Source organism: Vulpes vulpes, chromosome 5 (assembly GCF_048418805.1).
Source record: "Vulpes vulpes isolate BD-2025 chromosome 5, VulVul3, whole genome shotgun sequence".
In the NCBI taxonomy this organism is placed as follows: domain Eukaryota; kingdom Metazoa; phylum Chordata; class Mammalia; order Carnivora; family Canidae; genus Vulpes; species Vulpes vulpes.
This window is the reverse complement of record NC_132784.1, coordinates 9,900,729-9,972,214: the sequence shown is the minus strand read 5'-3', so window position 1 is coordinate 9,972,214 and position 71,486 is coordinate 9,900,729. Positions and strand designations below refer to the sequence as shown.

General features: G+C 44.1%; 1 protein-coding gene across 2 annotated transcripts; it reads left to right on the top strand.

Moving 5' to 3' along the window:
* Positions 1-12,320: 12,320 nt before the first annotated feature.
* On the top strand, positions 12,321-60,536 carry RALB (RAS like proto-oncogene B). Of its 2 annotated transcripts, XM_072757541.1 has the most exons (6): positions 12,329-12,489; positions 13,241-13,280; positions 39,511-39,676; positions 48,645-48,853; positions 52,796-52,973; positions 58,962-60,536. In XM_072757541.1, the coding sequence occupies exons 3-6, from the start codon at positions 39,563-39,565 to the stop codon at positions 59,079-59,081; spliced, it is 621 nt and encodes a 206-aa protein (XP_072613642.1). In that variant the 5' UTR covers positions 12,329-12,489; positions 13,241-13,280; positions 39,511-39,562; the 3' UTR covers positions 59,082-60,536. The 2 variants fall into 2 exon arrangements, with proteins under 2 accessions (XP_072613641.1, XP_072613642.1); XM_072757540.1 differs by lacking the exon at positions 13,241-13,280 and having other exon boundaries at positions 12,321-12,489.
* Positions 60,537-71,486: the final 10,950 nt, after the last annotated feature.

Here is a 71,486-nt window from a genome sequence, read left to right as displayed (position 1 = left end):
CAATAGGGCATGTGCTCCCCTGTGCTGACCAGTGGAGCTCTGGGTGCTTCTGCTGCAACAAGTCAGGGAGCTGAGGTTATTAGGAATCAGAGCTGTGTGCAGATCTTGGGTGGGGTCTCAGAGAAAGAGGCAGACAGGCTGCACCTTTAGCTTGCCAGGGCATGAGCATGTGTGTACACAAGTGTGTGTGTGTGTGTGTGTGTGTGTGTGTGCACGCTCAGTCACACAGTGACCAGAAAAGGGCCGAGGAAACTTGAGCTAAGGAGTGTCCAGCATGGGAGGGCCCCTGGGAGGAGGAGAGGTGAGTCATGGAAGGTGGGGACTGGGACAGTGGGTTTGCCTCCCAGAGCTGTTTCTGGGAAGGCTTTGGACATGAGGCTGTCAACCAGGGTTCCCCTTCTTGAAAACAGGGCTCACCCTTACCCAGAAGCTCCCCCATTTCCATGGCAGGCGGGTGCTCTTCTTGTCATTCCAGGCTTTCTGCTCCTGATAGAGTTCTCTAGCTACATCCCCGATTCCTCTGTTAAATGGTCCTATGTTGCCTGGCCAGTCGCTTCTTGGGGCTTCCCCACCTCTGGGCCTTTGTTTCTCTCCGTGTCCCCTGCCTTGAATGCTGTCCATCTTTCCTCCCTCCCTCCTTTGGGTGTTGCCAGAATCCTCTTCATTCTGGAAGCCCAATTCAAGCTCCACCTCCCTCTGGACAGCTGGCTGCCTACTTAGCTGTCCCGTGATGACTCTGCTCTGAAGCCCTCTCTTCTGAGGTCATGGATTTGTCGTGAACATTATTTGTGATGGCCTTCGTGGAAGTGGCCAGCCCACTGTAGGTACTCAATAATGCTCGTCTTCTCCTGCTCCGTGCCGGGCCCCAGGATACAGACAGAAGATGAAGCCCTCAGTCCCTGGGTGGGGTGGGGGAATGGAAGGCAGAGGGGGGCCAGCATACTTCTCCAGAGAGGAGTGGGGTGGTAGGGAAGCCCTACTGCTTGGTTGAGTTTGGAGGAGGAGCAGAGAGATGGTGGAGAGCTGCAGGGGAGGAGGAGAAGGGATGTGAATAATTGGGGGGCACTGGAGTGCTCCGTGCTGTCCGGGGAGCAGCAGGGAGGAAGGAGGTGGTGAGGGCCTGGTTTTGTGGCAGAAAACCTGGACTTTCCAGGAGTTAGAGGTGGGGACCGTCACTGAAGGTGTTGAGGGAACACACCCAACATGACTGTGTGTGGATGGGGTTTGGGAGTGGGGAAGTGGCACCCCGGGAGGGCAGGAGGCGGAGGGAGGCTGCTGATCCCACAGAGGGGTGCACACCGGGAGCCTTGACTCAGGCTTAGCCTGAGGCCCTGGTCCTGGCCCTGCAGCCTCACATCGCCCTTCCTGGAACAAAAGGTGGAAAACTGGGATTTGCTCTTCGGAGTTGTCTTAAACTTGAGCTGGGTAAGGAAGCTGGATCCCTCACTTTCATTTCCCTGTGTGTTCCCCACTCCTTTGTGCTCATGGTTGTAATCACATCCTGCACCACGTACCTTGTTTGTCTTTGGCTAGGCGGTTTCTCCTCCATGGACTTTGCTCTTCTGTTGGGATTCCCACTATCTTCCCTGCTCCCTCAGTGGAGGAGGGTTCAAGCGAGCAGAGTGTGCTGGGGGCTTTGAACACCAGCAACATGGGGGCAAGGAGTGGGAAGGAGGGCAGGGTGGGAGAATGGGCAAGGACGGCCCCCGGCCTACTTCAGCCCTGCTTGGGCCTCCCATCCCTGGGCCCTGGAGGGGCTTTCTTGCTCACTCTTGTGCCCTAATACCCAGGACAGAGCCCGGCAGCTGGTTTGTGATCAATAAATAAAGGCTAAATGGATGTGTATTGAATGCCAAATCTGTGTTCCTCTAAGATCCGGGTGTGTAGTGGGGCTGCAATAATCTCCCCCGACCCCTGCATAGTCTTAATGTCCAGGACTTGGGGGCAGGGGCAGGAGCGACAAGCAGTGGAGGAGATGATCATCTGAACCCTCAGCAGGGTTGATCTGTCTATGTGTCCTTGGTGCATTCCACGAGGTCCCGTGCTGTTGGGAGTGGAGCCCAGGTGACCCGTGACTGCGCATGTGGGGAGTGGGGTGGTGTGGAGGTGGGGGGCACTGGGGAGGCCTTGCCTCTGTTCCACATCTCTGAAATGTGCGGGCCTCTTTCTGGAAATGGCTCGCTTTTCTTATCAGTGGACTTGGCAGCCGTCGGGGAAATTTCTGGAGGGGGGCGGGGGACAGGAGGGTCCTGGAAGGAAACCGCCATCGGACTGCTGTTTCCCTAGAAGCCCAAACACAAAGGGTGGTGTGGAGCCCGTGCCACAGAGGGGCTGTTTTTTTCTCTTAAGAACAAGCCAGATCATGTCAGAAAAAGGAAGGATAACAACCTTGAATCTCGTGTGTGGTTCCAACCGATGCTCTAATGTGTGTGGGATTGTAGCGGCGGGGATGGGGATGGACGGGTGTGTGTGTGTGGGGTTTCTGCATTAATTAGTGCCAGTCGGGTGGATGTGATCCCCCCTCTCCATGAGGAGGACCCCAAATGCTCTGAAAAGCCACAGGGGCAGCCCTGTGATTCACGTGTGACGTCCTCATGTGCCTAGAAGTACTCTGAGAGGTTAAGAGCTTGTGTCAGTCACACAGCATGTGTTGATGGAGCTGCAGTTTGAACCCAGCCAGCTCTCTGGCTCCAAAGCCGTGACAAAGCATCCTCCTCGAAGGGAGGAACAGCAGGCTATCCGCAGCCTGCTGCCATTGCCAGTCTTGTTCTAGATCATTCCAGAGATCAGAGCTTACCATTTTCCACTATTTTCTGCCAGCCTCCTTGGGGGTGCCTTCTCCTGTGTGTGCTGTGGAGCCAGTGAGAGGGCGGCTTCCAGGCACCATGTGTGACTGTTGGGGATTTGGAGATGGGGTCCTCCTGGTAGGATCTCAGGCCACCACCCACTCTGCCTTTGGGCAGGGCAGTGAGAGCAGGGCTCCAGGGGAGGAGGGAAGGCCTCTCTCCTGGGAACTGGGAAGTGGAGCAAAGTCAGTACGGGAAGCTGGAAAGGAATTAGCAGCCACAGGATGCAGGATCCATCAGTCACAGGGCTGTGTTTGTCCTTGGCCCCGCCAGAGCTGACAGGGCATGTCTCTGTGCCGCACCAGCAGACAAAGCTGCAGGGGCTGTGGTTACCCGGTGGCCAGGACCCTATGCCATGCCCTCACCCTCTCTCCCCGCTACCCGAGCCTGCCCTAGAAGCAGACTGAGGTGGCTCTAGGGGTATGTGATCCCCCAGAGCCACAGGGCCCGAGGTCCCCCCCCAGGGAGAGAAACAGCCCTGTTTGCATCTCAGGGAGCCAAAGGACCAGCTGAGAGAGCTTGAGACAGAATCCAGTTCACAGGACAAACATCCATTGGGTCCTGCTGAGAGCAGGGTCCCCAAATAGAGGAAATGGCCACTTCACCCCCATTGTGTGTGTGTGGGGGGTGCTGCTGTCAGAGAATGAACAGTGAGCATTGGTGAGGATGGGGAGAGATTGAAACCCTGGAGCACCATTGGTGGGAATGCAAAATGCTATGGCGGTTCCTCAAAAAAATTAAAAAGAGGGCTGCCATATGATCCAGCAATCCTACTTCTGGTATGTATCCAAAAGAACAGGGGCTTGAAAAGAACAGGGAGCAAGGGCTCAAAGAGATATTTGCACCCCCGTGTGCACAGCAGCATTATTCACAGTAGCCAGAAGTTGGAAAAAGTCCAAACGTCCACTGACAGATGAATGGATAAGCAAAATGTGCTGTCTACACACAATGGCATATTATTCAGCCTTAAAAGGAAGGAAATTCTGATCCATGACACAACATGGTTGAACCTTGAGGACATTATGCTACGTGCAATGAGCCAGTTGCAACAACAACCAAATACTGTATAACTGCACCTATGTGAGGTCCTTCGAGTGGTCAAAGTCAGAGAGACAGAAAGGAGAATGGTGGTTGCCAGTGGCTGGGGAGAGGGGAGGAGGGAGTTAGGGTTAATGAAGATGGGTTTCAGTTTTTTTTTTTTTTTTTTAGAGATTTTATTTATTTACTCACGAGAGACACAACACAGAGAGAGAGGCAGAGACACAGGCAGAGGGAGAAGCAGACTCCCTGTGTGGAGCCCAATGTGGGACACGATCCCAGGACCCCGAGGTCATGACATGAGCCAAAGGCAGATGCGTAACCACTGAGCCACCCAGGTGCCCCCAGGTTTCAGTTTTGTAGGATGAAAAGAACTCTGGGGATGGATGGTGGTTGGGTGGTTGTGCAACAACGTGACCCTGCTTAATGCCACTGGACTGTACACTTAAACATGGTCAAGATGGTGAATTTTACATTATGTCTATTTTACCACAATTAAACATGAAAATAAAAATAACAAGTTAACCTAAAGCAAAATGAGATACAGGAAACTAAGGGGCTCCTACAGGCCAGGTTGGCATCAAGCGCTTGCAGCATAGTTTTAAATCCTTCCACCAACCTCCCTGCAACAGCTCTCTCCTTGTAGACAAGTAAACTGAGGCTTAGAGGCATGACAAGTCCTGCTCCAGGCTCCCAGCTGGGAGGTAGCAGGTCAGGGTTTAAATCCTCTTTCTGTTTGAGGCAATAGCTGTGTCATGCTGTAGCACTGGGCGCGATGTGTGCTGGGGTCTTAGGATTTCGGTTGGGGGCCCTCACACGGCCCCCATCAGAGAGCAGAATGGAGGAGCAGTGTGATTGATTGTGAAAATGTATAGACAGATGGGAGAGGCCTGAGCCATTCAGGAGGCTTCGTAGAAGATGAGGTGAGGTTGGCTAAGGCTGGAGGTCGTGGCTGATCTGCCATTGTGACTCTCAGTCATTATATGCTGAGGGAATGAATGGGTGCAGGTTGGTGGGTTGCGGGGGGGGCCAGGGGGGCTTCCTTAGGAGGAAGGCTGCAGAAAATGAGGAGGAAGGAACTGGGCCTGGAGGGATAGCCCCTCACCATATCCTCCTCCCTGAGGCTTAGCTCTGACTCCCCCCCATCCCCCCATCTTCACTGGGGAGATATTATATGCCCTGTGGGAGTGGGGTGGAGGGAGTCCCTCTGTCCAGGAGTCAGTTCCTCCCCTCTTGGCAAGTACTACAGCTGGGGGCTTTGACCATGTCAATGAGTGGGGACCACTGAGATTTGCCTATCCAGAGATACCTGGGCTTGGGTGGGGTTGTCAGATTTTGCAAATAAACATACAGGATGCCCAGATAAATTTGAATTTCCAGTTAACAATGAATACTTTGTAGTGTAAGTATGTCCCCCATGTCAATCCCTAGTCTTGGGGCTTTGTTCACTGAGAAGGGGCCGCTGGATGGACACTCTGGGGCCTCCTGGCCTCAGGCAGAGTCAGGCCTGCCACAGATGTTGGTCACTGACTATCAGACCTAGCCTGTCACTCTCCTGAGATGTAAGAGGCAGCCTCTACTCAGTGTAGCTGACCAGGCAGACAGCAGGGGCCCTAACTGGCAGGTGTGAGTAATACCTGGCTGGCACACAGAGACTAGCACCGTCGACACTTGGGGTCTATGTTCCAGATCTGGCATGCTTTTCTTTGTGTGTGCTTTCTCCATCTCCTGCCTGCATCGCTCAGATCCTCAGACAGCTCTCTAGCTGCCCAGTTCCCTCTTCTATGTCTACCTTCCCATGCCTGCCTTATCAGGGCACCCCAGGGCATGAAAAGCATGCCCTTGTCCTTGAACCTCCTGACCAAACTTTCTCCAGCTGTTCCTTCATCCATCCATCCATCCATCCATCCATCCATCCATCCATCCATCCAATCACTCATCCATCCATGCATTCACCCATCCAATCCATCCATCTATCCCTCCATCCATCCACCCACCCAACCACTCATCCAACCATCCACCAATCTACTTAGCCATCCATCCATCTATCCATAACAGGTATTTGATGAGGCTTACTATGGGTCACTGTAGTAGGCACTTTGATGTATAACACCTCAGCTTCGAGGAAGGATTAAAAGAATTCTAAAATGTGAGTGACTGACAATAGTCATAAGTTATTATTTCTGGTTAACCATAGGTCCTGATCTCCTATGTTTAAGTGTCAGGTAATTTTTAACCTTACCCTTTATATACCAGCTACTCCTCCAGGGAAGTTCCTGGAGATGGCCTCAGGCTGTGAGGAAAAGGGGGTAAGAACACTGAGGGTCAGGAGTCCCATGGGACCCCAACAGTCAGGAGCTAAGCTGGTTCTGCCAAGGTGTGGTCTCTACCTTATCCAGGTACCCACTCAGGAGGTGTTAGAGCACAAACCCTAGAAGTCCCAGACAGCTGCTGCCTGAAACAGCTCCTGCCCATTGCAGGTGCTCAGTGTAGACTCAAGGCTGACTGTTACTGTACCGAGAAAACAGGTCAGAGAGGGGAGGTATCTAGTCCAAGGTCACACAGCTTGCAATTGTCAGTGGGAAGGTGGTAGAGACTGTGTTACAGAGTATGGTTTTGTAGTCAGGCACAGCTGGTTTGAGGCCTCCGCTGCCTATCAAACTCACTGACCCCTCTCTAAATAGGAAATCATAGCTCCCTCTTAGACTATGCGGCCATAAAAGATGACATGATGACGTTATAAAGTGCTAGGCACAGGACCTGGCGTGGTGCCAGCCTGAATTGCTTGGGGGAGGGTGGACCTTGGTCTTGGTTGAGAGGCTCCCCACAGCCTCACCTGCCCCAAACATGTCCCTTCTGAGCTCTGGGCCTCTCCTCTTCCCTGTGGGAGGTGAGAGCAGGCAGGAATGGGACTAGAGGGGCAGAGAGCAGAATTCTGACCTCTGGCCAGCTGGCCCTTCCCATTGAGCTGCTGTGTCTGGATCTGCCCAACTACCTGGAGAGTAAATTGCTTCCTGCAATTTATGGTCCTGAGTACCAAGACTGGGACTGTCACCTGCGCAGATTGTGCAAGGGGGCTTTGTGTGTACCCCTCTCCCTGAAGGGGCTTTTATCTGGTTACTTGGAGGTCAATAGTACCAGATCTGTGGTGGTTGATCACCGTGCAGATTTTCAGAAGCAGGGAGCGTGTGTCTCCACAAAGATGGAAGTGGGGGAGAACATGAGCGGGCATATAGTGGGGATTAGTGATAATGATGAACACTTAGTATTTAATGACAAGACAGATTTGACTTCATTTTGGCAGATTACTTTTTATAAGCTATGATGGCAGAAAGATAAATCTAGCTAATTCAATAATTTAGCATAGAAATGAGCCATTTTTTTTTCTAATATGTTTCCCAAGTAGATGACTTTCTTTTGGAAGATGAAAGCTCATCCTCTAGCTAATTACTTCGGGCTCTGCCTTAGTAGCAGAGCTATTCCCAGGAACATCTGGTTAGCTCCTGCTGGCTGGCTGGGGCTGCAGAGATCACAGAGAAGGATGGTAATGAGGAAAGAGAGGCTCTCAATGAGACACATAGCAAAAAGTGGTTTTTAAACCCCCTAGTAAGTCTTTTATAGTGGCAATACCTAGATTGAGCAACAAAGTCAAGAGTTTGAATATGTATTGGGAAAAAGCAAACGCTAGGGGCTTTTCTTGGTAGCTGTCAGCAAACAACTGCAAGGACAGGAAGGCTTGGGGATGGTACCCAGGCTTTGGAGAGGATTCTAATCATATGTTACCCTTATCTGGTGCCTTGGGTAAGAGGACTCAGGAGTCTGAGCCTTTTCCTGAGGAGGGGGTAAATCATTCCATTCTAGCAGTTGTGAATTAAAGATCTCCAGTCCTCCCCTGATGACTTCCCCTGGCCTGGACTTTAGGCTTTGATCACCTGGATGATCCAAACGTCTAGGAAGGAGTGGGTACCTACTGAGCCGTCATTAGTTATCTAGTCCTGCATGTGAATGAGGCTGTGAGACCTGCTCCTAGGGATAGGGTGAGATGGCAGGAAGTGAGGAGAGAACATGTGGGCATGGAGGGTGGAGAAACAGAATAGAAAGATGACCCAAGTCCTGAAGATGAACTCCTGTTCATCTTTTGCTGTTTTTTTTTTTTTTAAAGATTTATTTATTTAAGAGAGAGAGAGAGAGAAAAGGAGAGAGATGGCAGATGAGTGGGGGGAGGGGCAGAGGGAGAGGGAGAGAATATCTTAAGCAGACTCCCTGCTGAGAGTGCATTCCCAACACAGGGCTCGATGCCACAACCCTGTGATCAAGACCTGAGCTGAGATCAAGAGTTGGACACTTAACCGACTGAGCGAGCCACCCAGGTGCCCCTAGTTTTGCTATTGACAGCAGATTCTTGCCATAACATTCAGTCGGCAAGAATGGTTTCTGTTTTTTCATCTATAGATTGGTGGCACTTGTCCTTTCAAATCCACGTAGACACCAAGCATCAAATGCCCATGGGGGTGTTGGAGCTTGTGAGACTCTGTCTAGTAATACCATCTGTTTAGGTGACACTGTGGGCTCATGGGAACAAGTCTCCGATGCTGCTGATGACCTAGGAAATTGGTCAGCTATCTGCTCCACTCCCTCCCCTGTTCCTGCCTGCCTTTTGGGCACTATCTTCCTGGGGTCAAAGCAGCTCTGGGGGCCCCAACTTCCAGCTTGCCCCTGTTTCCTCTGGGATCTGGCAGGAGAAACCCCTGGTTTAGTCATCAGCTCTCTTGCTCCCCTCCTCCTACAGTCTCTCCACATCTGTTGTCTGAGGGCAGATTACGCTTCTAGCCTCCGCTCCTGGAGCCCCACTTTGTCTGGACTCCTGAAACGGTCTCCTAACCTCCATTCCCACATCCTGCCCCTCACAGCTTATTTTCCACATAACAGCCAGAGTGGTCTTTTTAAAGCCCGAATCAGGGGCACCTGGGTGGTTCAGTGGTTGAGCATCTGCGTTCAGCTTAGGTCATGATCCCGGGGTCCTGGGATCGAGTCCCTGCATTGGGCTTCCTTCAGGGAGCCTGTTTCTCCCTCCGTCTATGTCTCTGCCTCTCTCTCTGTGTCTTTCATGAATAAATAAATAAAGTCTTAAAAAAAAAAAGTCTAAATCAAACATGTCACCTTCCTGGCTTAAACCTCCTCAGTAGGTCTGTATCACACTTGGAGTAAATTCCAATCTACTTATCATTACATAGAAGCCCCCACCTAATCTGGCTCCCACCTCCCTCTCTGTGGCCTCACTGTCCCCTGCTTACAGCCCCCTCCACTTGAATGACCCGTCTTTTCTTAAGAGGGGTCCTCTTCTCCTCTTTCTGCCTTAGAAGTTTGTGCATGCTTGCCCCTCTGCCTGAGATATTCCCCTCTCCGCCAACATTTTCCAGGATTGATTCCTTTTCACCCTTTAGGGCATAAACTTAATGTTACTCCTAAAGAGGCCTTTTTTCTGCTACCCAGCCTCAAGTAATTTGTAATGACACAATTTGTAACTATTGACTTGCTTGTCCACTGGGTTATTACCTCTTCTCTGAGCTGTCCACCACCACTGTGTCCCAGCTTAGCACACCTGAGGGCCTTGTGTCAGTCAGAGCAGGCTAGCAACGAGGCAGTAACAAATGACTTCCAAATCTTAGTGCCCTCAAATCACAAAGGTTTGTTTCTCATTCATGCTAAGTGTCCACCACAGGTTGGCAGGAGGAGTGCTGTGCATGCGCACTGTAGGGGTCCGGCTGATGGGGCAGCCACCACCTAAACATTCCCAGCGGCCATCCCATAGAGACAAGAGCTTCGGAGGGTCTCACATTGGCAAATGAGTTCTCTGGCCCCCAAATGATTTATGTGACCCTTCTGCTCACAGGTCATTAGTTAGAGCCAGTCACGTAGCCCCACCCAACACAGGGAGCTAGAAAGTTCAATCCTACCCAGTGCCCAGAAGTGGAAATACTGTTTAGCAGCACTAAAGATTCACACCATGCTCAGTAAATACTTTTGAAGGAGGGAGTGTCTGGAATGTTCTTTCTGCAGCCATAAAGGGTTAGAGGGACCTTGCAGGACCTTCTGGGGAACTTGTATTCCTGTTTCTCAGGCCCCTGGCTCTGCTGGGAGTCAGAGTTCCCTAGAGCAGCTTAGCAGACAAGAGTATCCTGAAGCCTGACATGAGCAATCCTGGAGGCAGCCACAGCCAAGGTCTGCCAGTGATCTTTCTCTGGTGGGACATGTTCTTGGGCTGGGGTACAGCCTCTCCAAAAGCATCCTGCCATTACCCTCTGAACCTACAACACTCAGCTAGGGCCTGGCATGTCCAGGAACTGGACAGATGATCCTACTGGTAAAGTCCAGCAGATCTGAGTGCTGAAGGCTGAGGTGGGTAGATAGGTGGTTGGGGGTCGAAAGGCAGTGCATCCTTTATCACATCCTGTTACTAACACAAAGGAATGGAACTTACACAACTGAGGAAAGGTGAAAACATCTCCTGTGCCTAGTGTGGGTGTTGGGGGTTTCGGGGTGGGAAAATCCTGGTCTCTCCATGACCCTGATCTCGTTCCCTGAACTACTCATTTCACTTGGGCAGGATGCTGCAGGCAGCTCTCCTGTCTAAACTTCCATTGGATAAAATGGCATCACCACAGCAGCTCTTCTCCACCCGGCTACACACAGTATTGGCTGCACCAGTATTCATGGTGTCACACACTCCCAGATATAATGGGCCTTGGGTCCATCGTGGACTCTGGTGACAATCACCTGGCACTCCCAAGCTCCTAGTGGAAGTACTGCTCCTATTGGGCAGCTGGGGAAACTGAGGCCTACAGAGCTTAAGAGATTTCATAAAGTAATTGCTAGTTATATGGTCAAGTCCTCCTTCGAACCTATGCTTCCTGATTCCAAACCGGTGCACTTAATCATTACTCCGTACGAAGAGGTTTGGGTCTGATTCCCCTTCTAGGCTGTAAACCCTCGAGAACTTTTTTGAGACACCTCTTCCCTTTCTCCTTTATACTGCCAAGCAGCATTTCCGTCATATACTTAGCATGCAAGAAGTCTTTAATGTGAATGAGAAAGATAAAACAGAGAATTGAAGATAGTCTAACAGTAGGATACTCTTCCAGTCACATGGTTTGTGTTTTTTTGTTTGTTTGTTTGTTTGTTTTGATTAAGCCTTCTATTGAAGACTAAGGTATAGCTTTTGTGCTTTTTTTTTTTTTACCTCTTTTAAAAATTTTTAAAATTTATTCATGACAGACACACAGAGAGAGGCAGAGACATAGGCAGAGGGAGAAGCAGGCTCCCCATGAGGGGCCTGATGCGGGACTCCATCCCAGGACTGGGGTGTCAGGACCTGAGCCACCCAGGTGCCCCTCTTCTGTGCCTTTTGATACAGCCCTTGGTGGCCGGCCTGGATCTGTTGGCTGCTTTTACATAACAATCTAATCAAGGCACAAAACCTCTCATGTAATACACATGTATCCTAACGTGTAATTATTAACAAGGAAAGAATTAGCTAGCTGCTGCGGATATCAACTTGAACAAGAGAGTTTCCATCCCCAGAGATTACAGAGGCGGACATTTAAACAAATGAGATACGGTGTGACCTGCCGTGAGTTTTGTGTAAGGGCCAGAGGGACCACAAACCCTGCGGGGGTGAGGGGCTGGGGGTGGAGGGGAGCCGGTGGTGCAGGTGGTGGTGGTAGTGGAGAGGAGTCAGCGCTGGGGAGGGCCGGATGGTTAGGAACGTCAACCCGAGGTGAAGCCCTATTTGGATAGAGAATTACAATGACCTCCCTGGATTTGGAGGTCAATGACCGGGGCAGGCTGTGGGAGACCAACCTGCCCGCGAGCCTGCCTCCTGCACTTCCTGCCTCAAGGAACTGGGGTTAGGGTTCTCCCCCTTGTATGTGATCTGGACCAGGTTACTGCCAGGCACTGGCCGAGTAGCCCCGTGCCAGCTCACGGGATGTCACTGGGCCAGGCGCAGGTCCGCTGCCGCAGGCACCCGCAGGTGCCGGGCCCTGAGACCCTCCCGTGCCGCGTCGTCATTTTGGCTTTTCTCTATCAGCCTGCGGCTCCCTTTTGCATCCCCTGGCTGGGCCTCGCCCTGACCCAAACCCCCGCGGAGCGCCCTCCACCCGCGCACGCCCGAGCCCCCAGGCCCGCGCCCCCCGGCTGCAGCAGCGGTCACGCGCAGCCACCCGGCCGCGGGAGGGAGGGGGAGCGGGGTGGGCGGGGCGGCCTGCCGAGCCCGAGCCCCGCCCCCCGCCCGAGGCGGCTTCTCACTGGCCGAGACTCCGCCCCAGCCTCCCAGCCCCACTTTGGATTGGCTGGTGGGCTCCCGGGGGGCGTGGCCCGAGGGAGGGCGGGAGCGGAAGGGAAGCGCGCGCGCCCGGGAGGCGGGGTTGCCTAGGCGACGGCGGGGGCGCGCTCGGGGGTGGGGCCGCGAGCCGGGGCTGCTCCATGACAAATCGGCGGGGGACTGCTGGGGTCCGGCCCCGCGAGGAGGCGAAGGGGAGGGCGGGGCAGGTTTAAGAGCGGCGGGACCGGTGCGGACGGCCGAGGCGGCGCGGGACGGTCCCAGGTAGGGGTGCCCGCGGCGGGCGGGGTGGGGCGCGGGCCGGGGAAGTGGGGTGGCCGCCCCGCGCTCGGGGGCCTCCTGCACCGCGGTCTGCGCGCGGGCTGCGGGGACGGCGGAGGGCGACGCGGGGCTCTCGGCCCGGTTCTGCCCGGCAGGTCCGATGGAGAAAGCCTCCCTGCCTCCCTGCCTCCCTGCCTCCCGGCCTCCCGGCCTCCCGGCCCGGCCCGGGCTGAGGAAACCCGGGCGGCGCCCCAGCCTCTCCCTTTTCGCCGCTCCTTCCCTTTTCCCACAAATGGCCTCGGCTTCCACTTCCTGCCCTTTCGGGCCTCCGGCCCGAGGATGGTCCACTTCCTTAGTGCTTTCGTTGCTGCTCTGGGCAGGGTAAGAGCTAGAATTGTGTTGCAAAACTTATTAGTGCCTTAAGAACTTGGACTGACCCGGGGCCGTGTTCCAAAAGTTGTTCGGTCTGTTTGTTCTTGGTCCTGCCTTGCAAGTAAGCCTCAAGTTGTTTCCTTGCCCCCCCCCCTTCCGTCCCCCACCCTTCAGCTCCCTTCTGGTAGGGGCTGGCCCTGAGTGTGGCTTCTACTAGGAGGCACCACGGACTCGAGCTGTTCGGCCTGGGCTTCCACTGTTCTTGCCCACTGGTGGGCATGTCAGGTTATGGGGGTCGCGGTTGGTTCAGAACTGCCAGTGGCAGGGATAGCTGTGCCCAGACTGCTTGTTTGAGCAATGTCCTCTCTGTGCTAACTTACAGATGAGTATTGGAAACGTTGGAGCTTTGATATTGTTATCAGGTGAGTCTTGGGGGGGGGGGGGAAGTTCTTGTGGCTGGCAGACTGCTTTCAGTTGCCCCTGGAAGAGACTCAGCTGAGTATCATTCATGAGAGACACAGAGACACAGGCAGAGGGAGAAGCAGGCTCCCTGTAGGGAGCATGATGCGGGGCTCGACCCCAGGACCCCAGGATCACCACCTGAACCAAAGGCAGACGCTCAACCACTGCGCCACCCAGGTGCCATGTTTCTTAAACATGGGGCAATAGAGGTGGAACATGGAAGTTCTCAGAAATGGAGTGACTATGGTGGTGGCATTGAATATTGGGAAGAAAAGGATATCAGAGTGTGAGGCTTAGGTTCGATACTGGTTTTGCAGCACTACTAATGGAGGGGGCTTGAGCATGACTTTTCACCTGGCTGTGCTGGAGAGTCCACAGCAGTAAAAAGGTGGCAAGTTTTCTCTCCCTGTTAGGATTACGTGAAATTCGGAATGTTTGAAGTTTTCTTTGTGGTAGCGAGGGTGGGATGGGGGTGGGGGTAGGAATAAGGCCAGGGATACACATTCTTTGTGTGTGGTTTTAGTCCTGTCCCCTAGTCTGCTTTCTTCTGACCGAATGCAAGTCTTTCCTTCCTTTTCGATTTATGGTATTTCCCACTGGAAACAGTAGGGGAGCTGAGATCTCCACAAGATCTCTCCAGTGCTAGAAACTTTCCCAGGACTTTGTGAATATGGGACCAAGACACGTAGGTGGGAAGACAAGAATTAGAACGTTGAATGGAATCTAGACAGGTGTCGGTGGCAGGTGCAAGTAGAAGAAAATGTCCTGAATTCTTGCCTTAATTCTGGAAGGTTCTTACCTTGGCTGGAGATGGCTCAAGACTCTGGAAATTTGTAAACCAGGGAGTTGAGGTAATGCATTGTGCCACATCGCCCAGTCCCACAATGCCTCTTTGCATTTAGTTACCAAATTCCTCTCCACTCTTGGAATTTATGGAAGGTGGAAACATCGGTGGAGACCTTTTCTGAAAGCTAAATTTAGAGACAGTATAACGACAGTGTTGGGAGAGGTCTTGGTGAACTCTTCTAATGTCCCCAGCATAGTTTGTCTCAAGATGATAGGCAAGAGTCCCACTTTTCCTTGACTCCAGTTACTTCTAAACAAACAACCCCTGCTGTAAGATATATATGCAAGAGTCTTGAGATTATTTTTTTAAATGAACATGTGTTTTTAAGTCTGAATCAGAGAGACCCGAGTCCCAGAGAAAGTGGAGCTCTTTCCTGATCATGGAGGAGGTGGGTAAGGAACAGGAGGGAGATCAACATTTATTGAGCATCAGCTATCCGCTTGCCACAGACCCACTGATCTAAGCAATACCAGATACATATCTGGCCTTGGCGATTTGACCATGAACTGGCTCCTTTAGCTTCTCAGTTTTTTGGTTACTTAGGAATATAAACATGGGCGTATATGTGTACATATCCTTAAAGGTTTCAAAAAGGAGAAGGGCCAGGAGGTGAGAGGGCGTGTAAGCTTTTGGATGGGTGAGAGTGAGAAGAAAGATGAAAAGACTGTGGCCGTGGGAAGTCAAAGGGGGAAGGTATTGCAAGGTTATGTTACTCTAAAAAAAAAAAAAAAAAGGAACTGCTCATAATTTCTGTGAGTGTTCTGTGTGTCATTGTGGGCGTCCATGAATCTTTGGAGAGTTTGTGCTTTCTGAAAAAATTGGAATATAAATGCAGGAAATGGTGCTATTAATTGATAATTGCTAATGTATTGCCATTGTTGCTTTTGCCAGGGTTTTGTGGGCAACTTAGATACAGTATACTCTAAGCTCATGAGATTGGGACTTGACGTAGAAAACTTCAAGTGAGGTCTGATCCAGATGAAACATGTCAAACTACCTACATACATAATTTTAGCATATGGCATGAGTTGAAGGAAGTACAGTATGGTCCTGTGTAGCTGGCTACCTCTATAGTTTGTCCTGAATGAATTTTCTGCCGTATACTATGTTACCCCAAACATTAACAGCTCAAAGGAACAGACACTTATCATCTCCTACAGTTTCTGAAGTTCAGGAATCTGGGAGCTGCTTGGCAGGTGCTTCTGGCTCAGGATCTCTTCTGAGGTTGTTGTCAGCTGAAGGCTTGACTGGGGTTGGAGAATCTGCTTCTGAGATGGTTCACTCACATGGCTGTGGCTGGAAGCTTCAGTGCTCCACTGCTTGGGCCTCTCTCCCTAGGACTCTTCACAACATGGCAACTAAGTTTCTCTCCAGAGCAAGTGATCTGAGAGAGGGAGAGAGAGATGGACAGTGTGCTATCTTTGCATCTAATGTTGGAAAGGACACACCATCCCTTCTATTGGCACATAGACCAAAGGTGGTACAGTGTGGGAGGGGACTGCACAGGGGGAGCTTGAGGACCTTTGATGTTGTCAGAGGCTACTAAATTTGAAGGTTTAGACTGGACATTATTGAGAAAAATCTTTGTTTCCTATGCTTATTAAAGTATGTACTCCAGAAGAATAAAATACAGCTGGAGTTTTACCAATTTAGAAACTTTTAATATTAGACTTTTAACTTTATGTTCCTTCTTCTGGTTCTTCATTGTCAGATGCTAGAAAGAATTAATTAGCCAAATATGCAGTAGCTTTGTAAATTAGAAATTTAAATCTTACTGATCCCTAAACCAAATGGAACAGCTGAGGGTTTTTTTTTAACCCTAAAACAAATTGGTAGAAAAAATTACTGCCAAAATGAACTCCTTGATGAACAGCTTAAAATTAGTCATTAATCATCTGTGTATTTTTTAAAAAGATTTTATTTATTTACTTGGGAGAGAGAGAGAGAGGTCCACAGAGGGAGAGGGAGAAGCAGACTCACCACTGAGCAGAGAGCCAGACACAGGGCTCAATCCAAGGACCTTGGGATCATGACCTGAGCTGAAGGCAGATGCTTAACCCACTGGGCCACCCAAGCACCCCTTTTTGTGTAAAACTCATTGGCAAAGTAGCTTAAAAAAATCTTAGAGAACCTAAACCTTGCCCCTCCACCCCAATTATTTTAGATCTTTGTACAGTATTTATTTGGCCAGCGCTATTGCATTTCTCTTTTGAAAACCTAATACTTTTAATTATCCACCTGGATAGAAGGGCTTTACTCTTTTAGCTTCTAGGTGAAATCTTCCTGAAGCGTCTGCAGCTGGAGAGAAGGGGCGTCCTGAGCCTGCAGCCTGATTAAACGACCTCTATGTTCCCTTCTTATCTCTGAAACATCTGTGATTGTAGTATTTTTGTATAACAGATATCCTTTGAATGAAGCGTATTGATAACGGGAGCGTTCATAAATCATGTTAAATTGTAACTTCAGAAAGTGAAGGCTGGTAAAAATAGCTTTTGTTCATCCCAGCCAAATTGAAGGTTGCTGGAGTCATCACCGGGCGGACTGGACACTCAGCACAGCTCGTGTCTCCTTTCGCCCTGTTTTTGGCTCTTTTCCCAATTGCTGCCCTAATTTATGAGTTAGTATCTTCCTTTTCTTTCATCCCACCTCTCCGATCGCCCCTCTCCTTCCCTTCCCCCCCCACTCTGGCTGTAAAAACAGGAAAGGATTGCTGGACAGTCATAGTGTGGATTAGCTGATCCTATTCTTAGTGGATTTTTTCAGGGGGGTACCTTTACACATACTTGCAAGTTAAGCTTTTTTAAAATCTAAAAATGATAGGTGCTTATCCATTAAGTTCTTCCATTTTTTCATGCCTAAGGGGGTTCTGTACCCCTTTCCAAGGTGGAGGAGCGTGTGTGTGTGGTTTCTCCTGCACCACCATGCAATTCTCTGGCACCAGCTGGGTGTCTACATTTCTTTCTTTCTTTCTTTCTTTTTCTTTAAAGATTTTATTTATTTATTCATGAGAGAGAGACAGAGAGAGGCAGAGATGTAGGCAGAGGGAGAAGCAGGCTGTCTGCGGGAAGCCTGATGTGGAACTTGATCCCAGGACCCTGGGATCACACTCTGAACCCAAGGCAGATGTTCAATCACTGAGCCACCTAGGTGCCCCCCTGGGTGTCTACATCTCAACTTAGTTCTGGCACTATCTACCTGGAGACAGTGTCAGATTCCACACATTATGGTCCCGGTCCCACAAGACCACACCCCACTTCAGATGTCTGTTGCAAGTCCAAATTGTTACCCGAGCTTCTGACTGACTCACTGTAAATCAGAGGTTTTCATTACCCCTTGCTTGGGTTCGGCTAATGTGCTAGAGTGCCTCACAGAACTCAGGAAGCCCATTTCCTCAGTAGGTGACTGCTTTATTACAAGGGATATTAAAGGATTTGAACCAACAGTCACATGAAGAGATACATAGGGTGAGGTCTTGAACAAAGGAGCTTCTGTCCTCATGGAGCTGGGGGCCCACCATTTGGTACATGGAATTATTCTGATTCCCCATCCTGGAATCTCTCCGAACCTCCTTTTGGGTTTTTATGGAGGATTCCTTACATAGACGTGATTGATGAAATCATTGCCATTGGTGATTGAGTCAACCTCTGAGGTCAGGGGGTGGGATCGAAGGTTCTAACCCCCTGTTCCAGCTTGATTCCTCTGGCAACCAGCACCCATTCTCAGGTGGCCTAAAGGTCACCTCATTAGCACAAGCCCACTTGTGGTGGAAAAGCTTTATTATGAATAATAAGACACGCATTTCACCTTTGTGACTCTGAAGCTTTATAGGAACTGAGGACCAGTTCCTATAAAAAGAGTCCATATGTTAGAACAAAAGATGCTCCCATTGGCTTTAGCGGTCAGGAAATTCCAAGGGTCTGGGGATCTGTGAGAGAGACTGGATGCAGACCAAATATATACGAGAACTAGATTTTGGCCATCTGAAGGAGCAAGTATGTACTTCAGTGTCGCATCCCCCTAAATAGTTCCAATATCTAGCCATTTTCTTCAGATCTGCTGTCATCCTCTTAGGCCACCATTGTCTCTGGCATCTCTCTCACATCTGCTCCAGGCCCTTCTATTTTTTCCACAGTCTCACGAGAGTGAGCTTCTCAACTGTGCAGGTCTAATTATGTCACCCATTTGCTCGAAGCACTGCAGTGGATTTCCAGTGCCCTCAATAGAGAGTCTAAAATCCCTAAACTGGTGGGTGTACAGGGTTTTAGATGATCTGGCCCTTTCCTTTCTAACATAATCTCATCAAGCAGACTCTGTGTCTTTCTTTTTGCTCCAGGCAGCCTCAAGGGTCTCCTTCAGTTACTTGACTGTACTTGCTTGCTTTCTCTTGCTTCAGGGCTTCCTAAAGGCAATGCAAGAAGAGAGTAGAGCATGTAGAAGGGAGACCAGGTAGGAAAGCACATGGCATATTCATGGAACTGAAAGAAGGCAAAGCTGGCTGGGGAAGGAAAAGTTTGTGTAGGGTCTTGTAGGCCATGGTGGATAGCGGGTTTGGATTTTATTCATGGTACGCCATTGGAGGGCTTTACACTCACTTTTATTTGTATTTTTGGAAAATTTGCAGTAAAGACTATATGGGAAATAGATTGAAGAAGAGCCATGATGAGTCATTTAGGAAGTCGTGGCTGTTCAGTGGTTGGTGTCCAGGCCTAGGAAGTGGCAGAGATGGAAGAAGCAGTTGGATCTGAAACCAGAATTGGTCACGAACTGAGTTGGGGGAGAGGCAAGGGGAAGCAAAGATAACTCCCAGGTTTTTGGCTTTAGTTAAAACTTGGATACAACTAGATACTTGAGTAACTCCTAGGTGGGGAATAGTGGAGAAGGAGCAGATTTGAAGTGGAGAAGGAAGAATCAAGAATTCTCTTTGGGAATGTTGGGTTTGAGATTCTCACAGGACACCCACACAGGTACAGGAGGGTGGAGGGAATGGGGTCTGGAGGTCAGGAGAACGGTCTGGGCTGCGTTCTAAAGGTTTGGAAGCTGCTTGTAGAGCTCTGGAATGGATGAGGTCACTCATCCAAGCACGCAAAGGATGTAAGACCCAGCTCTGAGGAGGACTGATGACATTTAGAAGCCAGGTAGAGGAGGAAGACCCAGCCAACAATGCTGCCAGAGCACTGCCAGAGAAGCAGCAAGCCCCGTGGGAGAGTGTGGTGCTCTAGAGGCAGGAGGGACGGTATCTGGAGGGACAGTACCTGGAGGGAGATGCCAAGAGGGCTGTTTGAACTGACCTACCATGGGCCTTCCCCTTTCCAGGCAGCGTTCTCTCCCAGGCGTTACATGCTCCACTGTAAAAGGGGAAGGGCACGGGAGAGGATGAAGAGGACAGTTGTTATTGGAGTTTATTGGTAATCCTGACCAGCCCAGTTTCAGGAAGTTGTGCTGCGGGAAGGAGCCACACTAGAAAGGACTTTGTAAATGAAGCAGTAAGGAAAGGGGAGGGGGGCTTGTTATGAAGAATGGGGTCCTTGGGCCAGAATAGTCATCTGGGAGTTGGTTGGCAGTGCTGACTCTTGGGCTCCACCCTAGACCTACTGGATCAGAATACACACTTTAACAAGATTCCCCAGTAATTAAAGTTTGAGAAGCATTGGTATAGATAACCAGGGCTACAGGGAAATCATGTCACTAGCTAGAGGGACATATGGTGATCAAAGGGGTGTGTGTGTTTAGGATGAAGATTAAGTAGAGTGTCTGCTGTTGGGGATGATCCTCAGTGGAGGTAAAGACAGATTAGTGATGCAGGAAAAAGGGGATAATGGCAGAAATGATGTTCCTGGGCATGGGGGTAGGGGCACATGGAGTTCAGAGCCTGTGTGGAGTGCGTGGTCTTTGCTAAGAGCAGGAGGGTGCTGTCCTTGTAGAGAGAGACAGGAAGAGGTGGGCATGGTTGCTGGGAGATTTGTGGATTTGGTGGAGAAGCCCTGAGGGAGTTTGTCCCTGATGGCTTGTGTTTAGGAAAAAAGAGGCAAGATCATCTGCCGAGAGGGAGCATTGGGATGGTGTAGGGGAGATCACAGTAAAATATCTAGGCAGTGTAGAGTGAATGCCCATTCCTGGTTTGGGATCATAAATGCATTTAGTGTGAGGCTTCACAGCTGCAAGATTCTCTTTACCTCTCCAGCAAGTTGGCTTGCCAGATGCTGGGGCTGGAAGGGAATGAAAGGGGTAAGGCGGGGACTGTTGTCAGCCAGAGGGCTTTCATACTGTGAGATCTGAGCTGCAGAAGGAGGGAGTTCATGCAGAGAGAAGGTTCTGGAGGCCAGTGCTTGGAAGTGACCCGCAGGCAGAGAACTGTGGTAGTGATACTGTTGGTGGGAATGAGCAAGCTAGAAGGAAGGAGGAGCTAGAAGGAGGGAGACCGAGGCTGGTGACCTGGAGGAGACAGCTGTTTCTGATGGTGATAAATTGTGGGGCAGCAGCACAACTGTGTTATGTAGAATCGGGGAAATAATTTTCAGAGAAGAGGTCAAGGACTTGGGAGAGGCTGACCTCTGTGACAGGTTGTCCATATGAACGTAGGAGTCCTGAGGAGGATGACAGGAGATGAAGTGGAAAGGAAGCCTATGAACTGGAAGCAAATACCACCAATATGTGAGGGAAGTGGTGAGGTCCAGAGATGACGTGAGGCCAGCAAGGTGCAGGAAAGCAAATTGCTCACACCTTGAAGATCCAGGCTTTTTCTTTTTTTTAAGATTTTATTTATTTTTTCATGATAGAGACAGAGACACAGGCAGAGGGAGAAGCAGGCTCCATGCAGGGAGCCCAACGTGGGACTCGATCCCGGGACTCCAGGATCATGCCCCGGGCTGAAGGCAGGCGCTAAACTGCTGAGCCACCCGGGTTGCCCAAGATCCAGGCTTTTTGTGAGAGAAAGGAAATTATTTTTCTGAAGGAGGTCCTCTACTGGAAGTGATGGTTGGGGGAGAAAGGATACTTCTTTCTTCCTGGCCCTGAGGCACATGGCTAGAGAGGAAGATGGCATCTATTTAAAATATGGTGTCCCCAGGGCATACCCGAGTCTCACAGGAAGCTGAAAGGTAGAGGAACGTTCTTGGAAGAGGTAGAGGGTCTTGAATTGTTGGCAGGTGTTCTCCTGGGCCTGGGTGGGCTCGGGTGGATGGGAATGAATCCTTCCAGAGCATGGCTGCAGTCCTGTTGGGAAGGGAGTCCTAGTAATGAGGGAAGGAGGACACCTGCACTTCTGGTGGGTAGAGGATATTCAGCAGTATGCTGCCCCCTTCGAGAAGGTGGACTCTGTTCTGGCTCTGTAGCTCCCCAGTCATGGGTTCCCTAACCCTTCATACAGCCCAGCAGGGAAGACAGTGAAGGACTATTTCTTTTCCTTTTTTTTTTTTTTTTTTTTAAGATTATTGATTTATTCATGAGAGACACAGAGAGAGGCAGAGACATAGGCAGAGGGAGAAGCAGGCTCCGTGCAGGGAGCCCGATGCAGGACTTGATCCCAGGACTCTGGAATCATGCTCTGAGCCGAAGGCAGACATTCAGCCACTGAGCCTTCCAGGTGCCCTGAAGGACTAGTTCTGTTAGAGAAATTTCCAGAGCTGCTGGGGGAAGATTTAGGGTAGGTCCTGAGATGCCCACTGGCAATGCTTCTGAAGATAAGTGACATTGTCTTTTGGGTGACAGAGAAGAGAGAAGGGTCTGAAGAACCTCTGTTGATAATACTCCTACTCTTGTTTCCACATTGACAATGCTTCTGAGGCCCTCAAGTCTTTTGTATGAATTTTCCCATTTGTTCCTTCCCAGTTACCTTGAAAGATAGGGTGAATATTGAGGCCAAGTGGGGTGGACTGACTTGCCTAGTCATACAGTGAGTGAGTGACTGAATGAGGTCCAGAGGCCAGGCCTCTTCCTTCCTAGTGCAGTGTTCGGGTCTGGTATCACCTCGGCAAAGGACTGAGTCTTGGCAGAAGAATCTCTCTGGCCTATGCTTGTCCTTCTTTAAGGACTGGCAGCTCATCCTGCCTTCAGATCGGTTTGGCTTTCAGGCCATTTTCTTTCTCAGAACTTTCTAGAATATCAGAATGATGTCTAAACACCAGGTCAGTGCTTGAGTACTCAGAGCCAGGTGTTTTTTTTTGTTTTTTAAGATTTTATTTATTCATGAGAGTCACAGAGAGAGAGAGAGAGAGAGAGGGAGAGAGAGAGAGAGGCAGAGACACAGGCAGAGGGGAAGCAGGCTCCATGCAGGGATCCTGACATGGGACTCGATCCCTGGTCTCCAGGATCAGGACCTGGACTGAAGGTGGCGCTAAACCACTGAGCCCCCCCCCCCCCCCCCCCCCGGGCTGCCCCCAGAGCCAGGTGTTATTTTTTTTTAATTTTTTTTAATTATTATTTTTTTAAATTTATTTATGATAGTCACACAGAGAGAGAGAGAGAGGCAGAGACACAGGCGGAGGGAGAAGCAGGCTCCATGCACCGGGAGCCTGATGTGGGATTCGATCCCGAGTCTCCAGGATCGCGCCCTGGGCCAAAGGCAGGCGCCAAACCGCTGCGCCACCCAGGGATCCCCAGAGCCAGGTGTTATGATAGGTGTTTTCTCATTTAGTCTCCATAATTACCCTGAGGATACACATCCTCTGTGCATTTTAATAGAGGAGACTCATGCTGAGAAAAGCAACTTTACTAAAAGAATGAAGGGCATTGGCTGCCCAATGGCAGACTCCAGACTTCAAGCTGTTTTCTCTCCTGTCCCACACTGTAGTTGGTATAGAACTACTTTAAAGATTTTTTAAATGAAGTATTTATTTGAGAGGGAGCAAGAGAGAGAGAGCAGGAGTGGGGGGAGAGGTAAAGGGAGAAGCAGACTCCCTGCTGAGCAGGGAGCCCGATGCAGAACTTGATCCCAGGACCCCGGGATCATGACCTGAGCTGAAGGCAGACGCTCAGTCAACTGAGCCACCCAGGCGTCTGGTATAGAACTACTTAAAAAAGTTGTGGTAAAATAGACATGGTATAAGATTTGTCATTTTAGGAATTTTTAAAAAGTAAGCTCTACACCCAGTGTGGGGCTTAAACTCATGACCCCGAGATCAAGAGTCACCACATGCTCTACTGGCTGAGCCAGCCAGGTGCCCCTCTGTCAGTTTAGTGATTTTTAAGTGTATAGTTCTGTGGCATTAAGTGCATTCACAGTGTAGTGCAATCACACCACCATCCATCTCCAAAACACTTTTCATCATCCCATTGTGGAACTCTGTGCTCGTTAAACACAAACTCCTGTCCTCTCCTCCCCTGGCCCCTGGCAACCACTCTTCTTCAGCTTTCCATCTCTATGAATCCACTCTTTCTGGTGCCTAAGAGAAGTGGAATTATATAGTTTTGTCCCTTTGTGGCTTCTACTGGCTTTCTGCACTTAGCCTCATGTCCTCAAGGTTCATCCATGTTGCAGCTTCTGTCAGAATTTCATTCCCATTTAAGACTGAATAATATCCCCTTATATGGATAGAGACCACATTGGGTTTTCCATTCATTCATCAGTGGACACTGGTTGCTTTCACTTTCAGCTGTTGTGAACAGTACTGTCATGAATGTGGGAGGACAGATCTGTTCAAATCCCTGCTTTCCGTCCTTTGGGGTATATAAGAACTGCTTTTTTGTTATGTAGTTCCTCCTAGAACTTGTCCCATGGTTGCCTGTGCCTTTCTGTCTTTAACGGAATTTTTAAAAAGATTTTATTTATTTATTCGAGAGAGAAAACACAAATAGAAAGGAAGGGCAGAGGGAGTAGCAGACCCCCAGCTGAGCAGGGAGCCTGATGCAGGACTCAATCCCAGGACCCCAGGATCATGACCTGAGCTGAAGACAGACGCTCAACTGACTGAGCGACTCAGGAGCCCCTTCACTAACTTTCTGATTTTTAGTTCTGTGTTGATAAAAATTCCAGTATTTCACATGGTGTTTGAAGGTCTTCCCTACCCTACCTCAGTTCTGTAATGAGCTTTAATTTTTAAAAATTTCCAAATATACATTTTATTAATAAAAGTTAGAAATTTCATATGTGTAATAAAGATGTCATTTTTGTTAACACACATACATGTTTGTGTAAGTAGAGACAAAGTCTGAAAGGATAACATTAAAATGAAAATAGGAGTTGCCCCTGGGACAGTTAATTGTGCGGGAGTGCTGACTGCTTTTCAGTAATGGCTTGAATTTTCTAGAAGCCATTCTATTCCAAATTTGTTTACTAAAAGAAAATGTAAACTGTTCTTACCAGTGAATCACAAATCTTCACTACTGCAGTAGAAATAACATATAAAGATGTTAAAATCTACAGAGCTTTAAAACTAGGGGTGATAATGGCAGAAGTCACATGCTGCAGAAGCCAAATTTTCAAATCCTATATAATCAAATTTTTGCTGATTATCTTTGGGGCTCAGAAGCCAGACTGCTGGGTTCTAGCCCTGCTGTAGACTGGGTAAGTGACCTTGTAATTCTCCAAGCTCTGTTGGAGTGCACGTGATATGCTAGTTGGTGCTGTAGAAGTAGAAATAATAGTAGTACATCCCTGAACTGGATTGCATTTGGGTAAGTCAGAACAGAGGCTAGTTCCAAATTTTGACCTTCAGCTACTGAGAGATGAAGGGGTTCTATTTTTTTTTTAATTTTTTATTTATTTATTTATGATAGTCATACAGAGAGAAAGAGAGAGGCAGAGACACAGGCAGAGGGAGAAGCAGGCTCCATGCACCGGGAGCCTGATGTGGGATTCGATCCCGGGTCTCCAGGATCGCGCCCTGGGACAAAGGCAAGCGCCAAACCGCTGTGCCACCCAGGGATCCCAGATGAAGGGGTTCTGATGTCTCTGAGGCTGCCTTTGCAGCTGAAAGGAACAGAAGTGTGTATAAATTGGTCGACCTCTCTAAGACCAGTGAAAGCTCCTGATAACACTGGGGGTGAGGGTATGGTGGGAGAGGACTTTATTTCATAAATAGGTGTATACTTTAAAAAAAAATCGGAGCTTGCAAATTACCTCCCACTTGTAGTTTAGTTGCTTAAGAAGTCTAGGAAAGTCATCATATAAATGAATTAGCTTTTCAGAGTTTACCAGTTACCAAATATCCTCTTGAGACTGGACCCCTCAACCCAGATGGAGAATTCGATTATTTTATCCAAGTACTGAGCATCTCCTAAGTACCAGGCATGCTGGGCACACAAAGGCGAATGGGCAGCCCTCAGTGTCATGGGACAGATAGACTTCATCTAAGAGGAAATGTCCAGTTTACATCTCAGTGCCACAGTAGGCTTATCGGCAGGCCCTGGGACCCACTTATGGGAGGGTCAGCCTTGCTGGGGGACATCCAGGAAGGAGCAAAGGAAGTATTTAGGCTAAGTGTTAAGTTACAGGTAATCCTCCATCAGGAGGAAGAACAGTCCTCTTAGAAGGAATGACACGTGCATAAGGGTACAAACTAGAAGCAGAGTGCTGATGGTGAGCGACTTCAGAGCTCTCTGGTTTTTGTTTTAGTTAATTTAGGGGTGTGTGTGTGTGTGTGTGTGTGTGTTGGGATGTGTGTTTTGGTGGGAGAACATATAAAGAGATACTCATTAGGGAGCAGGAAGACCTAAAACAAATTGCCCTCAGCACTCTCAGGAGCACTGATTTAAGTTATTTTGCAGATTTGGTTTCAGGAAAAAAAAAAAAAAAAAAGCAAAAGACTGGAAAGGAGCTTAGACCATTTAATTCAACTTCCTTATTTTTATAGACATGGAAACTGAGTCATACATGTATAACAATATAAAAAGATTCTATCCACTGGGGCTAATGACAATAGCAGTTGCACAAGGGGAGGGGAAAATTGAGTTTCCTTCTTTAAGAGAACATGTGTAGGCAAGGCTGAGCACAACAAAAGAGAAGCTCCGAGAACTGTGATGACATATTGTGTCTTTTCTGGGACTGTCACTGCCCGAGTGCCCTAGTCAATGAAAAGCAGTAAGAAAATACAAATTTACCAAATAGAGAAGTCAAGACCGAGTGTCTTCATTTTAATAGAAAGATTTAGTAGAGGTTCAGTCATAGCCCTGGTGAGTTTGTGTCCATGGAGAGATTGTTAGGTAACCCATACACATTCTTCACTAGGTGACCAGCAGTAAGTACCAAGGGCTGAGAGGCTCTGAGCCACGTATTGTGTTATTCTGGTCACTGACCCCATCAAGTTGTGCTCGCTCCTGCAAGGGGCTATGGCCCTTTCTCAGAATGCAAAGTCCTAGGAGAGATGGTCAGTCCAAAAAGTCACTACCAATTGAATAATAATGAGAACCCCATAATAAGTTCAAATAAATACTTAAATAAGAACCTTAAGAGAGTCAAAGTCTTCAGTGATAAATCCACAAAAGCTTAAAAAAATAGAAATTAACATCATCCATTTGCCAAGCTTGGCTTTTGGAACGAGGAAATGATGGCTTAAACTTTTTAGGCTTTTGGCCATCAGTAATGGAAATACGAAATGGATGAATCCAAGTGTTAAGTTTGCACAGTATTCTAGATTTTATGATGACCATAAAATTGAGTAAACTTTATGTTCTTTAGGCTGAAGCATGGTTTATACCGTAACAGGGAAATAGTCCTAAGACTATTGAGTCCACAAGAGTTTAAGAAAGGAAAGGGCAGACCTGGATACAGGCTTCCCTTAATAGTAGTGTAAGAAATAAGCAAAAAGTATGCAGAAAAAGAAGGGAATTGCAAGTTGTGATCGGTTCAGTGAAAGAAGACAAGGGGCCGACATGGAAGATGAGAGAGGGGCTATCTGCGGTGCAGGAGTCCTGGAAGACCTCTCTGAGGAAGTGACATTTAAGTTGAAAGTTGTATAGGAAAAGGAATTGGGTTTGTGAATGATGACTGTGGAAAGGCTCAGGGTTGGGAAGGGTAGCAGGGGAGAGGTGGGAGAGGTGGGAGAGGTGGAGCCTAGGGATGGGGGAGAGAAAGTGGGTTCTGGAGACTTCAGCTGAGCCTCTGCAGCAAGCTTTTACCTGGATATGTGGTTACATGAGCCAATAAATATTTTCCTTAAGCTACTTTCAGTTGGGGTTTCTTTCATTGTGGACCAGACCCCTAATCATATAAGGGGGCAAAATATTTGAATTGCCTGGAAGCATCTTCAGCTGGATCTTGCTCTTTGTAGAGCTCATGCCTTATTCATGCAGAATGAAGTATTTTTGTGTCATGATATTTCCCCTCCGGCCTTTCCTGGGTCCAATTCCCTGGACTTGAATTGTATGTGTGCTTTCAAAGTCATTACGTACAGTCAGTTGGGACTCCCTTGGTTGGAAGTGACAGAAACGTAAGGGATATGAGCTCACACCACAAAGGGGGATTTATTGGGTGGACACCAGTGCATGTCACTGACTCAGCAGGGAAATGAAAAAGCAAGCCAAGGAAGGGGCCCAGGATGAGGCCGGGACTCAGGAGCAGCTGCAACCAGCCCCTGAATGCTGCCAAGACTGTTCCCGTGTTTCCTCCCCCTGTGCTGGCTTTGTCTCTGCTTCTTGCTGTAGGTTGGCTTTCACCACTTGCCAACAAAACATAGCTGCCAGTTTGCAAAAATGAGCGGCCTGCAGACATGCTTTGTTTGCTCACAGTGTTTTTAAAAATTGATTTAGTTATTAACATTTAAAGAGGGAGATTTTACATAAAATTCCAAATTACTCCTATCTCTTAAAGAATCAGAAGTTTGACATTCCTAAATCCCATCAATGAGCAGGTGCTTCTTTTGGGAAGGGCAGTCCATTGTCCAAAGGGCCACAGGAGGGCTGCTGTGCTCTTACTTCGGCCTGGGGCTCCCTGTCCCAGCTGTAGCCATCATGGACCTAGCTGACCCATACCCTACCTTGGGCAAGTGCCCTCTTTGCGATCAATTTGTCCCAGGGACATGGCCACATACTAATCTGGCATGTCTTACCTCCCTCACCCCTCTCCCCTGTCCTGTAATAACCATGTAGTTTCTAGAAAAGAGAAGCTAGGTAGACAGTCCCTTAAGTTGCATATTTGTGTAAAGTGTGTTATTTAGTGAAATCTTTTTTTTTTTTTTTTTTAATTTTTTTTTTAATTTTATTTATTTATGATAGGCACACAGTGAGAGAGAGAGAGAGGCAGAGACACAGGCAGAGGGAGAAGCAGGCTCCATGCACCGGGAGCCCGACGTGGGATTCGATCCCGGGTCTCCAGGATCGCGCCCTGGGCCAAAGGCAGGCGCCAAACCACTGCGCCACCCAGGGATCCCTAGTGAAATCTTTTTTAAACTCATTTTTACTGATGTATGTTTGCCAAAAGGGTCTGTTATTCTCAATATACTTAACATACTTTAAGTAGTCCTCTGCTTTTTGATTTTGGAGGTGAGCTGGAAGGCTTCGTAGAAGTCTTCGTGGTAATTCAGTCCTGTGAGTGTGTCCATTAAAACTAAGCATTTCAGTTGGAACTTATGATGTAACAGGGCTTAGCCATTTATTTTTGCAGATGATCCAAACTAGGATTGCAAAAAGTTGTTGCAGATGTGGTGACAATCTTCCAACCCTGATTTAGTAAAGATTAAGACTTAGATATTGATAGAATTTGGTAAAGTCTTTAAAAAAACTTTTCCTGGTTTTTAGAGTTTCTCTACTGTTCTAACTTGTGAAAATCCAAGAACGCATTTTCAAATCACAATCACTTTTTTTGTTTCTTTAAATGTATTTCCTTTTTTTTTCCTTAAATGTATTTCATTATTTGAGTCTATCATTTTAAGCCTTGATTATTTTGTCTTATCTTTGGTATTATGCTATGCTTTCCCAAGACAATCTTTTAAAAAATTTCTTTCTCATTTCCTCGGCTCCCCTATTTCTGAAGGCTTTAAAACTGTAGAGTGAAATTAGGGAAATTAATGTACTTGAAGTTGAAGAACAGGAGTTCAGTAGAAGACTATATATAGTGTGAAAAAGGCCTATAGTTAGGAGAGAAATATGAAGAGGAAAACATTCACTTGTGGACTGATTGAAAAGTAAATGCCTCTCGGCATGACTTTAGATTATATTTCATCATCACAATCTCAATACTAGAAAACTCATGTGAAAACGTTTTTTTGAAAACTCCCAAAGATTTTTGAATCAGATTATGATAAGTGAATCAGTTTTCTTAAGATGGCAACATACCATGGCCCTTGCCAAAACAAAGGTGGTAGGAGAGTGTTCATTGTGAGACTGTTGACTAATAGAAAATAAGAATTTCATGTGAGGGGCACCTGGGTGGCTCAGCGGTTGAGTGTCTGCCTTTGGCTCAGGTCATGATCTCAGGGTCCTGGGATTGAGTCCTGCATTAGGCTCCCTGCAGAGAGCCTGCTTCTCCCTCTGCCTGTGTCTCTGCCTCTCTCTCTGTGTCTCTCATGAATAAATCAATAAAATTAAAAAAAAAAAAAAGAATTTCTTTTGAAGGTCGGTCCATAGTGCCATATGTTTTCTACTTAGAGAATTAAGGGTGAGAAAATGGCTCCAACCTTAGTTAATGAATTCAACTAACATTTAAGTATGTTTTTTGTAATAGGTCATGTGTAAATCAGTGGTTAAAAGAGATACAGGATCTGTTCTCAAAGAGTATCAAGTCCAACGGATTGGTTTTCAAAGCTGGGCATGAATTGGAATCATCTGGGGAACCTAAGAACATAGGTGTCAGAGCACCATACTCCTGAATTGGAATCTCTACGGGGTTGGGACCCAGGCACCTAAATTTCTGTCATTATTTTTTATGAATTTTTAAGTGTGAAAGTTTTCAAACATGTATGAAAGTACAGAACAGGAGCACCTGAGTGGCTTAGTGGTTGAGCAATCTGCCTTTGGCTCAGGTTGTTGCTCTGGGGTCCTGGGATTGAGTTCCACATCAGGCTCCCTGCAGGGGAGCCTTCTCCCTCTGCCTATGTCTCTGCCTCTCTCTCTGTGTCTCTCATGAATAAATAAATAAAATCTAAAACAAAAAAGTACAGGGAACAGTATAATGAACTACCTTACACCTGTCAGTCAGCTTCAAAAATTATCAATTCATGGCCAGTCTTATTTCATCTGTATCCCAACTCCTTTCCCCCTTGATAACTGAGACAAATCCCATATATCATTTCATTTGTAATGAGATTACGTTAAATTACTTGGAATTTTTAAAAACAAGAATTCCTTAGTATTATCAAATCCAGTCAACTTTAAGATTTTCCCAGTTTTTGTACGTGTTAAGGATCCAAATTGACGTCCATATGTTTCACTTACTTTTATGTCTTAGCTCTCATAACTTATGGCTTCCCTCCCCATCTCTCTTTCATCTTGCAATGTATTTGTTGAAGAAACTGGGTGGCTTATTCCACTCTGTTTTCTTTTTAAAAAGATTTTATTTATTTATTCATGAAAGAAACAGAGAGAGGGGCAGAGACATAGGCAGAGGGAGAAGCAGGCTCCATGCAGGGAGCCTGCTTTAGGACCCAATACCAGGACCCCAGGATCATGACCTGAGCTAAAGGCAGATGCTCAACCACTAAGCCACCCAGGTGCCCCTCCACTCTGGTTTTTATGTTCCTGATGGTGTGTGCCTGTGTGGTGATGTTCACCATATTCCTGTCTCCTCTATTTCCCATACATCAGCAGTCAGATATAGAAGCTTTCTTTGCAAGACTACATCTTGATGGTTATCTTTTTCAAAGTGCTCATAATGTCAAGTTGTCTTTTTTTTTCCTTTAAATAATGTTAGCAGCCTTTGATTTTCAGGGCTAGATTTTCTTAATCTGTGAGGAATTTCAAAATGGTGGTAGCCCAAATTCTGTCATTCTTTGATTTGTTAGAAGATGTTGTGAAGAAAAAAAAAAAAAAAAAAAAAGAAGATGTTGTGAAGGGAAACTTTGTTTCATCCATTAGGGTTGACCCTTGAACAACATGAGTCTGCACTGTGTGGTCCACTATATGTGGATTTTTCTCGGTACATACAGTTCAGTGCTGTAAATGCGTTTTATCTTCCTTAAGATTTTCTTAACATTTTCTCTAGCTTACTTTGTTGTAAGAATACAGTATAGATAACTACATATAACATACAAACTGTGTGTTACTTAACGGTTCATGTAAGGCTTCTAGTCAACAGTAGGCTATTAGTAATTAAATTTTGGGGGAATCAAAAGTTATATGTGGAGTTTCAACTGTAGGGGGAGGGTGGTGCCCTAAGGCCCCCATGTTGTTCAAGGATCAGCTGTATTTAGTCACCTGTTAGTACAGTGTATAGGAAAAACATAGTGCATTTTAAATTCTTTCTCTGTCTTTACCAATTTTCAAAATAATGCGTTGTTTTCCTAGTCCTCCAAAGGTGACCAATAATACTTAAAGTATTATTGTGAACAAATTTGAGGTAATTCAATCCATTTCAGTTGCTATCTTTGACCAGTGTTTTCACCTTGTCTCCTGAGTGTGTGTGTGCATGTGGATTGTTTTTAAATTACTATTACTTTTGTAACTAATGGCATTTATTATTAAGCCATAAAAAGAACCTCTGGGGAGGGCTGCTACTTTAATGATGTACTGTCTAGAATCAGTGTTCACAATAGAACACTCAAGACATTATTTCCTTAATGGAACACTGATGAGAAATGTGGCCTAGTATGCGTCATGGAAAATCGTTTAAAATGTGTCCTTGTTTTCATTTCTTGAAACCCTTTCCTCATGATTCATTCATTCCTTTACTCTCTGGGTGGTTCTAGGTCTCTGATACATTGGAGGTCAGAGTTCTAGGTCCTGGTGACATACAAAGGAATAGGCCACTATCTCTCTCCCCAAGGAGTGCCTTTAAGACTGCTGACCAATAACCAACCACAATTTGTCTTGTTAAAATAACAGTGATATAGGGATTCAGCGCAGGAAGGGAAGTGCTGCCAACACACACTGGCACACTCATGTACAGTCCTTCAGTTTTTTTTTTTTGTTACAACTATTGAATAATTTGGTGTTAGATATAAGAAAAAGATTCCATGTCGATTTTCAATACTAACAGATATGACATCTACTGAGTAGGCAGTGTCATTGCGTTTTACTTTTTTATTACAATCCTTGCAATCCATCTGTTTCCTGTGTTACTTCATATTTGAAAGCACTGCTTTTTTTGGGAGGGTTCTTCATGACCCTAATTTAGATCAGATTGTTCTGAATTTGGATCGTAACAGGAAGTGTTGTGAATAATTGGGATTTGCCTTGACACTTAAGTAGTGCTGCTTGTTAAAATGCAGACTCTGATTCATAACTAATATGTGGAGACCGTGCATATATCCTGTTCCTCATCCAGATCTCCCCTTTAGATTTAGCATCTATTAATGATTCTTGCCCAGACCAGTCTTTACTATAATAATTAGAAAATGTTGATTTTCCAACTCAGATGTACCCCCTGCATTTATCAGTCTGCCTTTGGCGTTCTACTAGAAGCAAGAGCTCTACCTCTTTCCTGTTTATTTAATACCTATTATAGGTATGGATTCATTAATTCCTAATTTTTCAGTGGTCTGTTGTCATTACTGTCCTTAATTGTTTTGGTGCTTTAATTGTCCCAGATTTAGGATTGCTGTCCTTTTGGATTCTTATTTAATTATTAAAAACATGGATGATATTTTGGGAGACTGAAGTATTATGATTATGGCCTATTAGCAATATCTAGGTTACCTTCAAGTTATATTATCTGGAAAAAAATGCTGAGTGCAATTCTTTGCATGTGTACAGTGTCTAAGAATTTCCTCATATGCTTTTGTGGGCCATATTACCTAGGACACTTGAATTTTATGAGAGGGACAGGAGGAGTAAGTTTTCTTCTGCATTTTCAAATTCTCATTTGATTTTTTTAAATTTTTAAAAAAATTTTATTTATTTATGATAGTCACACACACACACACACACACACACACAGAGAGAGAGAGAGAGAGAGAGAGAGAGAGAGAGAGAGAGGCAGAGGCAGAGACATAGGCAGAGGGAGAAGCAGGCTCCATGCACCAGGAGCCCGACATGGGATTTGATCCTGGGTCTCGAGGATCGTGCCCTGGGCCAAAGGCAGGCGCTAAACCGCTGCGCCACCTAGGGATCCCCCTCATTTGATTTTCTTGATAACTCTGTTACAGACAGGGTGGCTTTTTGACTCTACCTACTAACTCATTTTCTCCTAGTCTCAGCTTAACCAAAGACTGATGATTATATTAGCCTATGGGACTAAGGGCCACTAGAAAACACTCCTTCCTTCTAACATGCATTTGTGTGGTTTATATATTGTGATTTGGTTTAATAACTTTTCTTCTCAAGTGAATGTGTTCTAGTCTTTGAATTAATGCTGAATGGTAGAGAGCCCTGTCTCATATTAATGTATCACAGAACATGACGTAGGAAAAGCATTTCCCAACACTTGCCTCCCTGATGAACCATCTGAATGAAGTTTTTTTAGTTTGAGGTGTCTCATTTTTCTGTATGGGAGTATGTGTGTTTATTCTTTTTCTTTTTTTAAAAAAGATTTTATTTTTTCATTCACGAGAGACACACACAGAGAGAGAGAGAGAGAGAGAGAGAGGCAGAGACACAGGCAGAGGGAGAAGCAGGCTCCATGCAGGGAGCCTGACATGGGACTCGATCCCTGGTCCCCAGGATCACACCCTGGGCTGCAGGCGGCGCCAAACCGCTGCGCCACCAGGGGCTGCCCTGTTTATTCTTATTGATCCAATGCTTTACATGGTCACTTCGGCAGGAGTACACACCTCGCAGTGGCCTCCTATTTCCTCCCAGGTAGGTTTCTCAAGATGGCATGTCACGCTCGTTTATAGATGAAACTGTCTTCTCAGTATCATGTGATACCTGGTACCTGCTATTATGTTTCATGCTTTTTTCCTTAGCATGTGCTCTCAGTTATGCGTGGAAAGCTCCCCTCTCTCACTCTTTGTCTGCTGAGTGAACTCTTCTTCAATTCTGAAGCCTTTCCTGATTCTCTCTTCCCAGAGTTCATTATGCTTTCCATTATGTCTTGTACTGTGTTCATCACTGAATGTGAGAAAGTCTATTAAAATGCTTTAGTTGTATGTCTTTCCTTAGGGGATTAAGTTCTCTAAGGCAGAGACCCACGGCTTGGCACAAGGTAGCACTTAAATGTTTTTTGAACAAAAAGGAATCTAACTGCTGAGCTTTCCTGTTAGTAGGTGGAGACATAGTAAAGGGTGTTCACTGGTGTGTTTCTCAAGTTCCTTGTAAAAGACTTCTGACCCAGTGAGAGCCATGCCAGGATTTGGTGTTATGGGCCTTCATTCCCCTTATGGAAAGTCTGTGTTGTGGCTTCATGTATTGGCCAGGAACCCACATAGTTTGTTGAAGTGATTTAGGAGGATTGCTAACCTTTTAGAGAGAGTTCTGAAATTGTTAATGAAGGCAGTGTGTTTGTGTGTGTGTGTGGGGGGGGGAGTATGATTGCTGTGTAAAAAATGATGTCTCTGCCAAAGTCAGGGACAAAGTGTACTGATGTCTACAGCTTACATGGAAATGCATCAGAAGAGTAAGATGGATTGATGGATAGGAAGAGGGATGCCAAATAATGGGGATTGTGGTAAAGCAAATGGAGCAAAACGCTAACTGGAGAGTCCAGGTGGTGGGTATATGGACTTGCTGTGTAGTTTGCTCAACTTTGCTAAAAGTTTGAAACTTCATAAAATGTTGGGGTGAAAAGGATACTTGTATTATTTTTTAAGAACACATTTTTTTTTGTTTTTTGTTTTTTTTTTAAGAACACATTTGTTGAGTAGGCATATCAATTATAAGCATTAAATCATCAGCATGCACTTCCTCAACTGCGCTGCTTTGTTTTCTTCCTGTTATTTCTCTTCCTCTCTTTATCAAATCCACTCTTTCAAATCCCAGTTCCTAAGTTGCTCCCTTTGGGAGAATTTGCCTGACTTTCTAGTCTGATTTAGACATCCCTCCTTTGTGTTCTCAGAGCAAACCTTGACTTGCATCGTTCTGCCACAGGATTTATTAAATTGCTAGACTTAGAGTTTCTTGAGTCAAAGACCATGTTTCTGGAACACTCTCAGTACAAGTAAGAACAAAAACAACAGGTAGACTGACAATGGCCAATGTCAGGAGCCTGGAGGTGGGCATTTCCAGTTTCCAGGATTGATTTGGTCATGGGCACTTGGCTAGCCCTTCTGCTTTTATCCTGTCTTTCCCTTCATCAGGTCAAGTTGATCAAAGCAGTTTTATGTAGGTTGGAAATATCCACTGTGGTTATTCAGTTTTTGAGCACAGATACTTTGGCAGACGTCTTTAGATTTGCTGAATAGTCTTCAGTTCATTTATTGTGATTTCCTCTAGAAAAGTTGACTTTGTTTTTGGAAAATAACAGCTCAGAATTAGATATATGTCTACATGGGTTTGAAAACCTTCCCCACCCCAACCTGGAAGATTATTTCTCCATTTTTATACAACTATAATAATTCACAGGAGCAAGGTTGCTTTAAAGAAATTATGTGATGGATAGTCTGGAGGTTCCAACCTCATGCACCAACCTTAGCTCTCTGGAAAACACTTGTGGACCAGAAATTAGGTCAAAAGTTGTTTCACTTTCCTAAAGTAAAGCCTTTTGGGGAGGCCCACGCCTTATCCCATTTATTCTATTTTAGTCACAATTCAAATGTGCTTAATTATCTAGTTAATTGCTTAGAACACTTATTAAAAAGCACATAATTAGAAAAGGAGCAGTGGAAAGAAGACTGGCATAGGCAAGTAAACTGAGGTCCTGTGAAGGCACAGAAGAAGCGGACATCTGATCCTTCTCACCACAGCCCAAGGCTGCTCACATAACTGATTTCATGCTGACGATGGTCCTTAAATCAAGGAAAGGTTTAATTCTGTTCAGTCTGCTCTGAGGAGACAGATGGATATAATACGTGAGAGAGAACATGAGAACTACACAAATATGATCTCAAATAGGTCTTATAGGAATATATAGATTAGAATACTGGCAGGATGTCTACTGTTAATAGTGAATATCTCTGCCTGGCAGACTCATGAATGATATTTTTCTCTTTCAGAGACAGTTTAGATATTTCTTAAATTTTAAGTCATCTCTGTACCTAACACAGGGCTTGAACTCATAGCCCTGAGATCAAGAGTTGAGTTCTCCACCACCTGAGCCAACCAGAACCTCCTATTTCCTAAATTTTTTATTAAGAATTGAAAGGGTTCAGAGGATGCCATCCCAAAATATGCTGGAGGCATATTGAGCTGAAGGCAGTTGAAAAGTAACAGACCAAAATAAGATTCTGTGCCTTCCCTTTCTACCAGGAGGGCAGAACTATCCTTGAGAGCTGAAGATTCTTAGCAGCCCAGAGAAGGCACTGGAGGAGCCTGCATAACACACCCTACTCACCAGTTCTTATCATCCATCAATTTCCTTTATATAGTATTTGCCTTTCCATAGTTTGTTACCCTTAGAAGTGCAGAGTCTTTTGTTTTTTGGTCTTGTCACTTCTCTATAAAATTTATTATTATTTTGTTAAGATGCTATGTAATCCGAAGTTCTAACCACCCCATTTGAGTTACTCATCACTGAATTTGTGTGTGTATGTGAGATGCTCACAGTAATAAGCTCCTGTTTGTTTTTCTTTTGTTAATCTGTTTTTTGTCAGTTAAATCTTCAGGCCCCAGCTAATGAGCCAAAGATAGGTAGAGAAAAAAAATTGATAGGTTTTTTTTTTTCTCCCCTATGGTTTTATAACTTTTTGTTTTAAGTACTTAAAAAATATTTTAGACATTCAGAGGGGTTCTTGTTCAACTCCTGGTCTTTTGATAATGCCATTTTTCTAATATTTTGATTTTGGCTTTATTAAAAATGCTCAAATTATGGGGCACCTGGATAGCTCAGTTGGTTAAGCATCTGACTTTGGCTTAGGTCATAACCCCAGGGTCCTGGGATTGAGCTCCACATTGGGCTCCCTGCTCAGCAGGGAGCCTGCTTCTCCCTCTTCTGCTTCCCCTACATATGCTCTCTTCTTTCTTTGTCAAGTAAATAAGTAAAATCTTTTAAAAATGCTCAAATTATACTTTTTATAATTGTCCAAAAAGTCCTGCTTGTTATGGATGTGGACTCCCATGTATGGTGATTTTCTTAGGTGTGTTGTAGGTTGGAATTGTGGACCTCCTACCTGTGAGTTTTAGCTATGAGTGTCCTGACCTCTCAGTGTATGTTGTCGCCCCATAGAGGTTTTGTTAATCATTCTGCCTTGTGTTCTGGCACCATGACCAGCCTGGGACTGCTTTTTATGTTAATTTCTTGGCTTTGGAGAAGTGTTGTGGTCACATATTTTCTAGGTACACTTCCATGCAGCTGGGGCTCAGTCAGACAGACTTCCTTGTCATTGTCTCCTGTTGGTCAACAAATGTTTTTCTAGTTTATTCTTTACCTTAAGTGTGTTCCTCCAAGGGCCTTCGTGTCTCAGTTCTAACTCCCACCTGGCCTGAGCATCTGGTCTCCTAGCCCTGTGTGTTTGTGAAATCTGAAGTTACCAAGAACAGCAGCTATTCAGGACTGCAGGAATAGCAGCTCTTATTGCCCTGAGTTTTTGCACTACCGTAGGGATTTTCTTTCTTTTGAACTGAGCTGTGTATGTAAGAGAACTTTTCAATCTTGAGCATCCACTATAATCACCTGGGAAGCTTTTAGAAGTCCCATGCCCAGGATGCATGCCAGGCCAATTCCATCAGAATCTCTGGGGTGGGACCCACACATCAGGATGTTTTTAAAGCTACCCAGGTGATTTCCATTGTGCAGCCAAGGATGGAAATCATTGATGTAAAACAATGTTGCTTTATTTTGCCTGGATGATTTATGTGTGTGCTATGTGTATTAATTTATTGTTCTAGTGGTGATGTTTTCAAGTTACTTTGTCAGTAATGGAAATAGGAGCCTATCATACTGTAATTAGAAAAAAGTTTTAAATCTTAAAAAGTTAGAATTGCTAGGAAGTTAGGTTTGCTAGGAAGGAAATCAGCCTTTGTTAAGTTCCTACTGGGTGCTAGGCACTGTGCTTATTAGGTCATTCACATGTGTTGTCTTATTTAATCCTCAGGAGAATCAAACAAGGTAAATGATGGTTGGTTTTTGCAGGTAAAAAACTGGCTTGGGGAAATCAGGTAGTTCTAAGTCTCCCAGCTCACAAATAGCAGACCTGGGCTCAGGCCCATGAGATGCCCAGCCCCACGTCCTTTTCTTTACCCTGTGGTCTATGTAAAATAGGCTTTTCCATACAAATTGATTAAAATAAAATTTGGAAAAAAAAAATAAAATTTGGCACTGGAGTTAAAATAAGTTCCAGGTATCTACTTGGAAAATTTTATCTTCCCATTAATTCCAGGGACCCTCATCTCTTTTTAAAAAATATTTATTTATTTACTTATGATAGACATAGAGAGAGAGAGAGAGGCAGAGACACAGGAGGAGGAAGAAGCAGGCTCCATGCCAGGAGCCCGACGTGGGACTCGATCCTGAGACTCCAGGATCGCGCCCTGGGCCAAAGGCAGGCGCCAAACTGCTGAGCCACCCAGGGATCCGCGCCCCCCCCCCCCCCCAATCTCTTTTTATCTCATGTCTGATTGTAAACTGATTTTGACTAATCAACTGTTAATTATAGGAGAGTTTAGCTCATTTTAGTTCATCACTTTAAATGCACTTGGGGAAAATAATTTCGTTCTCCTTCTTTTAACTCTGTCATGTGCCGCATAGGGGTACTTATTATAAAAGCTGCACTTAGCCCTCCTCTTCTTGAGCACTTCCATGGCCTGTGTGGGGGGCTGTGTGGGTGTGTGTGTCAGGAGGTAGAGGGACAAGGGGAGGTGAGGAGTAGAATAAAGGGGTGGAGATTGAGGTCCCTGAGTGCTGGTGTTCTCTGGGGCTCCAAATGACTTGGGGTAGGGGTGAAAGGTGGGACTGGGAGCTCTTTGGTCACTCTGCCCTGGGTGAAGCACTTTGAGGACCTAATAGATTTTTAGTGGCAGGTTGTCCTTCCCCACCTGCCCCAGTGATACACACATTGGATGTGCATACCTATTTTTTTCTCTCTCCATTCTGCTCTCTCTCTGGCTCTGCTGTGGTAAATGACTTGTGGGGTTGTTGGAGGGATTGTTTTATCTCTGTGGAACCTAGAAGATTTATTTCTCTATTGAAATGTCTGGGTTGGCTTTTCTGGTGCATATGGATTTCATTTAATTTTAATTGGGTAGAAATCAAACTGCTTCTAAGTCTTTGTCTTGTTCATTGGCAGCTCTTCAACTAGGTCTTTTGTTCGTGTGTTGCAACCTTAGAAAATCAGCAAGATGGCTGCGAACAAGAGTAAGAGCCAGAGCTCCTTGGCCCTTCACAAGGTGATCATGGTCGGCAGTGGAGGGGTTGGCAAGTCGGCCCTGACTCTTCAGTTCATGTATGATGAGGTAAGACATTGCCAGGCACAGGCGGCTTTTGTCATGGAGTCCGCTGTAACAATGTCCCTTTTCCAGCTGTGTCCATGTGCTCATTGCCTCACACGCATGGATGATCATGGGGCAAATTTGTGTTAACATGGTTTCTGAATAGCTTTTTAGGGGGTCTAACCAGCATAAAACTTTGCTGATTTTTGGTAAGGAATTTCAACTGTGGCAGGAATGTGAGGGGGTCCTTGCTCGCACGATTCCCATCATCCTTTGAGCTTTCTTTCTGACACAAACAGGAGAAGAGGCTGTTTCTAAAGAACAGGTCAGATAATTAGCTTTGTAAAGTCCATTTGGAGAGATACTGAAAGGGAGAGCTAAGTTGTCATAAGAGTCTTTCCTCAAGTGATAGACATCTGGTTCTCTCTAGTTCTCTCCCATGCAGCAAAGGAAAGCTCTCACTGTCCTTGCCTCAAATTTGTATCACTTAATGTAGATAATGGAACTGGTGCCGAGTCCAATGTGACAACACAGTTTTGATTTCCATGGCAACAAATGTCCCTGCCTGATGGCCCTTGGCTGATACTATAGGTAAGAGTGTTCTGACTAGAGCTTGCATAAGCTCACACAGGTGTGTGCTTTACAAAATTTGTGAAAGGGAGATACCTTTAACCACGCTCGGTTCTGATCATTATCTTTCTGTTTAGATAGATCTATTTTCACTAGACTTGCCCTCTGTCCAACTTCCTCTAATGTTGGATGGTATTGGAGTGGTGATGGCCATTTTTGGGATCTAGCTGAGTGAAGCTGAATTAGGATATGTTTAGCTGAGAATTAGTGGAATATATTTATGTGGTTTGGAGTCATGTTGGTATGTGGTTATTACCAGCGTTCCCACTAGAGGAATGGCTTCCAGGAATATACCCACCACCCACTCTGCTGACTCATCTGGCACTGTGACATGAGGTGCAGGGCCAGGAGTATATCGTGGTGTGAATGTTGTCTTGAAAATGGCACCTGGCTCTGAAAAGGTGTGTGCCGTGGAGGAGAAACAAGGGTTGAGACCTACGGAGCAAGAGACTGGTCTGGAAGTTTCTTCTAGATCTTAGACCTTCTTACAAGGAAGTTCAATAAAGATTTCCTAAATTTGACAATAGTCCTAAAACTTTTGTTACTAATAATGTCACGTCATTATGAAGCGGAAAAAACCCTTCTAAACTTTCAATAAAAGAGAAATTTGGACCGATTATGCTAGAGGACAAGACTAAATTGTTTTTTATTCACTATAGGAAGTATTAGAGAATCATTGGCAGGTGTTATGAGATAATCAAAGAGTACATGGCAAACAAATCAGCAGCAAGGTATACTAGAGGTATACCAGGCAGCTAATTAATAAAAATGTGTTATTTTGTGAAATAAGTGGTATTCATATTGGTTTTCTATAGCCATGTGACATACTATAAATTTAGCAGTCTGAAACAACACACATTTGTTATCTGCAGTTTCCAGGGGTTGGAAGTCTGGCACAGCTTAGCTGAGTGCTCTGCTTGGGGTCCCAGAAGGCTGTAGCAGTGTTGGCTGTGGCTGTGAGCTCAGCTGAGGTTTGGATTCTCCTCCAAGCTCTGGGTGCTGGCAGAGATCAGTTTCTTGCAGATGTGGGATGGAGGCCCGCAGGTCCTTGCTACCAGGCCCTTTCCATAGGTAGTTCACACTTCAGCTTGCTTCTTCACAGCCAGTAGGAGAGTCTCTCTGGTTAGCTAAGACAGATTCTTACGTAAGGAAATGTAATCATGGGGTGATCTCGTGACCGTTGCCTATTCTGGTAAGAAGCCAGTCACAGATTCCTCTGCATTTAAGGGCAGAGCATCATACAAGGCATGACTCACTGAGGGTCTCCTGAAGGTATATTTGCCACAGTATTTGTCCACTTAAAAAAACTTTTAATGGATTATGATTTTTTCTCACTTTAGATATTCACTTTTGTATCTAATATTATATGTATATTTTTATATTCTTTCCTTAAAAGGGGGCCCCAAAATGAATAAGCTTTGGACCAAAACCTTGATTTCCTCCTGGGTCATTGTATATTTTACAACGAGAAACTCTTGTCTTTGATGTTTCCTTCTCTTTTTCTTTTTTTAAGATTTTATTTATTTATTCATGAGAGACACAGAGAGAGAGAGAGAGAGAGAGAGAGGCAGAGACACGGCAGAGGGAGAAGCAGGCTCCATGCAGGGAGCCTGATGTGGGACTCGACCCTGGGACTCCAGGATCACTCCCTGGGCTGAAGACAGGCGCTAAACGGCTGAGCCACCCAGGGATCCCCTTCCTTCTCTTTATCTTATACTAGAGACCAAAGTAGGGGAAATCTAGCAGAATCCACTTGATTTACCCAGAACATTTTTGCGCAAAGAGGAGAGGCAGTTTTTGATAATGGCTTTGAAAGTCTTTGTTTTTGCTTAGTAAGATGATTTGCTTACTGAAAATTTCTTATTGTTCTTCTATGAAGTCTAGGAAGAAGAGATGGTGAGGAGCAGAGTTAAGATGGAGACAGGACTAGAGTAGCTTGTTAATCAAGATGAGGAAGAGGATTTTGTCCCCACTCCCAGGAAACCGTTGGTGATGTCTGAAGATATTTTTGGGTGTCCCAACTAGGGGACAGATACTACTAGCCCTTGTGGGTAGAGGCCAGGGATGGTGCTAGGCATCCTACAGTACCCAGGAGAGATCCCACAACAAAGAATTATACAGTCCAGGTAGTCTTATCAATAGCATGGCTGCTCATGCAGTTGAGACTAAGTAGTGCAGTCACATCTGGGTTTTCCTTTTTATTATGTATGTTTGTGTGCATATGGTAAGAGGGAGGGGAAAAGATGCATGCAGAAGTGCTTTGTCCTTTCTTCCCAGTATCTTCAGAGAAACAAGGGGATGTGAGGCTTGATTATAGTCTATTTTTTTGTGTGCTAACATTTGAGGACTGGAGAGCAGCATTTATTTATTTTTTAAATTTTAAAATTTTAAAATTTTAAAATTTTTATTTTTTAAAGATTTTTATTTTATTTATTCACGAGAGACACAGGGAGAGAGAGAGAGATTGAGGGTTAGAGACATAGGCAGAGGGAGAAGCAGGCTCCATGCAGGGAGCCCGACTCCATCCCCGGATTCCAGGATCACGCCCTGGGTCAAAGGCAGGCGCTAAACCGCTGAGCCACCCAGGGATCCCCAAGAGCAGCATTTATTGAAGAAATGGCAAAATAAAATCAGAACAAGGAAAGAATGGAGATGAAACGATGTATGTTTTAAGAAGTCTTTAATTGATTTTCTTTCTTTCCTTTCTTTTCTTTTTTCTTTTCTTTTCTTTTCTTTTCTTTTCTTTTCTTTTCTTTTCTTTTCTTTTCTTTTCTTTTCTTTTCTTTTCTTTTCTTTCTTTTCTTTTTCTTTTTCTTTTTCTTTCTTGATTTTATGTCTTTATTTGAGAGACAGAGAGAGAGAGCGCGCACAAGGGCCGGGTGGGGAGAAGGAGAAGCAGACTTGCCACTGAGCAAGGAGCCGGATGCAGGGCTCCATCCCAGGACCCTGGGATCATGACATGAGCTGAGGGCAGATGCTCAGGAGGCTGAGCCACCCAGGTGCCCCAGTTTTCTAAAATAGTGCCTTGGTGAAAATGTTCTGTATCTATACTTGTTCATACATGTGGCTGCTGAGCTCTGTGACACGTGACTAGTAGCTACTATATTGGACAGTATAGTTTCAGAATCATAATTGTGGAGCTTGAAGAAATGTTAGTAGTGATTGCAGAATCTCCTGGGGCACCTTCTTAAAAAACACCTTCTGACATAGACATGGCCAACATGCACGTGAGAAAATGCTCTGCATCACTTGCCATCAGGGAAATACAAATCAAAACCACAATGAGATCCCACCTCACACCAGTGAGAATGGGGAAAATTAACAAGGCAGGAAACCACAAATGTTGGAGAGGATGTGGAGAAAAGGGAACCCTCTTACACTGTTGGTGGGAATGTGAACTGGTGCAGCCACTCTGGAAAACTGTGTGGAGGTTCCTCAAAGAGTTAAAAATAGACCTGCCCTACGACCCAGCAATTGCACTGTTGGGGATTTACCCCAAAGATACAGATGCAATGAAACGCCGGGACACCTGCACCCCGATGTTTCTAGCAGCAATGTCCACAATAGCCAAACTGTGGAAGGAGCCTCAGTGTCCATCGAAAGATGAATGGATAAAGAAGATGTGGTTTATGTATACAATGAAATATTCCTCAGCCATTAGAAATGACACCCACCATTTGCTTCAACGTGGATGGAACTGGAGGGTATTATGCTGAGTGAAGTAAGTCAATCGGAGAAGGACAAACATTATATGTTCTCATTCATTTGGGGAATATAAATAATAGTGAAAGGGAGTATAAGGGAAGGGAGAAGAAGTGTGCGGGAAATATCAGAAAGGGAGACAGAACATAAAGACTCCTGACTCTGGGAAACGAACTAGGAGTGGTGGAAGGGGAGGAGGGCGGAGGGTGGGGGTGAATGGGTGATGGGTACTGAGGGGGGCACTTGACGGGATGACCACTGGGTGTTATTCTGTATGTTGGCAAATTGAACACCAATAAAAAATAAATTTATTATAAAAAAAACAACACCTTCTGGATAACATTTCTAGAGTGTTCTAGAAATGGGAAATGGGAAGCTCTCCTGGCGATTCTGATATATGGTCAAGTGTGGTGACTCCTGCCTGAGATGTCAGCTAGTAAGGCCCGATTTCACAGAGAAGGAAACTGAGTCTTGTGCTTGGGGATGCCAGTTATCTAAAGTCTCATGGGCTACCCACATTCTTTGTTCTTGGTCAGTGCTTTACCCCAAGTTAAAAAAATTAGCTTATATGGTGAAATTGCTATGAAAATTGGATTATGTGAGGAGCAGTGGTCTCAGAAGTTTTTCTTTTTGGCTAAGTTCTGACTTTGAGATAAATTGGAGGGAGATCTTAACCTTTTTATTTTTGACTTTTTATACTCCTTTGTGGCTAGCTCAGTGGCTAGCTAAGGCATCTTAGACATGCTCAGTAAGAAGGAGTCTCTATGAAGTTTGTTTCAGTTTTGTGTCTTGGGCATCTGAAACTGAATCACACACAGCCTTGCAAGACCAGGAGCATGGAGCATCTTAACAGATACCAAGACATCAGGGATTTCCTGTTTCTAGTGGAAAAAAGGAAACATCAAGATTGTAATCTATGTCCTAATAATCTGTACACTTTTCAGTGGCACAGAGGTATGCAGTCATATCAGGACACTGTGACTTCCTATGTCCCGGGAGTCCATGGAACTCTTGCTGGTTTTAAACTTGAAAGCTCAGAAATATACAATTGAGGTGCTTTATGGTGGTATTCAGAGATTTGCACTGGGTGGTGGGGTTTTTTGGGGTCATGGATTTGTCTCTTTGGAAAGGAGTTAAAAGGACACTGTGTGAAGCATAGGTCAATTTTCACATATTGTGTATTTTAATACAACTATTAATACAAATGTAAGAACCTAATATAAAATTCTTTTCATTTTTTTATTTGAAATTTAAAATAATCTGAACCATTAGCTCTCAATTGGCAGCATGAGGCTCTTTTTAAAAAAAATTATTTTAGAGAGAAGGTGTGCATGAGTGGTGAGAGGGGCTGAGGGAGAGGGGAGAAAGAGGTAGTAGACGGAGAGAAGCAGACTCCCTGCTGACTGCAGAGGCCCATGTGGGGCTGGATCTCACAACCTTGAGATCATGACCTGAGCCTAAATCAGTAGTTGAATGCTTAACCCACTGAGCCACCCAGGTGCCCTAGCATGAGGCTTTTTTTAAGGGTATTCTTCAGAGGGGCCATAAGTTCAAACTGATAATCTCAGTTCAATTTTTAAATTTTTAAAAATTTAGACTACAATATATTAAGATATAATTCATATACCATGATATTCACCCTTTTCAAATGTACAATTCAATGACTTTTTAGTGTATTCACACAGATATGCAATCATCACCATTATATAATTTTAGAAGAATTTTCTCAAAAGGGAAAACTCCCTACATATAAGCAATTTTTCCTCATTATTGCCTCCCCTGCTTCTACTTCTGGTTCCTGACAACCACTTTCTGTTTTTATGGATTTGCCTATCTAGACATTTCATATAATTGGAATCATATCATATGTGGTCTTTATATCTGGTTTCTTTGACTTAGCAAAATGTTTTGAAAGCTCACCGTGTTGTAACTTGTATTAGTACTTTGTTCTTTTTTTTAAAAAAAAAAAGATCCTTATTTATTTATTTATTTTAGAGAGAGAGAGCGCATGCACTCAAGTGGAGGGAGAGAGAGAGAGAGAGAGAATCCTAAGCAGGTTATACACCCAGCACAGAGCCCAGTGTGGGGCTCGATCTCATGATGCTAGGATCATGACCTGAGCTGAAATCAAGCGTTGCATGCTTAACCTACTGAACCACCCAGGCACCGCAATACTTCATTTCTTTTTATCACGGAGTAATATTCCATTGTCTGGGTATGCTATATTTTGTTTATCCATTCATACATTGATGAACATTTGGATTATTTCTTCTTTTTGGCTATTTTGAATAATGTCACCATGAACATTTGTGTATAAATTTTTATAGACCTATGTCTTAAATTCTCTTGCCTGAATATATTGAGGCGTGAAACTTGCTAGGTCTTATGGTAACTGTACGTATAACTTCTTGGGAACTGCAAAACTGTTTTCCATAGCAGCTGCACCATTTTGTAATCCTGCAAGCAATGTATGAGGGTTCTAGTTTCTCCATACCCTTGCCAACACTTGTCATTGTTTCTTTTTGATTATAATCCTAGGTATGTATGAAGTAGTACTTCATTGGGGTTCTGATTTGCATTTCTCTGATGACTGATGATATTGGGCTTATTGGCCATTTGTGTGTTTTCTTCAGAGAAATGTTTATTCCAGTCCTTAGTCTATTTTTAAATTGAGCTATTTTATTGTTCAATTTTAAGTGTCTTATGTATTTGTAATACAAGTTCCTTCTTAGATGATACACAAATATTTTCTCTCATTTTATGGGTTATCTTTTCACTTTCTTGATGGTGTCCTTTGAAGCATGACAGTTTTACATTTTGATGAAGTCCAGTTTATTTCTTGTTGTTGCTTGTGCTTTTGAGGTCCTAAGGATGTATTGCCAAGTCTCAGGTCATAAAGACTTACACCTGTGTTTTCTTCTTAGAGTTTGTGGTTTTAGCTCTTACATTTTGGTCTTAATCCATTTTGAGTTAATTTTTGTATGTGATGTGAAGTACGGGTCTAACTTCATTCTTCTGCATGTGGATATCTGCCTAAACCAGCACTGATTTAATTTTAAAGTGTTCTTTTTTAAAGATTATTTATTTATTTATTCATGAAAGACACAGGCAAAGACATAGGCAGAAGGAGAAGCAGGCTCCCTGTGTGGAGCCCTATGTGGGACTTGATACCAGAACCCTGGGATCATGACCTGAGCCAAAGGCAGTCACTCAACCACTGAGCCACCCAGGCATCCCATGTTTCATAACTTTTAAGTTTGTTTGTTTTATTTCTTTTCAGAGTATCTTTTTGGCAAACATATACATACATATATACATAGGTACGTAGGCATATACATATATGTTAAGATATATATATATATAATATATAATATATATAATATATATACAAACAACTATACACACACACATTTTTTCCTTATTCTCCCTACTTGTGCAAAAGGTAGACTTATAATCTGGAGACCTTTATTATGTATCTGTACGTAGTTCTCTTTGTCATTTTTTATAACTGCATAGTATTCCATTGGTGGGTGCCTGCTGCTGGATGTTTGGGTGGTTATTAATTGTTTGCTGTCACAGTGCCACAGGGATCACCTTGTATGTTGCTGTAGATTAGATCCCTAGAAGCAGAGTGGCTGGGACTGAGGATGAGTGCTTCTCCAGTGCTCTTAGGTCTTGCTCTGTTCATCTCCATAAAGACTGCACTGTTCTCCACTCCCACCAGCCATGTACAAGAGGGCCTATTTCCCCAGAGTGTGTTGTCCAACATTGGGGTTTTTGCGAGTCTGGTAGGTGAAAAATGCTATTTCCATGTAGTTAACAATTTCCATTCTCTATATTCAGTGAGGATGAACATCTTTTCGTATGTTTAACATCATATGTATTTATTTTTCTGTGAATTGTTTATGTCTGTTGCCACTTTTTCCCCATTGGATTGTTGATCTTTTTTTCTCCCTGTTTCTAGGAACTGTTTAAATATAGCTCTTTGTGATGTGGGTTCAAATACTTTTTCCCTGTTTGTCATTTGTCTTTCTTTATAGTGTGTTGTGCCATATGGAAGTTTTAAAAGTTTTTTATGTAGTCTAATTTATCAATTTTTTCTTACATGGCTTCTGGAGTTTGAGTCATAGTTAAAAAGGCCTTCCCTACTTCAAGGTAATAAAAGGATTTCACCCATGTTTTCTTCTGGTGCTTGATGGGTTTATTTTTATATTTCATTATGTGTATATTTAATCTTCCTAGTTTCTTTTGCCAAATTACTTTTCAGATGAGTTTTATACTTCTGTTGATTATATGTAAGAGCTTCTGCTTCTCACTCTTGCCAGTGTTTGTTATTGTAATTTTATCCTGAGAATAATAATGCCAAGTGTTCCTTCTGCCCTGTGCTTGGTCTCCTCATCTACAAAATGGGAATATCTGCTCTTGTTTAAAAGCAAAATAAATAAAAAGTGGTAGAGCTGAGAGCAATAAAGAACAGAAGTGTTATATAGGAGTTATTTTTATTTCATAGTGCTTTGTACATAGTGTGATAATGATAGGCACCCAATAAATACTCAGTTGATTGTAGGCCAAGTGCCCATGTATTGAAATGTATTTTTTGGCAGATTTTTTTTTCCCTTAAAACTTTGTTAATTACTGATCATGTTGTTTACTTCCTCAGTTTGTAGAAGACTATGAACCTACCAAAGCTGACAGTTACAGGAAGAAAGTGGTTCTTGATGGAGAAGAAGTCCAGATAGATATTCTGGACACGGCTGGACAAGAGGACTATGCAGCCATTCGAGACAACTACTTCCGCAGTGGGGAAGGCTTCCTCCTCGTGTTCTCAATCACAGAACATGAATCGTTTACAGCAACTGCTGAATTCAGGTATGTTTGAAGTGAAATAGCCTCCAGACTCTGGGAGGCTTTTTGCCTCTCTTTTTTGGCTTGGCAGGACTTTAGGGGTGAGTACAGTAGTAGAGGGTTGAGCTTGCTGTTAAGAAGAATTTTCTGCGGCTTTTTGAATCTTGGCACATGATAGTCCACCATTTGTTATAATCTCTTTGGGTTTCCCTGTTTCTATAATTTCTGAATATAAATTATCTTAAGAATCTGTTGTCCCTAGAGAGGATGAAGCCATTCCATATTCTCAGGAATCTATAATTTTGTTTTCATATAAATCCTAAGGGACAGTGATTGAGGAGTTCACTAATAAAAATATATCTTTTTTTCCCCAAAGATTTTATTTATTTATTTGAGAGAGAGAGAGAGAGAGAGAGAGAGAGAGAGAGAGAAACAGAAAGAGAGCAACAAGCAGGGGTAGGGGCAGAGGGAGAAGGAGAGAGAGAATCTCAAGCAGACTCCCCACTGAGCTCGGAGCCCGATGTGGAGCTTGATTCCAGGGCCCTGAGATCATGACCTGAGCTGAAATCAAGAGTCAGACACTTAACCAACTGAGCCACCCAGGCACCTCAACCATTTTTATCTTTTTTATACTTTTGCAGAAAAGTAATACTTTTGATCTATTTTGAGGTTGATGAAACATTGTCAGGAGAGTGAAGGATGTGTGTCCGAGTGACCGTTTGCTGCTACCGTAAGGACTGTTAGCAGAGGTGAATGGAAAGGGCCCAGCCTTAGAATCAGACAGATCTGGCTTTGAATCCATCCCCTGCCCCTTAGCAGTTTTGTGACCCTGGGCAACTTTACTTAACATTGGAGATTCTCTCTGTCTGAAACTGCATTTGTTAGTTGATGAGATGAAGTGAGGCTCTAAGCTGTAAACTCTTCGGGGCAGGCTGCATGGCCACTGCATTGTATGGTGGCCCCGTGCCTTCTCACACTGTGAGCACCTGGTGCTTGTGTGGTGGAATATTAACTGCTGCAATTCATTTTAAATGCAGTAGCTTTTTTTTTTTTTTTTTAGATTTTATTTATTTATTCATGAGAGACCCAGAGAGAGAGGCAGAGACACAGGCAGAGGGAGAAGCAAGAAGCAGGCTCCATGCAGGGAGCCTGATATGGGACTCTATCCTAGGTCCCCAGGATCACGCCCTGAGCCTAAGGCAGAGGCTCCCCGCTGAGCCAGCAGGCGGCCCTAAATGCAGTAGTTAAAGTTACTGGAAGTTCATTTTGTCATAAAGAAATGTGAGCTGTTAGGCATAATCCTTAGGAATTCTAACAAGAAGAGCGTCTTTCTCCTTGCCTCATATGCTTTGTGTTTCTCTTATACAACTGTATATTTTCATCTACTCTCCTTATATCCAGAGGACTTTTGATTTTAAGAACCAGATCTAGAGTCTAATAGGGAACTAAGAAGGGGAGAAAAGAACCCCCCCCCCCCCCCATTTTTTAGCAAGTTTTGGTCAGAAATTAAAGGATTAGCCAAAGATCAAAATAGGGAAACTAAATATTGGGAAAGAAGCATCAGTGAGCCCGGGAGGCCTCAAGGGGTGAACCCAGCTAAACCAGCAGAGTGAATGGGAGGTAAACAAAGTAGCGCTCTGTTGCTTTGCTGCATAGTGTCAAGTCTTCAGAGGTGGAACACCTAAATTCTCTGGTACTAAAGTGTGTGTGTTGTGGTGATCAGTTATATGATCACGACTCTTATGAGCAGTCCTATTAATTTTTCAGACTTTCCCAATACACCTAGATTTTTCTCTCTGTGGGAATAGCCCCTATATTCATAATTGTGTTTGCAGCTACATAATCCTATTTTCTCTGTCCTTCAGGATAAACAAGACAGATGCACACACTTCCTTATTTTCTTGCATATCCTGTACCTTTTGACTTCCTATTACCCCATGACTTGCCAAGAAGGGAAATGATGGGCAGTGGAAGAGTCCAGACAAGAGAATAGACAATACAGCCCTCGTCCTGTCCCCCCACACTATCGTACACACACAGACAACATTCATGCATTCTCAGAGATTCCAAGCAGAGTCTCATCTCATCTTGAGAGATGGGTGTCAGTCATTATGTGAGAACAGGGATCCTTAGAAGCAAAAGGACAGATGACTACCAAAAAAAAAAAAAAAAAAAAAAAAAAAAAGGTTGGGCAAGTTACTTCTGACTTGAACTCTGGAGATTCAGATAAAAGTCACAGGTCTGTCCAGGTTTCTCAAGGCATCGGAAACAAAGAGTGGAGGCACAGTATCTGAGTCTTTGCAGTTAAACTCACCATATGCCTGTTTGCAGTTTTCAAACGTAGCATTTCTAATCTATGGGAAGGTCCCAACTTAAAACGTTAATATGCTCTATCTTCCTTGAAAATTTCCCTGGATGATATTCAATAAGCTAGAAAAATAGGTTTGTAAGAAGAGACCAGACTCGATACTCCCATTTTTGATTGAATATGTTTATTAATGAGGTAATGTTACAAACGTCTGCATGACTAATAAACCAGAGAGCTATTAGTTTTTCTCGTTCATAGTTGTGTTGATCATATAACTTCTAAGTTTAGTATGTTCTTTGACCTCTGTTGAAATGTAACCTATAGCAAAGCTGCTAAAAGGCAATTTTCAAGTATCTACTTTTCTTTTTTTTCATTTTTCTTAGAACATTTGATATCGGATACTTAAATTGACTCTAATGGAAAACTTGTAATTATATAATATATTTTTATTATGAAATATTACCCTATGTCATATAAAAATCAATGCAGAGCTCCATAAAATATGCTTTTGAAGGAGTCTCTTCTTGGAGTATTTTAGAAAGTAGAAGTGTTTTTACTGGACCAAAAGAATGACAATGGAATGTTTAATTTTTTTAATGCTGGATTTTGATTAATAATTTTATTTATTTATTGAAAAGGTTTTATTTATTTATTCATGAGGCACACAGATAGGGGCAGAGACAGAGGTAGAGGGAGAAGCAGGCTCCCTGCGGGGTTCCTGATATGGGACTCTATCCCAGGACCCCCAGGATTACAACCCGAGCTGAAGGTATATGCTCAACCACTGAGCCACCCAGGTGCCCCTAGATTAATCATTTTAGATAGCTGATAGTTTTAGTAGAGGTAGAATTTAATGTGCATTATTTTCTTTCTTTTTTTTTTTCACTTTGTAGTAGAAATATAATATGCATTAAAATACACACCCTAACATAACTGACTCCATTCTGTTGGCTGTAACATTTACTGTATCCAAATGGAACCTGTCTTTGGGGGAACAGCTGCATACACACATACAGTTAGAATCGAAACAGAAGTCTCACAAAACCATACTTGATCTAATACTCAAGATTCCCTCTGAGTTTCTGTTCTATAATATTGTTTCATTGAGGAAAAAAATTACTGGTTGTGACTCATTAAACTCATTTCATGATCTAATAGACCACTGCCTTCATTATGAAAAACATTGACTTCATAGCTGTTACTCTCACAAAGAAATCATAGCATTTTTTTACAGGGAATTAATAAGCATTTTATATGTATGAAGATACTTCTCTTAGCTTGTTTTTATCTCAGCGGTTCCCAAGTTCTTTTTGTTAAAAATTTTTCAATGCCTAAACATAAATTTGGGACCCTGTTGAAATGCAGAATCCTGGGCCCCTATTCAGACATTACTTCTGCAGGACTCCTGTTGGACCCAGAAATCTGTATCTGTGATGAGCACCCCCCCATCCCTCTGGTATAGGCAGACTGAGAACCAGGCTTTGAAAACACTTGTCTAGTTTATGGCAGGATCTACAGAGTGCGTCCTTGGAACATGTCCTAAGTGTAACAAGTTTTTCTGCTTCCTAGGAAAGGCATCAGTGAAATTGAGTTCTTATTTAAGCTTTTTCAGCCGTATTGTATTGTTTTGTTTTGGTTATTTTGATGCTATGCCTTAGGGAACAGATCCTCCGTGTTAAGGCTGAAGAAGATAAAATTCCATTGCTTGTCGTGGGAAACAAGTCTGACCTAGAGGAGCGGAGGCAGGTGCCCATCGAAGAGGCGAGGACTAAAGCAGAGGAGTGGGGTGTGCAGTACGTGGAGACATCGGCTAAAACGCGAGCTAATGTGGACAAGGTAGGTGTGTGCTCTGTGTGTGTTTCCTAGAAACAGCAGAATGTAGATGCCTCATCTGTTTGGCTTTGAGGGAACTGTTTATGGAATGTAGAGGAGGACTGATTTTTCCAGATGTCTCAACCAGTATAGTGAGAAGCCCTGGAAGGATTTGGCCCTGGAGTTAAAACAACTCAGAGTCATGCACCTTTGTGGGTATGCTTAGTGTTGGCATGGCCCTTGGAAGTGTGGTAAGATGAGGCCCTGGCTTTGTGCAGACCGGGTAGGACGGACATAAGTAGCTTCCCTCTGCTCTCATCTTCTGTGGCCTGTTCTTCAGGATCACATTCTTCAGCAGGTTCTTAGGAGATTCCCCAAAGACACGTGGTGTATCTTGGTTTTGCTGTCATTGAGATATTAGTTAGACTTCTTCTTTTCACCTAACTGGCCACTGGCAGAGCCAAGGTGCTCTGTCTTTATAACTTAGCTTCTAATTAGTTTTTGCTCTTAGGATCAACTCTCTAGGGATCTCTCCTCTCTTCTCTCTCTTACTCATCCCCAGCGTACTTTCTCATTCAGATCTCTGAAGCCAATGAAAGGGTGACCTTGAAAATGATGGACATTGACAATTTGAAAATCCACCTACCAGTGATTGCCATTGTTAGTATTTTTTTTTTTAAAGAATTAAGGTTCAAAGTGGTTGCCACACACTTAAAGTAGACAGCCTTAGAGATGAGGCTTTGCCTTCTGCCTTCACCTTGTTCATTGGCTCTTACTTCATGATCCATGCTCTTGTAACATCTAAACCTATTTCATTTTGGCAGCCCGGCAGTGGCTGTTATCTGCTTTGTATTCAGCAGCAGCAGCATCTGAATCCCTCAAAGCGCTTCTTACATTGCTCTTTCTTAGGGGGAAATGATTCTCCTTTACTCATTACCTGAAGAGGGACAGATTTGTAATCAAGCTTTAGCCTGAAGTGATGCTAGAAGAACATTGGTATTTAGAATATTGGTGTTAGAGAGGACTCACTTTATTTTTAAAAAAAATACTTATTCAAGTATAATTGGCATGCAATGTTATATTCATTTCAGGTGTACAACAAGTTGATTTAACAATTCTGTATATTACTTAGTGCTCATTACGATAAATGTACTCATCATCTGTCACCACACCGTGTTATTACAGTATTATTGACTCTGTTCCCTGTGCTCTACTTTTCATCACTATGACTTATTTCATAACTGACAGTTTGTACCTCTTAATCTCCATCACCTAATTCACCCATCCTCCTGCCCTCCTCCCCTTTGGCAAATAACAGTTTGTTCTCTGTATTTAAGAGTCTGTTTTTGTTTGTTTCTTTTGCTTTTTAAATTCCACATATAAGTGAAATCATATGGCATTTGTCTTTCTCTGCTTGTCTTATTTCACTTAGTATAGTACCCTCTAAGCCCATCCATGCCATTACAAATGTCAAGATCACATTCTTTTTTTCATGGCTGAGTAATATTCCATTGTATTTATACCTCTTCTTCCTTATCCATTCATCTATCAGTGGTCACCTGTGTTGCTTCCGTAATTTGGCTCTTGTAAATCATGCTTCTGTAAACATCAGGGTGCGTATATATTTTTGAATTAGTGTTTTCATTTTCTTTGGATAGATACCCAGTAGTGCAATTACTGGATCATATGGTAGTTCTGTTTTTAAGTTTTTGAGGGACCTCCATACTGTTTTCCATAGTGGCTGTACCATTTTACATTTCTATCCGTAGTGCACAAGTGTTTCCTTTTCTCCATATCCTTGCTAACACTTATTTTCTTGTCTTGTTATTGGCCTGACAGGTGTGAGAGGTGATCCCTCATCGTGGTTTTGATCTACATTTCCCTGAGGATGAGTGATGTGTCTTTTCATGTGCCTGTGGCCTTCTGTAGGTCTTCTTTGGAAAAATGTTTATTCAGGTCCTCTGTGCATTTTTAATGAGATTATTTGGTTTTTAGGTGTTGAGTTTTGTATATTCTTTATATATTTTGGACATTAACCCCTTATCAAATTTATGATTTACAAGTATCTTCTCCCATTTATTAGTTGTTTTTTTCTTTTGTTGATGGTTTCCTTACCTATTCAAAAGCTTTTTCTTTTGGTGTACTACCAATAGTTTATTTTTGCTTTTGTTTCCCTTGCCTGAGGAGATAGATCCACAAATATGTTGCTAAGGCTGATGTCCAAGAAATTACTGCCTATATTTTCTTTTTTTCTCAAGCTTTGATTTAAATTCCAGTATAGTTAACATACAGTGCAATATTAGCTTCAGGTGTGCATGTACAATATAGTTATTCACGACTTCCATACAAAACTTGGTGCTTGTGCCTATGTTTTTTCTTTTATGAGTTTTATAGTTTCAGGTCTCACATTTAGATCTTTAGTCTATTTCGAGTTTATTTTTGTATGTGGTCTAAGAAAATAGTCCAGTTTCATTCTTTTGCACGTGGCTGTCTACTTTTCCCAACACCATTTATTAAAAAGACTGTTTTTTCTCCATTATATATTATTGTCTTCTTTGTCTTAGATTAATTGACCATATAATCATGGGTTTATTTCTGTGCCTTCTGTCCTGTTCCATTGATCTATATGTCTGCTTTTGAGCCAAGACCACACTGTTTGGATTACTAAAGTTTTGGAAGTATATCTTGATATCTGGGATTATGATACTTCCAGCTTTATTATTCTTTCTGAGGATTGATTTGGCTATTCAGAGTCTTTTGTGGTTCTATACAAATTTGAGGATTATTTGTTCTAGTTCTGTGAAAAATACTATTGGTATTTTGATAGGGATTGTACTGAATATGTAGATGGCTTTGGGAAGTATGGACATTTTAATAATATTTGTCCAGTCTATGAGCATGCAATATCTATATTTGTTTATGTCATCTTCAATTTCTTTTATCAATGTATTATAGTTCTCAGAGTGTAGGTCTTTTATCTCCTGGTAAAACTTATTTCCAGGTATTTTATTCTTTTTGGTGTAATTGTAAATGGGATTATTTTCTTAATTCTTCTTTCTTCTACTTCAATTTTGGTGTATAGAAGCAGAACAAATTTGAGTATTAATTTTGTATCCTATAACTTTACTGAATTTATCCATTTTAATAGGTTTTTTTGTGGTATCTTTAGGGTTTTCTGTATATTGTATCCTGTCACCTGCAAATAGTGACAGTTTTACTTCTTCTTTTTAAATTTGTATGCCTTTTATTTCATTTTCTTATCTGATTGCTGTGGCTAGGATTTCCATACTATTTTGAATAGAAGTGGTAAGAGTGGACATTCTTGTTTCTGATCATAAAGGAAAAGCTCTCATTTTTACACCATTGAGTATGATGTTAGCTGTGAGTTTTTCAGATATGACCTTTATTATGTTGAGGTATGTTGTCTCTGAATCTACTCTGTTGGGAATTTTTATCATGAACAGATGTTGTGTTTTGTCACATGCTTTTTCTGCATCTATTGAAATGATCATGTGGGTTTTATCCTTTTATTATTATTTTTTAAAGATTTTATTTATTTATTCATGAGAAACAGAGGGAGAGAGAGAGAGAGAGAGAGAGAGAGAGAGAGAGAGAGAGAGAGAGAGAGAGAGGCAGAGACACAGGCAGATGGAGAAGCAGGCTCCATGCAGGGAGCCCGATATGGGACTTGATCCCGGGTCTCCAGGATCCCACCCTGGGCTGAAGGTGGCGCTAAACCGCTCAGCCACCGGGGCTGCCCTTCTTTCTCTTTTTAAGGTGATGATTGATTTGCAAATATTGAACCACTTTTGCATCTCTAGAATAAGTCCCACTTGACTGTGGTGAATGATCCTTGGAATGTGTTGTCGAATTCAGTTTGCTGATATTTTGTTGAGGATTTTTGCACCTGTGTTTATCAGAGATATTGGCCTATACTTTTCTTTTTAAGATTTATTTATCATTTATCTGAGAGATAGAGGGTATGGGGGGTGAAGGGCAGAGAGAGAACCTCAAGCAGACTCCCCACTGAGCATGGAGTCTAATGCAGGGCTCAGTCTCATGACCCTGAGATCATGACCTGGGCTGAAATCAGGAGTCGGATGCTTAACTGACTGAGCCACCCAGGGTCCCCTGTAGTTTCCCTTTTTTTGTGGTTTCTTTGTCTAGTTTTGTATCAGGGAAACATTGACCTCACAGAATGGATTTGGAAGTGTTCCTTCCTTTTTTTCTTTTCTTTTTTTGGACTAGTTAGAGAAGAATAGGTATTAACTCTTCTTTAATGTTAGGTGCAATTCACCTGTGAAGCCATCTGGTCCCTGACTTTCATTTATTGGGAGTTTTTTTTTTTTTTTTTTTTAAATATTGGGAGTTTTTTGATTACGAATTCAATTTTATTACTAGTAATCAATTTTATTACTAGTAATCAGTCTGTTCAAATTTTGTTTTTCTTTTTCCTGATTCTATTTTGGGATATTTTATGTTTTTAGGAATTTATTCATTTCTTCCAGGTTGTCCAATTTGTTGGTATATCGTTTTTAAATATTTTCTTATAATTCATTGTATTTCTGTGGTGTCCGTCATTATTTCTCCTCAGAACTCGTTCACTTTAGAAGCACTTTGGCAGCATCTACAATATAAATCTGTCTGAGAGGTGAAACATGTTCACTTGTTAAGTATTTTTTCTTCATATTATTTCTCACCTCTTATATTTATTCCTATGCTATTCCAAATCTCTTTCTTTCTATCAAATTGTTTCCTACATGTAGGAACATGCAGGAAATCCAGACATGTATTTTATTAAAAAAAAAAATCAGGAAGGCTTTCTCAGCATGGAACCATGGATGTGTATTTTTTTTTTTTTTGACAGGGTGGTGGTGGTTGGGGCTATTGCAGGGCACCTTGCATCTCCCCTTCCTCTACTGGACCAGCTTGACCTGCCAAACAGGACCCAGCAGAAACTTATGACTGGCAGCATTGTATTCACTTGTAAACAATTTACACGAAAGGACGGGAGGTTGTTGATAAGATCAGCTATGAACAACTTCGTCATCATTTTCAATTGGACACATTCCATTCCCTTCTTGCCTTTGCTGTTAGAACAAAAAGAAAAAGCTGTAACATCTGAAGCTGTTCACTGCTGCTCTTGTGGGTGGAGTGCTTAGGTCACTTTGGGGGAAGGGGGTCCTTTTCTGGGCTCAGAGCTGGTAGTAAATGCATGTGGAGTCTCCCACTTGGAAAGCTTGATCTTACTTTTCACCAAGAAGAAGGTATGTCTATGAAAATAAAAGGAGTGTGTAGTTTTGTACGAACATCCAAAGATTAAAGGCTACACTCAGTCTCATGCTGTCATTCCCTCTGAGAAATCTGAAATGTTTCTTTGTAGGAGGCATATTTTGTCTGCTTGGTTATCATCAGCACTTTGGCATGATTGCTGGTAGCAGAGGGCAAAACCCAAACTATCGTGACAAATGATAATTTGTATCTGAGTAACACACTGGCATTCAAAGGACAAGTCTTCTATCAGTTCTTGATAAAGTTCCTTTCAGCGAACATCACAAGGAATGGAACAGTGGCTGTTCCTGAGAATAAGGGCAGGGGCATGGGCGTGGGAGGGTGTGGGACAGCATATCTCTCCTCCCCGTTTCCCGATTTCCTGGTGCAGGAGCCTTAGTTTGTTTATGCTTTTCTCCCCACCCCACCATGTTCCAAGTCTGCTAGTTTTGCTGGGGAAGCTGTCAGGCATAATGATATTCTGACCTTAGTAAGGTCATGATAAAGATTTCATGGTAGTATCTAAGAAAGCACCCGGTAGCAGGCACTCCTATTCTTAACCTTGACTCCTGGTTGGAAATGCTAGAAAGTCTGATGCAAATTTTGGTACAGGGTTGCTAAAAATAAGTTTGCTTTATGCTTTAAAATGTAACTACATATCCTGCTTAGTGGAATTGTTTCATGAAATCATTAAATGGCTTTTTCTTCCCTATTCTTTTCATGCCTTCCTCCCCACCCCAGGTGTTCTTTGACCTAATGAGAGAAATCAGAGCCAAAAAAATGTCCGAGAACAAAGACAAGAACGGCAAGAAAAGCAGCAAGAACAAGAAAAGTTTTAAAGAAAGATGTTGCTTACTGTGAAAGCCAAGATGGTGAATGAAGTCAGTCGCCACTAAGGACATAGGGCGGGCTCATTAAGAGAAGAGTATAGTTGACTCCTTGATGTGTTCTTGCTCTCCCCAACCTCATTCACACATACTTCTTTAAATGGGGAAAATATTTGTGAATCAGTGGCTGGCAGAAGAAATAAGCCCTTGTCCATGCATTGGAATGGCTACTTTGTTGGGAGGTTTTGGAATTTCCTTCTTCCCTTCTCCTTCCCAAAAGTTTTATCACATTCGTAGTGCTATAGGTAAGAAAAAAGTGTTAACTAAAAAGAAGTGTACTGTCATAGCATCTTATTTCCCTCCCTAGTTTTATAATATCACCATCTTTTGTTTTGAAATAAAAATGTCTAATTAGGTTTGGGGGAAGGGAGTAGGATAAGACTCTCCCTAACTCTTATCAGCTTAACAGAAGTATTCAAATAAATCCATTAAGCTCTAATAAAAATTCAGAGATTTTTGGGGATAAGTATTTTGGCAATACCCCATGGATCTGAAGCACAGTGAAAAAATAAAAATAAATATGAATTGGGCCAAATAGGTCAGTAACAAGCTCACAAACCCTTCACACATATGCAAAATGAAAGTTGAATTCTTTGTATTTAAATATTAGCCGACTATAGCCTGTGTTAGCTATTTCTCTCCTGTAGCATACTGATTTTTTGTGTAGAAGCTTCTTTTTAGCAGAGTAAGTGAAGACTCAAGAGTAATATACTTTACAAATGACACAGTTTTCTAACCAGATCAAGACTATATCTTTGGATACACCATCTCCTAATTGCCAGATGGTTAGGCCCATCCTTCTCTGCTGGTAACCAATGTATGTTCTTCTGGTCAACCTCTGCATGCAGAGGTTAAGAGAGCCTCTTTGCGTGTTTCTTTTAAATATAATGAGTTCTTCTGAAGAATGTGATGAGTTGAAATTGTATTTTCAAATCGTGAAGCCAGAGCCTGTGCCAGACCTTCTGCTACCTCTCATAGATTTGCTCTAATTCTAAATGTAAAATTAGGAGAAGTGGAAAAGGATAAGAGAAGCCATTGCCTTTTTACCTCTGAGAATTGGCTGCTATTTCTATGTAATTTTCTTCTGAGACAGCCATAGAGTTGGTTAGAAAAAGGCTTTTACTGATGAGATATTGTTAAGCATTCTTGTATCAATATTCTCAATTTAGCAACCAGAAAATTTTTCCTCAGGAAAGGAGTACTGTGTGATGAAAACCCAGTATTCAGCATATTTTCTCCCATTTTTTGGAAGTGACATTTCACACACAGGTGCCAAAAGTGAATTGGGGTGGGGAGAGTGGGAACCTTTCAAATTTATAGTTATTACAGAAATTGTGGAAATTATGATCTGACTGGAAAGCAATCTTGTATCACCTCCCAAAGAATCATGGTCTTTTTTTAAATAAAAAAAAAAAAGCAGACAAAAACACTTTTTCAAGGGTTTCAGCCTTTTTCTTTTCCCCTCTTGTCATATATGTAAAATGCAAGTATTAGAGAAACTGACAGTAACTTACTCATTATTGATCTTGTTAGATGTTCTGCGATATCAGACAAACTTTATTTCAGTTAATCCTTTGAACTGGTCTGTGGGAAGTAAATTTAAGTATAAACATTAATTTTAACTTCATCTTTCCTTTGGGAGAGAGGACTACCCTTTCTTTGTAAAGTTTAAAAACTCGAAGGTAGTCACACTCTTGAAGTTTTTGAAACAACCTTTGTGATATCAGTTGTAGTCAATAGGTAGATTTGGAAGATGTACAAGTATATTAAAGATGGTATGAATTATCTCGCGCTATGGAAATTATTCTTGGTTTGTGCTATTAGTATATTTCTAAAATTATATTAAACTGGATAGTAGTCAGAAATGCATCTTCCTAACAAAAGAATTTATATATATGAGATTCATTTACATAGAAAACTAGGGATGCAATGTTATTTATAAAATTGAAGCACGGTTACTTGCTAAATGTTGATCTATTGTGTCCAAGAGCCTACCATTATTTTCCTAAAGTATACCTTCTAGAAATATTTGAGCACCTACTTGGTGTCAGACTCAGTTCTAGGTGCTAGGATGGTATTGAACGAGGTAGGCAAGAGCTCTGTTCTCCCAGAGCTTATGCTCCGGTGATGTAGGAGACAAATAAATGAAAATATCAGAGTAAGTGTTTTGATGAAAATAAAACTGGGTAATATGATAAGTGTTTCTGGGCAGTAGAGCTGGTTTCAATTGCGTGGTCAACAAGCACGCTCATCTCTGCACAGTGACACTTAAGCTGGGACTGCATGCCCTGAAGGAGAAACCATGTGCCTACAGCTTGGGTGGGTGCAGGGAGTTTCCCAGGCTAGGGAACAGCTGGTCCAAAGGCCCTAGGTGTTCTGGAAAAGACCCCAAGACCATATGGATGCAGTATAATGAGGGAGGGGCCAAGTAGTAGAAAAAAGGTGCAGCAGTTTATGGTTTCATAAAATAACATGGAGGAAAATACCTAAACATTATAATTTGCTATAAGTATCCTGTTTCATCAAATCCAAGACACCATTATTTTTAAGATGTCACCATAATTTATAGACCACCGAGAAAAAACCTGCCAATTAAGTGAACCCATCCTGATTCTAGTGACATAAAAGTGTGAGGAAAACTGTGCATGTTTTAGATGAGGTAAATTAAAATATATAAACCTAAATGGCAATAGAAATACAGAATTCACCTCTGTTGGTCTAGAAGCTACATTAAAAATACAATAGAAGCTTAACAGTGGGTGAATAGTAACAGTGGGGAAATACACAGGCATACAGTTCATGTAGTAAATTTGACTTGGATATTTTTATTTAAAAAATTCATCAAAATTATTTAATCAAAATTGCAACTGCATGTGCTTTAAAATTCCAGTGGTCTAGAAGTGTTTGTAATGGATGCTCTTTGGTCTGGCTTTTCTATTCCAGTCCTGTTCCCCGACAGTCATATTCAGCTGTTTCTATTCTCAAGTCCTCCTGAGTTTCTCAATACTCCTCTTATGCCATGATTTCTTGATCTTAGACCTCAGACGTTCCCAGTGATGACTTGCTGTGGGAGATGAGGGTGTAGCTCTCTCATGTCCCTTACCCCTACCCCATTTTTGACAGTAATAGGACTGTTTTAATTCCTGTCTTGGTGACAGTTACATCTTTTAAAACTATATTTAAGCATCTTGTTTCTTATTCATGTAACTCTTGACAGCATCTCTTGGCTCCCCGCTCTGAAGGATGAAAATATTAACACTCCTGCCCTTTATCTCTTGGCCCCCTCCTACCTCTTTCTTTCCTTCCTGTGACAGCTTTCACTTTTATATTGTCAAGGTCGATGACATGAATGTTCTCTTCTGTGACCATAACTCAGGAAAGGAGTATCGCTTTCCTGCTTTATCAGTAGATTAATTTTAAAAGTTGAATACCAGTCAACAACAATTGGATGATGGTGACTTACGTAAATATGACTCATTGCTGAGCCAAGCACCATGTGGTAACTGAGTCTTCTTCAGGCTACACAGTTCTGTTGACACCATATAGAAGAGAGTGGCCCTAGTATCCGGTCACATGGTCTCTTCCATCAATTGCCCCATTTTAGTTCGCTTCATTTTTGGATGGTTTCTTATGCAGTGGCCCCCCTGCCCCACCATACTCCTTCCTCCCATTTTTCCTGAAGTTTGCATTTTTTCTTGTAGAGAGGATAATGATACATCCTATTTCCCCAATGCCACGTTCTTTCTGTTGCTTGGGATCTGCTTCCATTCTTCTTCAGAAGACCTTCCTCATAGAGCTCTCTGATGGCCTGATCTCATTTGGACTCATGACTTTCTAGATCTTCTACACGACTGCTGTACTGAGGGTGGTTTTCATAGATTCTTGGGTCAATTCCAGTTTCCTGAGTGTCCCATAGCTTCCTTTGTTGGTTTTTTTTTTCCTTTGTTGGTTTTTAACCATATTTTGTGGGAGTACATCTTCAGAAAGGGTGCCTTAGTGGTAAGCTTTCAGAGTCTCTCACTGTGTATGGAAGTCTTGGTACCTTTGCCCTTTATTTAATCACTGGTTTGGCTTGGCATGGAATCCTAAGTTCAAAATAATTTTCCCTTGGAACTTGGCAGCTCTGCTTCATTGTCTCTGAGCACATATTATTACTGCCATCCTTTTGTAATGGGTGCTCTGCTTCCCCCTCCTCCTCTGGAATTGTAGAGGATCCTCTCTATCTGTAGTGTCCAAATGGCACAGCGACAGATCTGAACGTGGGTCTTTCCTGTTCATCCTGCCTGGCACTCAGTAGCATCTTTCACTTGCATCTCTTCAGCTCTAGAAATGCATTTCTGAAATTTCTTTGAATAATCCTCCTCTTCTGTTTTCTGTGCTTGCTTTCCAGAACTCCCAATCTCTGCTTTTGGACCAACTTGATGCATTATCTGCACCATCTCTTCCTGTATGTTCCAGATTTATCTTCTCCCAGAGCTGCCCGCCCTCCCTTCCTCCCTGTCTTCCTCCCTCCCTCTCTCTCTCTCTCTCTCTCTCTCTGTCTCTCCCCTTCTCTCCCGCTCCTCTCATCACCTGTGATTTGCCAAACACTGTTGGAGGTCCTCAAGATTCAGCAGTGACCAAACACGAAATCCTTTGCCCTCCTGAAGCTTAAAGTAGTGCAATCAGCTTTTTTTTTTCCCCAACTCATTATTCATGTATTTGTTTGTGCAAACAAGAGCTTTCTTTGCCTGTAATTGTTCCTTTTTCATAGCACCTGTTCTTGGCCTCATGGATGCAATAGCATGACTTTTTAAAAAAGGTTGTGTTTGTTTGTTTATTTTAGAGAGTGAGAGAGAGAGAGAGCGCTAGCGAGAGAGTCTTATGCAGGCTCCATGCTCAGCGGGGCCTGATCTCACCACTCTGAGATCATGACCTGAGCTGAAACCTGAGAGTCAGATGCTCAACCAACTAAGGCTCCCCAGGCAACCCCCATGGCATGGCTCTGAGGATATTAATCTTTGGAAAGTTCTATTCCCAGAGTTACCTTTAATTTTTATCCGATTTTTCTCTTTGTTCTTTATTTTCTTTAAGCTGCAGTTTTCCTCAAGCATCCAGTGACCTGGCTGTCCAGCCCCCTTCTGAGGGACTATAGAGATGGGCCAGGAGCTCCAGGTACAGGAGTAGGGAGTTGTGAAGCAGCAGGCTTGACTTTGGGGTGAATGTGGGAAACCAGTCACAATACTGCAGACCCCTAATGTCTAAACCAGGGAAGCATACTTGTATGCTCAAATGCATACATTTGAGCTGGGGATGCCAGCTGCCAAGCTGGCCTCCTTGGTTCTCCCCAGATACTCTTTTTCTTCAAAGAGCAGAGCCCTGGTGACAGATGCAGTGTTGTCTGCGGGAGCGAGGTGGACTGTTTGCCAGCACACCCCTGACCAACCTCACTATTTTCAGCCATTCTCCATACACCTGCTGCTCGAAGTTCACAAGTCTATAGATTCGGGGCCCCCACTGGGCAGTCAACCCATCCTCTCCACAGCCTTCTTCCCTTCTTTTCCTTCCATCACTGCCCTTCCAGAGTGTGGCTTTCATAAATTTGTCAAACTTCCACCTGGACTAGCAGCCCTCTCTTGTTCTCTTGGCTGTTGGAGTTTTTCTGGACTAGGACTCGAACGCAGGGGTCAGGAAACAGGAGGACCTAACATTTGAGCTCATGCTTCCATTTTGACCTGTTGTCATTTTCACAAGTACTTACTATTTCCTTTTTTTTTTTTTTAGATCAGTGTTGAATAAAGCATAGAGTGAAACAATTGATCTGAGCTCCTGCATGGGTCATCTTAAATGAGGAGGTGCCTGTGCCAATCCCTGTTCTACAGGGATGTGGACTTCATTATTTGGGGTCAGGTCCGGGTCTGGATGGTTGTTTTCTTCTTTTTTTTTTTTTTTAGTTTTTATTTATTTATTCATGAGAGACACGGGGAGAGAGAGGCAGAGACACAGGCAGAGGGAGGAGCAGGCTCCCTGCAGGATCCCAATGTGGGACTCGATCCCAGGACCGTGGGATCATGACCTGAGCCAAAGGCAGTCACTTGACCGCTGAGTCACCTAGGCATCCCTGGACGGTTGCCTTCTGCCATCAACTTTATTTTGTTTTATTTTTACTTTATATTTATTTACCGTCAATTTTAAGGTGAGGGAATTGTGGATTCTCCCTAAGCCTGTCTTGATTCCATTCATATTTTTTGGTCTTTTATCTCTTGAGTGTAAACAGATAAAACTGTTATATGAAGTAGTGATTTCTCATTTGTCCTATCTTTTTAAAAATGGGGTTGACTTTAGATGTTCTTTTATGTTAATCTGGTCAAGAAATCTGAATGGACTTACCCACGGGACTGGTGATCATGGAGATCTGTTTTGTTATCAGGCTTAGGTCTGTCCTGTCTGCCAATTTGTAGTCAGTCTGCTGTCTGGCTTCCTGGCAATGATGCTTTTAAAAATACATATGCTGGGACGCCTGAGTGGCTCAATGGTTGAATGTCTGCCTTTGGCTCAGGGTGTGATCCCAGGGTCCTGGGATCGAGTCCTGCATCAGGCTCCTGCAGGGAGCCTGCTTCTCCCTCTGCCTATGTCTCTGCCTCTCTCTCTCTCTCTCTCTCTTTCTCTCTCTCCTCTCATGAATAAATAAAATCTTTTTAAAAATGCATATTGCTGATACCAATTCCCCGACCTCTTTTTAATGAGTGACTACAGAAGTTTTACTTTTTGAGGATTGTGGAAAGAATGTAAAAATTGTAGAGCTAATTTGGGCTCTTGGGTTTATAGCTAATCTTCTCTATGAAAAGATACTTCCCCTGATACTACTCACCCTCCTCCTATCTTTGTCTAATTTAAATGCTAGAGTGTGTTCTGACATAGGGTAGCTAAGTGTTCATTTTTGCTCATTCACATGTGTGCCACCAAGCTAGACATTCTGTTGTAGTACTGTCCGAAGTAGCACTAGGAGGACTGACACGTATGTGCATTGCAGAAGAACGCAGCCTTAGGTTGTGTCAGGACCCCGGTAGCACGGCTGAGCTGAGAAGTGTCCCCCACCTAGGCTGTGAACTGTGCAGCACGGTCAGGCCCGAGCTGCCGCGAGGGCAGAGCTGCTTCGGTATAGCATCCCGCCTCCCACTCTCCCACTGGAGCATCTCCTGGGCGTTGGAGAAGTCCGGACATCTGAACGATTTCGGAGTCCCAGAATCCTTAGGAGAGAGGGCTTTTGTCAACTTCCTATTTTAAAACAAGCTTAATTATTTCGAGTGGTGAAACCGAATGCATCTCAAGGTGAGTGTGCCACAGCAATCATAAAGGTAAGTTGATGAACTTCTTAAGGGCTAAGTCATCAAATAATCCCTGTGTGTTTTCAGTAGCTACGACCGGAAAAGCTTTCCTAAAATCTGTTTCACCCAGTGCAAACAAATAAATGGTATCTTTATTTTATTTTTGTAAAGATTTTATTTATTTATTCATGAGACACACAGAGGGAGAGGCAGAGACACAGGCAGAGGGAGAAGCAGGGTGCCTGTGGGGAGCCCGATGCGGGGCTCGATCCCAGGACCCCGGGATCACGGCCGGAGCCGCTGAACCACCCAGGGGCCCCTGGTGTCATTTTAAGCCCGTGGCAAAATATGTAAATGGCCACTGGGACTTACTTTCGTGAGTCACATGCTGACCTCAGTGAGCAGGTGAAGGCGAGTTGCTGCCTCGGCCCGAAGCCTCCTCACCTGGGCGCAGCACCAACCCAGCTGGGGCCTGGTTCTCAGCTTGTGGAGACGGGTGATAGGTGGCCCTTGGGGATGGGTGGCCAGCTGGGCCTATGAGGTGCTGGGGGGTGTCCAGCCGGGGGGCTCTGCAGTGCGGTGTCCCAAAGGGCTCTGATAACCGGGAGCACCCCCAGATGCCACTGGCCATCTCCCAACTCCTGCTGTGTGGATTGGGCTCTTTATTTGGGATAAATGGCGTTTGGCGTGTGAACAGGTTTGGTTTTGTTTTTCTGCGGAGGTGCTTGAATTGTGTAGGTGTCGGAAAATATTATCGATATTTTGCCTTTTCGTCTTTAACAGTAAAAGCTATGATTATTTACCTCATGCCCAGGGGAGGGAGCCTCATCTTCCAGGAATGTGAACCAGAGAGAGCCTATTGTCCTCTCCATTTCTGCCGGGCTCTTTGGGGGCAAAGTCACAGGTGACTTCCTATCAAAAAAAGGAAATTCCGATTTCTTGAAAAATTGGAAGCCTTTTTCAATCTTTGCTCATGCTTTCCTATCTCGGCTTTGTCCTGCTTCTCCCTGCGCCTCTGACTCTCCTGAGGTCTCATTCCTTTACTGCCTTCACTTTTGCCCACTTTTTTTTTTTTTTAAATTCAGGTTTATTGTAGAACAATATACAAACAATAAATTCTCTTTCTACAGCCCAGATCTGATCATCTCTTCCCTCCAAATGTCCCGCAGCTGCAGGATACGGCCCAGACCCAGCAGGCTGGCTGCTTTCAGTCTCCCCGTGTGGTCCCTCATCCTTCCCTGCCTGCAGGCCTTTCCTGGAGGTTCCTGAACGTTCCTTATCAGCCCCTCCCACGGTACCCACTGCTCCTCTGCATGCCCATTGTCCCCGTCATGATGGAAGGCACAGACTGCCTGCTTTTTTACTCAGTTTTTGGGCGTCATACTTTTTTTTGGCCTGTTGTAGGTTTTTTTTGTTTTTGTTTTTGTTTTAGGATTTTATTTATATATTTGACAGAGGGAGAGAGAGAGAGCTCAAGCAGGAGGAGAGGCAGAGGGGGAGGGAGGAGCAGACTCCTCACTGAGCAAGGAGCCTGATGCGGAATTTGATCCCAGGACCTGGGATCATGACCTGAGCCAATGACAGATGCTCAACCCCTGAAGCTGCCCAGGCACCTCCTGTTGTAGGATCTCCAGTATTGGCTAAGCTGAGTTAAACAGCTCAATTATCAAGTTGCATCTCCTTGAGGAAGCATTGAATGAAAGTTTCTCCATAAAGCGGTGGCTCTCTTCATGACTACGAAGGGGCAAGAGTAAGAGCTGGAGCCATTGCCCTGGGAGGTCTGGTGAGGATATATTTCTCCATCCCCAGGGCTGAGGGCTGCGGGTCCCGCACCGTTGTGAGCCTCCGGCCGTGGTGGAAGTGCCCCTTGCCGTCTGCCCCACTGCCCCCCACTGCAGCTCCCATGTTGAGCTCAGCTTCCTGTCCTTTCTGCCCCCTTCTTAAGAATGTTTGCTGGCCCTTCCACTTAAATCCCCAGTGGCCCCCAAAGAGCAGAAGTTTCTAGTGTTTAACTCTCCCTTCTTCCCTCTCATTTCTTTCCCCTGATTGCATGCCCTTGGGGGCTAACCAGTCATCAGTGGGGTGGTCCATTGGGCACCGTGGTCATTCCACTCCGCTTTCTCCCCACGTCCGCCCTCTGTGGGTGCCTTGCCTTAGCAGGTAGCCTAAAGCACCTTGACTCTGCCCCTGCCCCACCGTCAAAAGAAGTATGAGTGACTTGGCAACGTTCAAGGCCATCAATGGGACTGCTCCAGAGAAACGTGCCACCCAAGTTGCAATCGTGGTCACCAGTGCTCTATGATAGGCCCGCCCACAGCACCCCCACTGTGCATCCAAACCTCTTTGCGGGGTGCTTTCCCCCCCCATAGAAGACTATGCCTTCTGTCATGCAACCCAACCTGCCTCGAATCTTCTCTCTCCTCACTGTTCATCAAGTTTTACGCATCCATGAGGGGCTGTCACCCCAGAAAGGTTCTCCTTCTTCCCTCCAAGCAGCTGCTACCCCACACGGAGCCCTGCAAACCTGACCCCTTCACGGCCTCCCGTGTTCACCTCATATGCCTTCTCGTGTCCCTCTGCTCTGGATATCGCCTCTTTCCTTAGTGTCCTGTTGGATCCTTCTTGCCACCTGTCTTCACTGTCTGAGCTCCTCTTTCCCATCGACACCTTCTCGGGCTGGGCGAGGGTCATCCCTTGCTTCCTTGTGGCACCTATCTCAGCGCCTTCCATTGAGAAGCCCCTCTGGGCCTTTGTCTTTGGGAGGGGACCCCGACGCTATGGGTACCTTCAGAGGAAATTGACTAAAATCATGACAGAGAGCCATGGCTTCCATCACCTGGCTGCTTCTTATCAAAATTTTCTAGAAATCTTCGATTTTACAGGATGAAGAACTTAAATTTATCAAAGAGGTAAGAGACTGAGAAGCAGTTTTTAAACATTGAAGTTCCCTTCACGTTCTTTTCTGAATTGCGTATGTATGTGCCTAAGTGTAAGAGTAACCAGCGGAGGACCTGCACGAAAAGGTGTGCAGGTGTGCGGGGAAGGCGTGCTGAGTACGTGAAACTCACATGTCGTGGGAGTCTGACACTTAGAAAGAATTATTCCCGGAACATGGCATGCTTGCTTTTCACACTGATGGTGTAGACATTATAGGTATTTTTAAAAAAGATTTTATTTATTTATTCGTGAGAGACACAGAGAGAGAGGCAGAGACATAGGCAGAGGGAGAAGCAGGCTCCCTGTAGGGAACCTGATGTGGGACTCGATCCCAGGACCCCTAAGGCAGATGCTCAACCACGGAGCCACCCAGGTTGCCCTGACATGGTAGGTGTCTAATCTAGAGGGAGGGAGGTTTTGCTCTGCTGTTCCTTGATTGCTGAAGGCTCAGAGCACCTGCCCTAAGGTCTTCACATTTGGCAGGTCCAGGGTATAATCGCAGGCTGAGGGTGCAGTGGAGCAGCTAGGTCAGGGTGGCATCAGCATGTTAGTAGCTAAAAGTGAACATCTAGGTCTTGGGGAAGATGATATTTCAGCATATTTCAGAGGCTCTGGGTTTATAAACACACAGTTCAGCAAATATGGGAAGAAGACTGACTTACGTGTTACTATTACCACTCAAGATTGCTATGAACTTTGTTTCTCAGCTAAATCAGGGAGAAAATTCTGGTGAAATTTCTGTATAAGCAAAGGAACTAAGGTGGATTTTTTTCTACTCTGTCCATCAAGAAGAAGAAGAAGGGATCCCTGGGTGGCGCAGCGGATTGGCGCCTGCCTTTGGCCCAGGGCGCGATCCTGGAGACCCGGGATCGAATCCCACATCGGGCTCCCGGTGCATGGAGCCTGCTTCTCCCTCCGCCTGTGTCTCTGCCTTTCTCTCTCTCTCTGTGACTACCATAAATAAAAAAAAAAAAAAGAAGAAGAAGAAGAAGAACAACAACAACAACAACAACAACAACAACCACCCTCCTTCCACCAAAGCAAACAAAGACCATCAAATCAGAAAATGAGCATAATAAGACCTGGCCAATCAGTTCTGAACTTCCACAGTAACAAATTGCCATGGGGAAAGTGGTACGATGGAGTATGTTAAAACTGTATATTTAGAGAGGGCATACGCTGGTATAAACAGACCTGCTGGATAGTTTTGGTAGACCTGGAGCCCTACTTTGAATAGAGAGTTCTTTCAAATTCTCTTATTGCAAAATAATAGTGATTCTTGGGGAAGACTTTTTTAAATGATGAGTCATTTAAAAACATGCCTTCTGGGATCCCTGGGTGGCGCAGCGGTTTGGCGCCTTCCTTTGGCCCAGGGCGCGATCCTGGAGACCCGGGATCGAATCCCACGTCGGGCTCCCAGTGCATGGAGCCTGCTTCTCCCTCTGCCTGTGTCCCTGCCTCTCTCTTTTTCTCTCTCTGTGACTATCATAAATAAATAAAAATTTAAAAAAATAAAAAATAAAAACATGCCTTCTAAGAAATATACATTGTGATGTACCTGCTGTATGTATACATTATTTGGAATGTTCATCAGAGCTGCTTCTTTTCTTTTAAGATTTTATTTATTTATTTGACAGAGAGAGGGAGAGCACAGACAGGGAGAGGTGCAGGCAGAGAGGGAGATGCAGGCTCCCTGCCGAGCAAGGAGCCTGATGTGGGGCTAGATCCCAGGACCCTGGGATCCTGACCCGAGCCAAAGGCAGATGCTTAACCGACTGAGCCACCCAGGAGTCCCTATTAGAACTTTTTTTAAAAAAGATTTTAAAAAAATTTATGATAGACATAGAGAGAGAGAGAGAGAGAGAGAGAGAGGCAGAGACACAGGCAGAGGGATAAGCAGGCTCCATGCCAGGAGCCTGACACGGAACTCGATCTCGGGACTCGATCCCGGGACTCCAGGACTGTGCCCTGGGCCAAAGGCAGGCACCAAACTGCCAAGCCACCCAGGGATCCTCCTATTAGAACTTCTTAAGGCATTTTTTAAATTGAAAATTTAAAACATACGCTTTAAAACATTGATGGAATGTGTTTTAGCCACTGCTACATTAGATGTGTATTTTAATAATAATAAAGGG

Coding starts and splice junctions, on each gene's coding strand:
- RALB (XM_072757540.1), top strand. CDS start 39,563: ATGGCTGCGAACAAGAGTAAGAGCCAGAGCTCCTTGGCCCTTCACAAG. Junction 39,677..48,644: donor TTCAGTTCATGTATGATGAG/GTAAGACATTGC, acceptor TTACTTCCTCAG/TTTGTAGAAGACTATGAACC. Junction 48,854..52,795: donor ACAGCAACTGCTGAATTCAG/GTATGTTTGAAG, acceptor GCTATGCCTTAG/GGAACAGATCCTCCGTGTTA.